General features: G+C 36.9%; 3 protein-coding genes across 4 annotated transcripts; 2 read left to right on the top strand and 1 right to left on the bottom strand.

The window, feature by feature from the left end:
• Positions 1 to 6,381: 6,381 nt before the first annotated feature.
• On the top strand, positions 6,382 to 7,305 carry LOC110920250. The gene has a single exon (XM_022164473.1). The coding sequence runs from the start codon at positions 6,382 to 6,384 to the stop codon at positions 7,303 to 7,305; it is 924 nt and encodes a 307-aa protein (XP_022020165.1).
• Positions 7,306 to 10,180: 2,875 nt separating this feature from the next.
• Positions 10,181 to 52,993, bottom strand: LOC110920251. Its single transcript, XM_035985695.1, has 3 exons — positions 52,988 to 52,993; positions 51,627 to 51,758; positions 10,181 to 10,543 (listed from the first exon to the last, which is right to left on the bottom strand). Exons 1-3 carry the CDS (start codon positions 52,991 to 52,993, stop codon positions 10,181 to 10,183), a joined length of 501 nt encoding a protein of 166 aa, XP_035841588.1.
• On the top strand, positions 50,141 to 54,545 carry LOC110914986 (E2F-associated phosphoprotein). 2 transcript variants are annotated; one of them, XM_035985029.1, is made up of 4 exons: positions 50,141 to 50,707; positions 53,612 to 53,705; positions 53,926 to 54,091; positions 54,181 to 54,532. In XM_035985029.1, exons 2-4 carry the CDS (start codon positions 53,612 to 53,614, stop codon positions 54,422 to 54,424), a joined length of 504 nt encoding a protein of 167 aa, XP_035840922.1. In that variant the 5' UTR covers positions 50,141 to 50,707; the 3' UTR covers positions 54,425 to 54,532. The 2 variants fall into 2 exon arrangements, with proteins under 2 accessions (XP_035840922.1, XP_022015294.1); XM_022159602.2 differs by lacking the exon at positions 50,141 to 50,707 and adding an exon at positions 51,545 to 51,720 and having other exon boundaries at positions 54,181 to 54,545.
• Positions 54,546 to 72,089: the final 17,544 nt, after the last annotated feature.

A 72,089-nucleotide genomic window follows, 5' to 3' on the forward strand; every position in this document is an offset into this window, starting at 1 on the left:
TAGAAGAGATTAAATTAAAATTAAAATTATCTATAAGAGATGGTCTAATATAATGACAAGTGTCTCAAAAGTGGTTTTCTTTTATTATATAGTATAGATAATAAAAATATATATATTTTTGAAAAAAAAAACTCATATATTGCACGTGTTGAATAAAATATAATGTCATATCGTAAAATCGAGAATTGTTATATCTAAAAATGGTGTTCTTTCTACATGTTCATGCAATGTGCGATAAATGATAAATTTAAACCAATTATAACAGTACGTCTAACATTACATAGTTGAAACTAAGTTGTCTGGAATTGACATTTAAAAGAATTGTGCGATTATAATGGTGGGTCCGACCATTACAGTGATGCGTCTAAAAACTCTTGCAATTTGATATAAGCATATGCCCAACCTATAATAATTATTTAATTATAGCAGATAAAAAAAAGTTATTATTAAGTATATAATAAAAATAAACGTTTATCCTTATCTAAATTTTTATTTAAAATTCTTTATAGAAAACAAATATTTATTCTTATATAATATTTTGTTTAAAATTATTATTATTTAATATGAGAGATAAATAAGAAAATAAGATGAGAAAACACAAGAGAGTGATACGTGTTCAAAAAAAATTTTATTACTTACAAACATTTCACTGAATTATAATGTAGCCTTTAAACTTCATTATACATATATAAAAATGATAAAGTTTGACCTTTGTATCTTCTTTTCAATAATCATCTTCGTAATCACCGTATCTATGGTGTGCCAAGTATATCCATTAGTGTTTTTTTAAATATAATTTTTTTTTATTTGGTATATAAAATAGTATTTATTCAACTCATTTATTACACGAGGGTTTTTAAAGATATAACTTTTTATTATTTGGTAAACAATATTACATTTATTCAACCCGTGTAATATACATGGTTTAAAAACATAACCTTTTTTTTGTTTGGTATATAAAATTAAATTTATTTAACTCGTATAATATATATGATTATTATAGATATAACTTTTATTATTTAATATATACAATTATATTTATTCAAACCATGCAATAAAGGAGGTTTCTAAAAATATATTATTTTATTATTTAGTATATAAAATTCATTTATGCACCCCGTGTAATACACGGGGTTATAACCTAATTAATGTTACATTTGTAATTCACAAATCTATTAGCATAAATGCAAAATTGCAAATTGCAAATCTCTAATAAATTTTTTGTAGATAACATTAGATTTTATACTCCAAAGATTATCGTCCTTATCAACATTCAACAATTTAATTTCATCTCTATTTTTTACTCAAGAAAGGGTCACGTACAGACTACGTGGAAACACTAGTTATTTAAAAAATATACCAACTCTGAACTCTCGATGTCTTATTTAATCTTATGTATTACATTGGAGCTGAATAACTGATACAATGTGAAATGAAAACGTATACACATTTATTGAATTTTTAAATTGATTTTTCTTAAGTTATATGTTGCTTAAATAATCTAAACATAATCTAACTTATAATAAAAGACTCCAAATAATGACACATGGCATTCCCTCTTTCAACCTCATAGATTTTATTTATATTTGTTTAATAAATTTCTTTTAATATTAATATTAATTAATAACCAATATATAGATATCACTTATTTTTATCCTTATCTTTATCCAAAATTAATAAATAAATTCAATTTTGCAATTTAGACCCATTGTTTTTTACTTTTAACCTAAAGTTTTAATAAATTCAATTTTGCAATTTAGACCCATTGTTTTTTACTTTTAACCTAAAGTTTTTCATCTTTTGCAATTTAATCCCAACTTTTTTTTTATTTTCAATTTTGGTCCACCATACTTTTCATCTTTCCAAAGTTTTTCGTTTCGTTCTAAATTTTGTGAGTTAACACACTGCAACGTGCGTGTGGGGTTCAACATTTTTTCGTATATTTTTTTTCCCGTTTGACTGACCCGTCGTGTCGCATCTATTTTTCTGCGTTTGACAAATTCGTCCAACACGCCGGTCCCGGATGGACTTAGTTATTTTTTCTATGTTTTACGTTTTTGTTTAATTTCTCAGCAACGGGCGTGCGTGATTCATAGATTTTACGTCTGTTTTTCGCTCGGCGTTATTTTTTTCCCAATTTTATTTATTTTGTTTTTACGAGCTTTTCCGGTGTTGGTGGTCGCTGACAATGGTATAGTATTGCTATTACTTAACACAGTTTTATGACAACCGCTGCAACGCAAGGGCTTAATACGAGTATTAAATATAATAGTAAACTTGTTATTAAAGTAGGATTGTATAGGAGAATTTTAAATCATAAAATTAAAATTATGGATAATAACAAAATTTGTTTAAAGATAATTTAGATATGAATTTAAATTTGAAATTATAGTTCAGGAGCTAAGGAGCTACTGGATCATATCCATTAGATTTAAAATAAATTCTTAAGATTAAATGGGTGGATTAAACAAAAAGAGATGTCGCGTGGGTTAGTTTAGGGGTATTTTAGTCCATTAAAATTAATAGTTTATCTCTCCTTCAATTCACTCACATTTTTAAGACGTTAATATCTCTTTCATATGAATTATATTTTTATAAAAATTGCACCATAAAAATGAGCGTTTTTTACTTTAAAACGAGTATACTATTGTTATACATTTTGAAAAAAAAATCGATAACCCAGATATGTAAAACGCCATAGACTAAAAACATAAAAAATGAGTTTTTCTAAAACGCAATTGACTAAAAACACAAAAATGTGTTTTTTCAAAACACAATGGACTAAAAACACAAAAAATGTGTTTTTTTTTCCTAAAACTCAATGGACTAAAAACATAAAAAATGAATTTTTCTAAAACACAATGAATTAAAAATACAAAAAATGAATTTTTCTAAAATGTAATGTACTAAAAACACACACAAAAATGCGTTTTTCTAAAACGCAATTGACAAAAAACACAAAAAAGGGGGGTTTTTCTAAAACGCAATTGACTAAAAACACAAAAAATGTGTTTTTCTAAAACGTATGGACTACAAACACAAAATATGAGTTTTCTAAAACGCAATAGACTAAAAACACAAAAAAAAATAGTTTTTCTTAAACGCAATGAACTTAAAACAAAAAGAAATGTATTTTTTCTTAAAACGCAGTGAACTAGAAACAAAAAAAAAAAAAAATTTATTGTGTTATAAAACACAACGACTAGCAAATTCATTGTGTTAAAATTACGTTTTACAAATAACTCTATAATTGCCTGAAAAATCATTGTGCAAATTCATTGTGTTAACTGATTAACACTAATTATTATTATTTTTTGAAAGGTGTGAATTATTCGCGAATGTCGGGAGGTCTAGCATATGTTGTCTTAATCGGGTCCGCGTTAGAGAGCCCCCTCGCACAATAGATCCCCAATTTAAACCCCTCAATGAGAAACCTCTATCATCCAGACTCGAACTTGAGACCTCGTGAGAAAACTCACCCAGACCCATAATTAGGTCTGTAAACGAGCCGAGTCGATCCGAGCTAGACCTAGCTCGAGCTCGACTCGAGCTCGAATTTCAAATCGAGCTGAGATTTGAGGCTCGAGTTCGACTCGATTCGAATTCGAGCTAGCTCGGCTCGACTCGATCTAGCTCGAACTAACAAAAAATCGCAAAATTTACTACTTAAAAAGCCCTTAAAAATGAATTTCTTCATAGACTAAGGGCTATAATTGCCATTTAATTTAACTATATGTAGGGCTGTAAACGAACTGAACGAACACGAACAATGCCATGTTCGTTCGTTAAGGAACAAGCTTGTTCATGAACTGTTCACGAGCGCTTACCGAACGAGATTTCTTGTTCGTGTTCGTTCATTAAGGAAATGAACATGTTTGTGAACTGTTCACGAAGACTTACCATATGCTAATGAACTCTAACAAATGTTCATGAACATAAATGAACACAAACGGCGTTTACGAAAACAATATTCATTTTAGAATAAAATCTGCATTTTCATCACAAACATTACGAAGAATCCACAAAAACTAAATAAACACTTAACATAATTATCCGAACAGATTTGGCGTGATTATCAAAAACACGATAAACACAAAATTAAGAGTTTGTTAAGCCTTAACATAAACTAAAATTGAAATAGTGAAATAAGGGATGTTCTGAGAGACATATAAGATAACTAGGGTTTCAAAATTTTAAAAACTAGAAATAATAAAACAAAATACAACATATAAAAATATTTAAAGAACTAACACAAATAAATATTAACAAGCAAACATAAATGAACTTATTTCCGAACGCTCACGAACATGCGAACACACTACCGAACGTTCACGAACATAAACGAACGAACGCAACCTCTGTTCATGTTCGTTCGTTTAACTTAACGAACGAAATTTCTTGTTCGTGTTCGTTCATTTACTAAACGAACGAACATAAACGAACTTCCCGCCGAACGGTTCACGAACTGTTCGTTGAACGTTCGGTTCGTTTATAGCCCTAACTATATGGCTAAATATGCAAGAATAAATAGTTAATTCACTTTGTACATTGTCTTTACCTTCTTTTATAGGGGAAATACTCCCTTAGTTTTTGTTTTCTAAGCGATGTGGGACAAAAAAAATGAAGGATGTAAACTTTATCGAGCCGGCTCACGAGCTCACGGGCCGAGCCAAACCAAGCCCGAGCTCGGCTCGTTTACAAACCGAGCCGAGCCGAGCTGGCTCGTTAACAACCGAACCAATTTCGAGCCGAGCTTTTTTCGAGCGAGCTGCGAGCCACGAGTTTTTTAAACACCCGTACCCATAATAGGTGGAACTTAAATACCTGTGGCCACCACTAAAGCACTAGTGATGGTTGGATTCACACTAATTAGATCATGTGCTTTAGGAATCTTAATTAAAGGTGGATATCTTAGAGCATTCACATCCAATCCACTAAAAATATACATACATTCCACTAAAAAACAACTCCTATATCAATATATTTCCACTAAAAACAAATACTTTTTCTCTCTCCTTTTCAATATATATTACATTTTCTCTCTCCTCTACTCACAACCACTTTCAAAATCTATTAAAAAATTATACAGGGTGAACAGTGTCCCCCCAAATATACAGATGAACAGTAACATTTTCTCCCTCCTCCACTCACAACCACTTAAACCACTTTTTATAATTTAAAAACCCATCTCTCAAGATTTGGTGGATAGAATGTGAATGTAGGTGTGATTAATAAAATAATATCGAAAGTATTGGTGAATCGACTTAAACGTGTGCTGAGTAAGTTAATTTCGGAGCATCAATCGGCTTTTCTGTCTGGTAGGAATATTATGGATGGCCCCTTAGTACTAAATGAAGTGTTCGGTTGGCTGAAAAAACAGAAAAGGAGCGGTATGTATTTCAAAGTAGACATAAACAAGGCGTACGACTCCGTCAATTGGGTTTTTCTTAATTCAGTTATGGCACAAATGAACTTCCCTAGTAGATGGCGATCTTGGATTATGGCGACACTTCACTCTGATAGAGCTTCTGTTCTAGTAAATGGCTCACCAACCGGTGAGTTCGACTGTTCTCGTGGACTACGACAAGGCGACCCGATATCGCCTTTCCTGTTCGTAATTGTGATGGAGGCTCTGACATGTATTATGAAAAAGGCAGAATCAATTGGATTGTTCAAAGGGCTTGATATCACAGCCGGGGGCCCGTCTTTGTCTCATTTGATCTACGCGGATGACGTGATGTTCGTAGGCGAGTGGTCTGAAGCGAATGTTAAAAATTTGAGAAGAATGTTAAGGTGTTTTTACTTAGCGTCTGGCCTAAGAGTCAACCTCGCCAAATGTAGCATCTACGGCATCGGAGTGAGTGACCATGAAGTTCAACATATGGCATCTATTCTAAGGTGTAAAAAAGGTATGTTCCCGTTCACACATCTTGGTTTAAGTGTTGGTGCAAATATGAACTTGTCAAAAAATTGGAATATGGTATTGGAAGTTTTTAAAAGTTGTCTCTCAATATGGAAAGCAAAAACACTATCTTATGGTGGTAGGATAACATTGATTAAATCTGTGCTCAATTCTCTTCCAACCTACTATCTATCACTGTTTAGAGCCCCGCTTAAAGTCCTGAATGCGTTGGATAGAATTAGAAGAATTTTCTTTTGGGGAGGATCGGAAGAAAAAGCGAAAATGAATTGGGTTGCTTGGGATAAAACGATCGCTCCGGTTGAATACGGGGGGTTGGGATTTGGATCTCTTAGGGATACAAACTTAGCTTTGTTGGCGAAGTGGTGGTGGAGATTTAAAACGGAAAAAAAGGTTTATGGCGTAGGATAATTTGGGCTATTCATCATAATGCAAGGGGCTGGAGTGATATACCGGTAAGAATGTCGTTAGCGGGGCCATGGAAGAATATCATAAGTGTTGGGCAATTGGTATTACATGCGGATATAGATCTCAAAAATGCGGCTTCAGCAACATGGGCTAATGGGAACAATATTCAGTTCTGGTTGGATAGTTGGGCCGATCCGATACCGTTTTATTCTAAATATCCAGAGCTATTTAAGGCTGAAAGAGACAAAGAATGTCTGGTGGAAGACCGGGTGGAACTGGGTGATTCGGGGCCGATGTATTCATGGGATTGGGAACGGCCTATACTTGATGACTCGGTAAATCTTCAGTTGCAACAAATGAAGATCTTAATTGATTCTGACAAGTGGTTTTGGAAATATGATGTAAATGGTTGCTTCACGGTGGCCGGAATCAAGAAGATATTAAGTTCGGTTAACCGGGACAGCCCTGTTAGAGCTTTTGAATGGAATAATTGGGTTCCGAAAAAGGTTGCTATTGTGGCATGGAGGGCAGAAATGGAACGGCTTCCGACTAAGTGTGCGCTTGTGGCTCGTAATGTTCCGGTTCAAGATCAAGAATGTGTGTTTTGCGGGGAGGTTGCCGAGACATGTGAGCACTTGTTTGTTGCTTGCCATTTCGCACAATCAATATGGTTAAGTATCGCGGAGTGGTGTAATGTTCAGCCGATCATAGCATTTGGGATCAATGATTTACTTAGCATACACGAGGTTAGCTCTGGTTCTTCGAAGAAGAGAAAGGCGGTTCATGCAGTGGTGTTGGTGGCTATATGGTGCATATGGAAATTAAGGAACGAGACAATTTTCAGGCAAGGTGTTCTGAATTACGCAAAGACTTTGGATGAGATAAAATCGATGGCGTATCTTTGGATTAAGAATAGATCTAAGATGGGAACGTTAACATGGGAGGATTGGGGAAGATTTAGTTTCGCAAGCTCGTGATCTACAATTATGTAATGTATTGGTGAATTCTATGTTTGTAAATTTTGGTGGTAGCATCTTGCTACAAATAATAAAAGCTTTTTGTCGGCTGTTAAAAAAATGTGAATGCTCTTAGAAGTTTTTTCAAGTCGGGTATACATCAAAATCAACAAAACTTATGTGGACCTTTGGGAATTTAAACTACAAGGGTTCTGAGCGGCTACATGATATTAATTTATCTTTGATTAAAATGTAATTTCTTATACTTTTTATTATTCTCATTCTCTCATGTGTTACTCTATAATTGCTTCCGACTCTTTTCACATCTAAAACAATCTTTTTCTTTTTGATCTTTTCCCTTGAAATTATATCAATTACCAATATTTGACTTACCAAAAAAATTTAGTATTCTTTTTTTATAAATCAGCAAATATTTGTTGATGTTAGCCAACATACATAGTTTTGGCTTAGGACGCAAACATGAACATGACATATTTGTTGTAACATTAACAAATTACTAATAAACATCCTGTTGGAAATTTAGTGAAAATGAGTTTTTTTACTAAATATTTGGACATCAATAATATTTATATATGTGTTGTATAAATAATTATTTATGGGTTTGTGTTCAAACTATGTTCAAATAGAGCTAAGATGAATGAGATATCGAAGCTTGAAGTTGTATGTTTAGAACAAACAAAGATGAGAAAAATGGATTGAGATTTGTCACATTGTCCCACATAGGTGGGATGACAAAACTCAAAGTGGTATATAAGGAGGAGCACTCCTTGAAAATTGTTTTCTTTAAAGGCAAACACTAGTGGGGTCCAAAGGGTGCGACGCACCCGCACATATGTGCGCGTGACATGGGCTATAGGACCAATGTGGTGCACTTTGAACTTCGCACACCGCCGTTGTATTTTTGGCCATGAGCGCGTGGTCAGATACATGGCGGGTCCGCTTATAGCGCACCCTTGGGTGGCGTAGGCGGATGCCTTGGCATGGCGCATGGCGCACGTCATTGGCTATGGAGACTGCAAGTGGCACGCGAGTATGGATGGCGTATAACCAGGTGGTGTCCTGGTATGCGTAGTGGCATCCAATTAGCGCGTGGCGCAAGAAGGTGTGTCTCCGCGGAAGCGTAGTGCAGGCTCAACTAAGGCGCGCCTGCATGCGCGTTCGACCGGTCAAACCAATCAACTTACTAGAGAGTTAATGTTAGACGGTTTCCACTAGTGCCATAAGTTGAATGGCAGTTTCTTTTTACTACCACTTAATATCCATTAAGTTAGAGTTTAACCCTTTTTATTACAAGATTAATTATCTTGTTAATTACAAGATTAATGATCTTGTTGATTACAAGATTAATGATCTTGGTTATGTCATCATTAAGAGGGTTGAATGAGTCTATGCATCTCATTATAAAATGAATATGGTTTATTCATTTGAGAATAAGAAGGAAAAGAGACAAAACAAATAGGTCTTTTGTTCCATGGAAATTTAGAGAGGAGCACTCTTTAAATTATTCTTTTCTCAACTTCATATTTTCCTAATTGTGTGAACACCAAATTATACCTAGTGTTATCTCGGGCATGAGAGTCATCTCCGGCAGTTACTGCTTTGTTTGTTGTACCCTGGGAGACAGAACCGTCTGAGAGGAGGCGCGGAATCTGTTTTAATAGAAGCGTGTTGAACACGTGACTCAACCAAAACTGTCAACGATATTTTGCATGTTTTGCAGCGGAGTTTCGTACAAGAAGGTGCGGTTGAAGTTTTCCAAATACGTCGACTTAAATCAAGATTGGTACAATGTGTTTGTATTTTATTTTCGTATAGTTTTGTGACCGGATTGTACTAATATATTTTCTACGAATAACGAGAGTCTCATTATTATATATTTTGTAAAATATTTTAATAAAATGTGAACCTAGTTCCTGCAATCTTAAAACAGACTTTCGTGAAGATTGTTGCTACAATCTTAAATCCCTTCTCTACGAGGATTTAGGTTCACGAAAGTTAAAATTTTAATTGAGATTTTGCTAAAATCTTATAAATTTTCGGGAAATATTTATTTAGTACAATGAGTCGGATTAGTTTTGATGATTGGAGTACAATCTTTAATCCGAATACCGTGTTACAAGAACGGACGTTTTGATTCATGTTTTAGAGTTCATGGGTTTTTTGTTCGTGTTTAGATATATCGAACCATATACAAAATAATATGTATTTCAATATGTTTTGAAATACTTTCTAATGAGCTTATTAGAAAAATATATTTTGTAACCCCATATAAAAATGTTTGTAACATTTTATTTATTTAGGGTAAATTACTTTTTGAGTCCCTGTGTTTTAGTGGTTTTAACCACTTGAGTCCAAAATCAAAATGTTTAACGCCCTGAGTCCCTATAAGCACTTTTCTTAACCATTTGAGTCCAATTTTTTAACTCCGTTTGAATTTTTTGTTAGTTTTTTATTAAAAGACTAAAATGCCCCTATATATTGTTATTTTGTTATCCACTGATTTCTCCCCTCTTTCTTCCTTTCCTTCTGTCTCAACCCTAAGTCCTAACACCACCATCACCATCACAACCATACCACTAACCCTAACACCACCCATCACCGCTGCAGCACTCATCTCCGACACCACCACCACCATCTCCTGCTGCAAATCCTTCGGGTCTTTCCCATCAACCGTACACCGAACAGAAAAACAAGTACCCAAAATCTCCTTCACAGTCCCCTGCAACTGTAATTCAGATTATCATGAACAAGATGATGACGATGATGATTCGGATTTGCTTCTACCGAAGAAGTCAAAACCTGAAGCTTCGTTCAAATTGCTTGCAGAGTCGATTAATAAATTTAGCAAAATCATCTTCTCCATCAACTGTCTCCATTACATGTCAATCATCTTCTGCTGCTGAAAGAAATCATGCAAAATCTCTTGAATCGAATTGTTTCCTGAATTCGACGGTTTTGGAGTTGCAGGTTTGTCAATATTTGATGTCTGCGGCTGTTTTCCCCTAACGGGTTTCTTCCTTGGTTGGTCTTCATATTCGTCTTCATCTTCTAAGATTTCTTCAAGTGATTGATAAGAATCAGTTCTTGCGACCCGTTTCCTTGACTTTGACTGGCTAGAACCAGCTTCAGGGTCAAAGGGTGTCTGTGGTGTGTTTGTTGCTCTTTCGGTGAATAGAGCATGTAGTTCGTTAAAAAATGGGAATGAACGGGTGTTATCGCGATTAGATGTCTCATTTCCCTAATCAAATATTCAAAATTCAGTTAACAACCATAAAAAAAGTATTAAATCAGATAACTGAGATCATCATTATAACTTTATAAACACTTAATTCAACAAAAAGTTCGAATTCCTACATCTAAACACATAGTATTAGGCCCTAAATGTCTAAAATAGTAAAATCACTGTCAACAACAAAGAACAACAAAGAACTAAGTAATTTAACATGTCTGGGGCCAAGTCACACAATGGCTAAGAACATCAAATTAGAAAGCAATGAAGCGTTAAACACAACTAATTCAAAGAAAACTGAGAAATCGTTAACCTTGTAGCAACAAATGAACTTTTTCCATTTGCATTTACACTATATATTCTTTTTCTTTTTGAGTCCCTGTGTTTTATAGGGATAATTTGGTCATTTAGTAAAACTTAACAACAAAATTCTAACTGGGTTAGAAATTTGGACTCAAATGGTTAAAGAAAATGCTTATGGAGACTCAGGTCGTTAAACTTTTTGCTTTTGGACTTAACTAGTTAAAACTCATAAAACACATGGACTCAAAAAGTAATTTACCAATTTATTTATTACAAGCATGTTATAAACTTTAATTGGTATATAAATATTGGTTTAAATGTCTTGAAACACATATATTTTCTAATGAGTGTATTAGAAAGTAAATTTTTTTTATAAAATTACAAGTTTTAAAACATTTATGTATTCTAGCAAGCGTGTTAGAAATAATTATTTTGTATAATAATAAGATTTAAAACATCTATATGTTCTAACAAGCGTGTTAGGAACAATGTTTTAAAGACGGTTGGATGTTCTAACGAGCGTGTTAGAAACAATAGTTTAAAGACGTTTTGATTTTCTAACGGGCATGTTAGAAAAGATTATTATTATTACAAATAATTTTTAAACGAGCGTGTTTGAAACAATTATTTTGGATAATAAGAAATCTTGAAATGGTTTCGTATTTTTTTATTTCTAATGAGCGTATTAGAAATAGTTTTTATAAACTTCAAAACAAAAATTGTAATAAGTTATTTCTAATGAGCGTGTTAGAAATGATTTAACGACTTTGGAAATTTTTAATTTTCTAACGAGCGGGTTAGAAAACGTTTATTTTATATAGGCCAAAAACGGTTTATGGCAATAAATGATCGTTCAATTCTAACGAGTGTGTTAGAATTTTATAGAATAATAAGGTTTAATATCATCTATTATATCTAATGAGCGTCTTAGATACGATGATTTTATAAACCTAACTACTTAAAAGACGATCGGATTTTCTAACGAGTATGTTAGAAAAGATTTTTGTTGCAAATAATTATTGACGAGTGAGTTGGAAACAATTTATGGATAATAATTAACCTTGTAACGGTTTCGTCTGAACCTTTCAATTTCTAACAAATAAGTTAGAAACGGGTTTTTACATAAATGTTAAAACGGTTTCGTATTTGTTTATTTCTAATGAGCGTATTAGAAATAGTTTATATTTTTTTTTATAAACTTCGAAACAAATTCTGTAATCGTTTAGTTCTAACGAGCGTGTTAGAAACCTTTTAACGATTTGCAAAATCGTTAATTTCTAACGAGCGGGTTAGAACCGGGTTAACCATGATAAATTATTTAACATGATCTGTATCCGGTTTATATATTTTCTAACGAGCGTGTTAGAAAACGTTCATTTAAATAAACCAAAAGTGAATATATATATATATATATATATATATATATATATATATATATATATATATATTTCTAACGAGCGCGTTAGAAACGGTTTACTTTATAAAAAAACCGAATATTTTGAATGTTTGATAAACATTTAAATTCTAATTAGCATATTAGAATTGGTTATCATACAAACCACTCATTTTAACGATCGGTAATCGTTATTATCTAACAGCGGTTAGAAATGGTTTAAATATGATAAACCAATTATTAAAACGACGTGTATCCGTTTTATTTTTCAAACAAGCGAGTTTGAAATTGTTTTATTTAATAAACTATTATAAGGTTTATTGTTTTGATTTTTAATCAAAACATAAATATATAGTTTATTTTTAAAACACTTGCAAAACGAGAAATGTTTTGAGCGAATAAAACATGTCTTTGCGAATTACAAGTGATTCGATACTTCCACGAGAAGTATAACGTCTTGAACCATATAATAGTCTTGGAAAGACTATTTTGTGAAAAACAACTCGATGTTGTTATAGACATAATAAGTTGCTTAACTACTTGCGAGTAGTTAATTGTAAATAACTTTATATTTTTGGACAACTTGTGATTATTCAAGTTTAGAGTTCCAAGATGAGTGAGTACCTCAAAACATGACACCGAACGAAATAATTGCGTTTATTTCGGTCAAAAGTGTTGAAGATAATAACACTTTGGCATTTGATGTTTAGACATCTTTAGTGTATCCGTTTTATTTTTTGTCCATTTTTATTTTATTATAAATGGTAGACTATCGTTTGGGTTTATTTCACATAAACAAATGGTTTAATTATAATAAAAGATAAATATTTATTTTGGACTACTAATAATTTGTCAAAAGGATACACATTTTGGTACAAAGTGTAAAAAGTAATTTACACAAACACAACGATCGGGTTGTGATCATGACTTATGTAATAAGTCACAAATCAAACATCAAATGCATAACGGCGTCGTAAGAAACGTGGTGAATGGTTTGAGATGAAATGCACGAAAACGAGATGTCATCTAATGTTGAGAGCATCAACATGGAAATGCACATGTGAGTTTTTCATAGAATATAACATATGAAAGAAATATATGTTATTATTGTAAATGATTTTAATAAATTTAAAAAAAATTTATTAATGGAAATTTACAATAGTGACGGACTTGTAGATGTTTCTACCATCATTAATGTTATTTAAACTATGTGGAGGCTTGGTCCTCAATTTGGGAGAGTATCCCAATACATGGTATTAATGAAACAACAACGTAAATGTATATATCACTATAGGCATACGTGAATGCTTTGTTGTTGAGAGTCAATCTAATTGGCTATATCTCAAGACTCAAGTGATTTTATACAAAGATTTTTCATCAAAGTGACTTGGATTAAGACTTATGTTTAAGTCTTTAGGAAGTCAATGGTGAAGCCTTGGAGATAAAAAGGCAAACGAGTTATGATCCTAATGGATGAAGTTAACTATGGTTTTGAGGCCTTCATAAAACCGATGGTTTTGGAATGGTGAAATAAAATTCCATTATTGTGTCTAAACTAAGAAAATAATGTTTGGAAGATATAGTGTGTTATCTCTTAAGGCTGTGAAGAATCAGAATGATGCATCTTCTGTTCACATGCTAGAGTATTGTTGTCTAAAGCATGCTAGACGAATACTTGTTAATTTATATGCTCGTCGGAGATTAAATTAACTTTAAACATTCAAAATATGTGATGACACAAGAACGAATTTTGTGCTAACACAAAACTATAAATATAACTTCATTTTAGACAAAAGGGATACTTAATTAAAATGCAAGCAATGTGGGGGGAGGAGCCATTTAAGAAACAAACCCTTTAGGGTATGAAGAAATGGTAGTTGAGAAGTTTTCTCAAACTCAAAATGAAAGGGAGAACCTTTCATCACCCTATTTGGATGCTATCCAAATTACACTTAAATGTGGGGGTGACTTGCATTTGAATGTGGGAATGGTAGTTGAGAAGTTTTCTCAAACTTGAAATGAAAGGGAGAACCTTTCATCGCCCCATTTGGATGCTATCCAATTACACTTAAATGTGGGGGTTGTAACATTTGTGCTTGAAATCATTATGAACAGTTCAGTTATCAATAAAATAATGTTATTTGATCCCAATGTTTGTTTGATTGTGTTTTACATTTTTCATGTTTTGACTTTTGTTCGATTTCAAACTCTACATCGCTTTCTGGAGGATTATACGCAAACTGGTGCGTAAACGTACTCATTTTAATGCGAAAAATACTCCGGAACATCAACATATACTCAACATACCTTAAATAAGCTTTACATAACTTAGAAATAAGTTTTGAAGGCTTTGGTATGGCAAAAACAAGTTAATTCGCTTACAGGGACTAAACTTGACAAACTGCGAAAGTATGCCAATTTGAACTGTAACAAACATTCCGGAACATGTCCATAAGTTAAACATACCATAAATATCCTTTACATAGCTTATAAATAGGCTTTGAGGGGTTTGGTATGCTAAAATAAACTTTTGGATCATTCAGGGGCTAAAAGTGTCAAAAAGTTTCGCGCATAACTTACGTTCTGAATACATCCGGACATCCAAAAATTTATGTAAGCATCCTAATATTATGCCTTAGTGTTTGGCATGAGAAAAATCCATTCGTCGCGTCATTTGGATCATTTTTCGCGCTTATGCGCATTCCGTCGTAATTAACCGAGCATCGCGATCGTACGGCCAAACAAACCAACATCCGACATATTTTTGAGCATGTTTCATGTCCACAATGTTTAGGCATCATTTTAGGGCCTTAAAGTTGGCTTTACGGGCCTTAGAAGTGTCGGAAATGGCTTAAATACGCAACATGGACTAAAACTGTAATTGCTGAAAGTTTGTGCGGATCAGACAAGGCCAGGCGGCCCGCCTGAGCCTTGTGTGAATCCTGACGCGGGCCGCATCAGACAAGCAGACCAGATTCAATGTTTTGATCCACTTGCATTGGCCTTTCGATCACCCAAAGGGCAACGACACGTGTCAAATTCCTATGGTGGGGGCAAAATAAGGTACCACAACTTTGCGACAAGTGTACAGCTTGGATCGTGGCACGATATTCAAGAAACGATCCTAACGGTCTTACTTTTCCTATAAATACCCCCCCCCCTTTTGGTTAAAAACCCACAAAATCTGATCTAAAGCTCTAAGTTGAGGCCTTTGCTTCATACCTCAGCTCCTGGATCGAGATTAGCTTTCGGGGACCCTTCGTAAGTGTTCTTTCGTTCTTTTATTCGCTTTTCGAGTCCGAAAGTCAACGTTTTGTTTGACTTTCTGCGTGACCAGCCTATGGTCAACACGAAGTTCATTGGAGCTTCATAACGTGAGCGTGATCACGATGGTTATAGTCCATGGCGACTATACCTACTGATTACCACGTTATCTAGGCTCAGTGACGAGTCGTAGTTTCGGCCAAAATGCGCATTCTTGCGTATTCTGTAACCAAACTACTCGTGAGCATCAAAGCCGTTTGTTTTGATGCCAAACCTGTTTTCTAAACTTAGTTAAGCATGTTCTAACATGCTTAGTTCGTCACTTTAGTATAGTGCTTATATAGGGTCGTAAGGTAAGCGATCTAAACCATCGCTTATACTTTTGAACCCGACCCATTTGGTCGATCATTAGGATCCGACCAAACACATTAGGTGACCATATCTGTAACCTTCCGAGGTTATACCTTGTGGTCACGATGTTAGGCGTTCCAAACGCGTTCTACGTGAACGACGCATTAAGGTAGCATAAGCTACCTAAACGGGTCGTAATGGGTCGCAAGCACTTAGGTTAGGTTTCATTTTAGTATGTAGGCTTTGTTAAACCATATTTCACGAGTCTCCATACTCGTTTGGTTTACGAACCCGCATACTATCCGATCCTTCCGATTTAGGTCCGGTATATTAACATAGCTACCTATTAGGTGCCGTTTGATATTCCGTGATCTCTAGCATTATTTGGTTGTTGTACAAGAACTACAAAGCAATCTCAGGTGAGTACATTGAACCCCATCTTTTACTGTTTTCTAAACTGTTTTGGGGTGAAACACATGTGCCTACTTGTTACTTTCATGCTTTCCATGTTTTCACATCATATACCGGCTATGTTCGTTGGTACATTATAGTACATGATTTCATTACATTTCATGCTATGTATGCCCATTGTGTGCGTACTTAGTACATTGTTTTACATTACATTTCATGCTATGTATGCCCATTGTGTGCGTACTTAGTACATTGTTTTACATTACATTTCATGCTATGTATGCCCATTGTGTGCGTACTTAGTACATTGTTTTACATTACATTTCATGCTATGTATGCCCATTATGTGCGTACTTAGTACATTGTTTCACATTACATTTCATGCTATTTATGCCCATTGTGTGCATACTTAGTACAATTGTTTACATCACATGCCTTCATTTTGGTATGACATTTGGTTTGTTTAACATGGAACAATACATTCATTAACATTAGCTACGCCATTCGTTAGTAGGTAGTGGTACCATAGGAATTGACAACTCCCGTTCCTGAAATCCTGGGTTTGTTTGGATTGGAAGGAATGACCGAATTCGATATACATAACTTAGATAAACCTTTAATTTGTTTAAGGGTTTATCGCCACAGTCTCAAGGCTTGGATGTATGCATTTTCACAATACCGCATAAATGCTTGTATTAGTAGAGCATGCATTGTTCCACAAAACATAACGTTGATTTAAACCATGTTTTACTTCAACACCTTGTTTTGTGCATTTTACATATGGTTTAGTTGATACATCTCACTTACCATACAAGATATATTTTGGGTACACATTACATGATCTACATTAAACATAAACATTTTGACATTGATATACATACTTGGTGGTTTACATTGAACATAGACATTTCGATATGGTTTACACAACAACACTTGACAATTGATTTATACACATTACATTTTACACAAATAACATACTCTTCACAAGACATTATTTTTACAAACAACTTATCTTATTCAACTCATTTTACTTGGTTACTCCTTTAACCTTACACTTATCTATACATATCATCTGATATTATCGTTTTTCAAATGGTTTACAACGCAAGACAAATTACAAGGTTCATGACTGACTGTTATTAAACATTTCTTTAAACTCAAGTCATGAATCCTATTTTCACAAAACCTATGTATCTCACAGACATTTTTATGCTGACGTACCTACTTTCACATGTGTTTTCAGGAGCTATCGTGTAGGATGACAATGGTGGCACTAGGGCGGACCTGTGCCTTAGAGACTAAAAAATAAAGATAGACTTAGTTAATTATGTTATAAACTCTTTATTTCCTGTTTGAAGACAATGTAACACATGTGTTGATAAATAAAATGTAACTTTGATCTCCATGGTTATGAAACAATTAATTCTGTCCCAACACTCCTCGGCGTTTCCGCCGCGGTTGCATGTTATACGCGGCCGGGGTATGACAAAAGAGTTGGTATCAGAGCCAATGGTTATAGGGAATTAGGTTATTAGTAATGCTTTGACCTAGACTATAACTTTCTAGGACCCTAACACAAGTTGTCTTGTGTTTAGATTTTAAAACATGCACTTCACCTATCCTTAGGTGATAACCACAACGGGAACTTCGATTCCGAATCCGCTTTGAAAATTAATCATCTGTTCTAGGATGATTGATTACTAGGTTTTGAACCCTCTGTTATAAGGTTTTGAACCCCTTTGAATTTTCAAAAATCTCGTCAAGGTTTTCGGGTTTTAATAGTGTGAACACGTGCGAACTGGTTGAGTGAATGCCTGTACCCTGGGTTTTCTGTCTAAGGCTAGAGTGTTCGTACAAATCCACATAATCGGACCAGTCACTCTTACCTGGGAACTCTTGGGGTGAGTGTTCACTTATAGGCGAACATGTCTTCGCGATACATTATTTTTGACCCACTTACTTTGACTAGACATTTCGTGTCGTTTGTTTGCTTTGCGATGCGTAACCACCATCTTTGCTTTTGTTGATTCTATTTCATCTCATTCTCTTCATCCAATCATCTCACTCGTTTCCTTTCTTGTTTTCCTCTTTTAGAATGCCTCCTCGACGCGAACACCAGATAGCAACTACCGAGCTGGCAGAAATTATTGCACAGCAGATGGCTGCTCAATTCCCAAATCTCTTTGCTCAATGGAACCAAGCCAACAACAACAACAATGGTACATGCAATTTCAAGAATTTTAACTCGGCTAAACCACTCAAGTTTAGTGGTTCTGAGGGAGCAACTGGGCTTCTTCAATGGTTCGAGAGCATTGAGAATACATTCCATCACGTTCAGTGTCCGGATAATCGCAAGGTCGAGTTTTCTTCGAGCGTGTTTCAAAAGAGAGCTCTTACATGGTGGAACGGGGTAATGAGAGACCGTGGTGCAGATGTTGCTCTAGCACAGACATGGGCTGAACTGAGAGCTCTTATGATGAGGGAGTTTTGTCCTCGTCATGAGCAACGAGCGTTGGAGAAAGAGTTTGATGATTTGAAGCAAGATAGCGGCGAGCACAGGGCATATACTGATAGGTTTGAGGAGTTGAGTCTACTTTGCCCGACTATGGTCGCCCCACTCGACAAGGCTATCGAAAGGTACATCGACGGCCTGCCTGACTCAGTACAAGACATTATCACTGGTAGCAACCCTACCACACTCCGTCAGGCAATCGAGTTATCAGCGACACTGACTGAGTCGCAGATTCGGAAGAATAAATTACACAGGAAGGGTGACAAGGGCAAGAAACAGTCGTCTGACAAGGAAGATAGCAAGAAAGGTCAAAACAAGAATGGAAGGGATTCTGGTTCATCGAAAAGGGGAAAGAAGCGTAAGGCTTCCAAAAACTATGCTGTCACTGCCCAAGCTAACCAGGCAGCTCCCAACCAAGCCGCACAGCCTCCAGCAAAGAAGCCCTATTCAGGAAGTGCACCTTTGTGCAATCGATGCAACAGTCACCATCAGCCGCAACATCAGTGCCGTTTCTGTACTAACTGTGGGAAGTCAGGTCATCTTGCCGATGTTTGTCGGTTTGCTCAAAATCGCGCAGTTCAGAACCCTGCTCAACAAGTTGCTCAGCCTCCTGCTCAGCAACAGGGTCAAGCTGCACGACCACAATACCCACCAGGTGCTTGTTATAACTATGGGGATCTGACCCATTACAGAAACCGGTGCCCAAGGCTAGCCAACCAGAACCAGAATGCAAACCAGAATCAGGCTCAGGCTCGAGGGCGAGTCTTCAACATGAATGCTCAAGAGGCACAAGCAGACAATGAAGTGGTGAACGGTACGTTCTTTATTAATAATCAGCCTGCATCTTTTCTTTTTGATTCGGGTGCCGACAAGAGTTTTGTGTCATTGACTTTTGAGCCAATGCTTCGCATGTCTAGAACGAAACTAGGTAAACCTTTGACAGTAGAGCTTGCCAGTGGTGAACCCATTGTTCTTAATTCTGTTCTACGCGACTGCCAGTTGAACCTTAACGACCACATTTTTCCTATTGACCTCACGCCAATGCAACTTGGAAGCTTCGACGTTATAGTGGGTATGGATTGGTTATCTAAGCATCGCGCAGAGATAGTTTGTTCTGAGAAGATTGTTCGTGTGCCGCTGTCGACAGGCGAGATCCTACAGGTTCGTGGTGAGAAGCCTGCCGGTGGTCTCAAACTCATGTCTTGTTTTAAAGCACGAAAGTATCCACGGAAGAACTATGTGGCTTTCTTAGCACATGTTACAGCAGATAAAGGCAAGGGTAAGTCTATTTCAGATATTCCTGTCGTTCGGGATTATTCTGAAGTCTTTCCTGAAGAGTTACCTGGTCTACCTCCAGCACGCCAAGTGTGTTCCGTATTGATCTCGTACCTGGTGCAAATCCCATTGCCAGAGCTCCATATCGTCTTGCACCGTCTGAGATGCAAGGGTTGTCTAAACAGCTGCAGGAACTTTCCGACAAAGGTTTTATCCGTCCTAGCTTTTCACCTTGGGGTGCTCCCGTTCTTTTTGTCAAGAAAAAGGATGGATCTTTTAGGATGTGTATCGATTATCGTGAGCTTAACAAGCTTACCATCAAGAATCGATATCCCCTACCTCGCATCGATGATCTCTTTGATCAATTGCAAGGCGCTTCTTATTTTTCAAAGATTGATCTGCGATCTGGATATCATCAACTCCGTGTGCATGAAGAAGATATTCCCAAGACAGCGTTCTGCACTCGCTATGGACATTATGAGTTTACAGTCATGCCATTCGGTTTGACTAATGCTCCTGCTGTTTTCATGGACTTGATGAATAGGGTCTGCAAACCTTATTTGGATAAGTTCATCATTGTTTTCATTGATGACATTTTGATATATTCTAAGATGCGAGCTGATCATGAGTAACATCTTCGTCTTACTTTGGAACTCCTAAAGAAAGAGCAACTTTTCGCCAAATTCTCCAAGTGTGAATTCTGGCTTAAAGAGGTTCAATTCTTAGGACACATTGTCAACGAACAAGGTATTCATGTGGATCCCTCCAAGATCAGTGCAATCAAGGATTGGGATACGCCTACTACTCCTACTGAAGTTCGTTCTTTTCTTGGTCTGGCGGGTTATTACCGCCGCTTCATTGAAAACTTCTCAAAGATTGCAGTTCCGCTAACTGCTCTAACTCAGAAGAACAAGCCATTTGATTGGGGAGTCAAGCAAGAGGAAGCGTTTCTGACTTTGAAAGCGCGCCTGTCCTAACATTGCCTAAGGGCAATGATGATTTCGTCGTTTATTGCGACGCATCTAAATTAGGTCTTGGCTGCGTCCTGATGCAAAGAAACAAAGTCATAGCATACGCATCAAGGCAGTTGAAGATACATGAGAAGAACTACACCACTCATGATCTTGAGTTGGGTGCAGTTGTCTTCGCTCTTAAGATTTGGAGACACTATTTGTACGGTACAAAATGTGTGGTTTTCACAGACCACAAAAGTCTTCAGCATATCTTCAATCAAAAAGAACTCAACATGAGGCAACGACGTTGGGTTGAACTTCTAAATGACTATGACTGCGAAATTCGCTACCATCCTGGTAAGGCGAAAGTCGTGGCCGATGCTTTGAGTCGCAAGGAACGTACTAAGCTTCATTGTGTTCGTGTCCTATCTGTTATTCACGCTCAATCCGATATCCAAGACCGTATTTCTCAGGCTCAACAAGCTTGTGTTTCACAAGGTTTGATGGATAAGGAATTTCCTTATCACATAACACCTGCTCTTGAACTGAAGGACAATGGATCGTATTACTTCATGGGCCGTTTGTGGGTCCCGAGCCAAGATAATCTTCGTACCCTGCTTATGGATGAAGCCCATAAGTCTCGTTATTCTATTCATCCTGGCTCAGATAAGATGTATAAGGATCTTCGTATTCAGTATTGGTGGCCTGGTATGAAGAAAGACATTGCCTTATACGTATCCAAATGCGTTACTTGTCTTAAGGTTAAGGCTGAACATCAGCGTCCTTCCGGTTTATTGGAACAACCAGAGATCCCAGTTTGGAAATGGGAAAACATTACCATGGATCTCATTACTAAACTCCCGCGCACAAAGAAAGGTCACGATGCCATCTGGGTAGTTGTTGATCGTCTTACTAAATCAGCGCATTTCTTGCCAATCCGTGAGGATTTTTCGGCTAACAAACTTGCTCAAATATATGTAGATGAAATTGTAGCTCAACATGGTGTTCCTTTAAACATCATTTCTGACAGAGATGCTCGTTTCACTTCTCATTTTTGGAGAACCATGCAATCTGCTATGGGGTCCCAACTTAATCTGAGCACAGCTTATCATCCGCAAACGGATGGTCAATCTGAAAGAACAATCCAGACACTGGAGGATATGCTTAGAGCTTGTGTGATCGATTTTGGTGGTAGTTGGGATTCACATCTTCCGTTGATTGAATTCTCCTACAACAACAGTTATCACTCCAGCATCAACATGGCTCCTTTCGAGGCTCTCTATGGTCGAAAATGTCGTTCACAAGTCTGCTGGAATGAGATCGGCGAGGCTCAACTTACTGGACCTGCCCTCATTTTAGAGACAACAGATAAAGTTAAGAAAGTTCGTGATAACCTTCAGACAGCTAGAAGCCGTCAAAAGAGTTACGCGGACCTAAAACGCAAGCCCTTGGATTTTCAAGTCGGTGATCGTGTATTACTTAAGGTCTCACCTTGGAAAGGTGTGATCAGATTCGGAAAGAAAGGAAAACTTGCACCTAGATACGTTGGACCATTCAAGATCGTCGAAGAATCGGTAAGGTAGCCTACAGACTTGAGTTACCTCCTGAACTTGGAAATGTTCATCCAACCTTTCACGTGTCCAATCTCAAGAGGTGTTTAGCTGATGAGAACCTCCACATACCGCTTGACGAAATTCGTGTTGACAAAACACTGAAATTTGTTGAGAAACGGTAGAAATCATGGAACGTGAAGTCAAGTGGCTTAAACGCAAGCGTATTTCTTTGGTCAAGGTTCGCTGGGAATCTAAACGTGGACCCGAGTTTACATAGGAACGCGAAGATCAAATGAAGGCAAAATATCCGCATCTTTTTCCACGAGTTTCCTCTAAATAAATTTCGGGACGAAATTTCCACAAGTAGGGGAGACTGTAACATTTGTGCTTGAAATCATTATGAACAGTTCAGTTATCAATAAAACAATGTTATTTGATCCCAATGTTTGTTTGATTGTGTTTTACATTTTTCATGTTTTGACTTTTATTCGATTTCAAACTCTACATCGCTTTCTGGAGGATTATACGCAAACTGGTGCGTAAACGTACTCAGTTTAATGCGAAAAATACTCCGGAACATCAACATATACTCAACATACCTTAAATAACCTTTACATAACTTAGAAATAAGTTTTGAAGGCTTTGGTATGGCAAAAACAAGTTAATTCGCTTACAGGGACTAAACTTGACAAACTGCGAAAGTATGCCAATTTGAACTGTAACAAACATTCCGGAACATGTCCATAAGTTAAACATACCATAAATATCCTTTACATAGCTTAGAAATAGGCTTTGAGGGGTTTGGAGTATGCTAAAATAAACTTTTGGATCAATCAGGGGCTAAAAGTGTCAAAAAGTGCACAAGTTTGCACTTTCGCGCATAACTTACGTTCTGAATACATCCGGACATCCAAAAATTTATGTAAGCATCCTAATATTATGCCTTAGTGTTTGGCATGAGAAAAATCCATTCGTCGCGTCATTTGGATCATTTTTCGCGCTTATGCGCATTCAGTCGTAATTAACCGAACATCGCGACCGTACGGCCAAACGAACCAACATCCGACATACTTTTGAGCATGTTTCATGTCCACAATGTTTAGGCATCATTTTAGGCCTTAAAGTTGGCTTTACGGGCCTTAGAAGTGTCGGAAATGGCTTAAATACGCAACAGGGACTAAAACTGTAATTGCTGAAAGTTTGTGCGGATCAGACAAGGCCAGGCGGCCCGCCTGAGCCTTGTGTGAATCCTGAAGCGGGCCGCATCAGACAAACAGACCAGATTCAATGTTTTGATCCACTTGCATTGGCCTTTCGATCACCCAAAGGGCAACGACACGTGTCAAATTCCTATGGTGGGGGCAAAATAAGGTACCACAACTTTGCGACAAGTGTACGGCTTGGATCGTGGCACGGTATTCAAGAAACGATCCTAACGGTCTTACTTTTCCTATAAATATCCCCCCCCCCTTTTGGTTAAAAACCCACAAAATCTGATCTAAAGCTCTAAGTTGAGGCCTTTGCTTCATACCTGAGCTCCTGGATCGTGATTAGCTTTCGGGGACCCTTCGTAAGTGTTCTTTCGTTCTTTTATTCGCTTTTCGAGTCCGAAAGTCAACGTTTTGTTTGACTTTCTACGTGACCAGTCTATGGTCAACACGAAGTTCATTGGAACTTCATAACGTGAGCGTGATCACGATGGTTATAGTCCATGGCGACTATACCTACTGATTACCACGTTATTTAGGCTCAGTGACGAGTCGTAGTTTCGGCCAAAATGCGCATTCTTGTGTATTCTGTAACCAAACTACTCGTGAGCATCAAAGCCGTTTGTTTTGATGCCAAACCTGTTTTCTAAACTTAGTTAAGCATGTTCTAACATGCTTAGCTCGTCACTTTAGTATAGTGCTTATATAGGGTCGTAAGGTAAGCGATCTAAACCATCGCTTATACTTTCGAACCCGACCCATTTGGTCGATCATTAGGATCCGACCAAACACATTAGGTGACTATAGCTGTAACCTTCCGAGGTTATACCTTGCGGTCACGATGTTAGGCGTTCCAAACGCGTTCTACGCGAACGACGCATTAAGGTAGCATAAGCTACCTAAACGGGTCGTAATGGGTCGCAAGCACTTAGGTTAGGTTTCATTTTAGTATGTAGGCTTTGTTAAACCATATTTCACGAGTCTCCATACTCGTTTGGTTTACGAACCCGCATACTATCCGATCCTTCCGATTTAGGTCCGGTATATTAACATAGCTACCTATTAGGTGCCATTTGATATTCCGTGATCTCTAGCATTATTTGGTTGTTATACAAGAACTACAAAGCAATCTCAGGTGAGTACATTGAACCCCATCTTTTACTGTTTTCTAAACTGTTTTGGGGTGAAACACATGTGCCTACTTGTTACTTTCATGCTTTCCATGTTTTCACATCATATACCGGCTATGTTCGTTGGTACATTATAGTACATGATTTCATTACATTTCATGCTATGTATGCCCATTGTGTGCGTACTTAGTACATTGCTTTACATTACATTTCATGCTATGTATGCCCATTGTGTGCGTACTTAGTACATTGTTTTACATTACATTTCATGCTATGTATGCCCATTGTGTGCGTACTTAGTACATTGTTTCACATTACATTTCATGCTATTTATGCCCATTGTGTGCATACTTAGTACAATTGTTTACATCACATGCCTTCATTTTGGTATGACATTTGGTTTGTTTAACATGGAACAATACATTCATTAACATTAGCTACGCCATTCGTTAGTAGGTAGTGGTACCATAGGAATTGACAACTCCCGTTCCTGAAATCCTGGGTTTGTTTGGATTGGAAGGAATGACCGAATTCGATATACATAACTTAGATAAACCTTTAATTTGTTTAAGGGTTTATCGCCACAGTCTCAAGGCTTGGATGTGTGCATTTTCACAATACCGCATAAATGTCTGTATCAGTAGAGCATGCATTGTTCCACAAAACATAACATTGATTTAAACCATGTTTTACTTCAACACCTTGTTTTGTGCATTTTACATATGGTTTAGTTGATACATCTCACTTACCATACAAGATATATTTTGGGTACACATTACATGATCTACATTAAACATAAACATTTTGACATTGATATACATACTTGGTGGTTTACATTGAACATAGACATTTCGATATGGTTTACACAACAACACTTGACAATTGATTTATACATGAAAAATTTACATGGTGGTTGGTTTGGGTAAATGGTTGGAGTAACGTGGCGTATGTAATATGATACAAACATGGTGGATACGCCGCTGGTACTTCCTATATATAAATGCTTGTATAATATTACATATCGTAGCGTTATCTAAGTCATTTCAGTTTAGACACATTACATTTTACACAAATAACATACTCTTCACAAGATATTATTTTTACAAACAACTTATCTTATTCAACTCATTTTACTTGGTTACTCGTTTAACCTTACACTTATCTGTACATATCATCTGATATTATCGTTTTTCAAATGGTTTACAAAGCAAGACAAATTACAAGGTTCATGACTGACTGTTATTAAACATTTCTTTAAACTCAAATCATGAATCCCATTTTCACAAAACCTATGTATCTCACAGGCATTTTTATGCTGACGTACCTACTTTCACATGTGTTTTCAGGAGCTATCGTGTAGGATGACAATGGTGACACTAGGGCGGACCTGTGCCTTAGAGACTAAAAAATAAAGATAGACTTAGTTAATTATGTTATAAACTCTTTATTTCCTGTTTGAAGACAATGTAACACATGTGTTGATAAATAAAATGTAACTTTGATCTCCATGGTTATGAAACAATTAATTTTGTCCCAACACTCCCCGGCGTTTCCGCCGCGGTTGCATGTTATACGCGGCCGGGGTGTGACAGGGGTGACTTGCATATATTGCAAACGCATGACCAAGTGGAGTACACAATGTTTATATGGAGTCAATCGAGTAGATTGGACTCGAATGCCAAATGGTTAGATTCAAAATCTAGTAAGATGTCAGTCATGACACACCAAAGGCATGGTGAAAACGTGTCTAGCCATGAATTGAGTTTCATGTCATTCTAAGACAAGGTACATAATTGGATCCAGGTTAAGATCACAAGTTATAAGTCTTATGAATCGACTAAAAGGCAAAAGTGACTAGCGAGTCAAGAATACGTTAGGACAACTGATCTAAACTGAAAATTATTGTTGTTGACTTAGCGAAGTCAACAAATAATTTTGGATCCAACAACCGGTGGGTTGATAAGAGATCAAGTTGTGGAATGAGACTAAAGCCCATGGAAAAGGGACATGAGGGAAACCTAACCTAGCTGACTGGAGATCCCAAGATCTAGGTTCAATAGGACAACATAATCATGAACCGAAGGGTAGTCACTGTGGGGGCATAGTTAATATATATGTTTATGTTTAAGCTAGTGTATGTGTTCATATATCCCCTAAAACTATAAAAGGGTGTTTAAATACGTCCTAGTCAATTCCTATAATATTCAGTGAAATTGTTGTGAGGCTAAGCATAATATATGGCTAATTGATTTATGGAAATCATAGTAAGACATAATGCTTTTAATGATTCAAAGGAATCACCTATGTGAAAGAGAAGTAGGGTCGCTTCGAATGGCATTGTGGGGTGCGCAATCCTAGAGCTCTCGCAGAACCAGGCAAGTGTTCCAGGACCTTAATAGGACACGATAGTGAGGGGATGGCCCGTCTAGGGAAAGTATTGTGTGAATGTATATTGTCGCTTACACAAATGCGGGGTTGTTCAAGGACATCACGTCTACAAAACCCTAGTAGGCTAAGTATGCTTCACAAAGGAAGGTTCAAAGGCAAAACCTACCTATCCTGCAATACTCGACTGTCGAGGTTTCATCGGGGAATTTTGGGTGTTCTAATCGATCTCCATTCATGTGGGGAATTGTTGGAAATTTAGTGAAAATGAGTTTTTTACTAAATATTTGGACATCAATAATATTTATATATGTGTTGTATAAATAATTATTTATGGGTTTGTGTTCAAACTATGTCCAAATAGAGCTAAGATGAATGAGATATCGAAGCTTGAAGTTGTATGTTTGGAACAAACAAAGATGAGAAAAATGGATTGAGATTTGTCACATTGTCCCACATAGGTGGGATGACAAAACTCAAAGTGGTATATAAGGAGGAGCACTCCTTGAAAATTGTTTTCTTTAAAGGCAAACACTAGTGGGGTCCAAAGGGTGCGACGCACCCGCACATATGTGTGCGTGACATGGGCTATAGGCCCAATGTGGTGCGCTTTGAACTTCGCACACCGTCGTTGTATTTTTGCCCATGAGCGCGTGGTCAGATACATGGTGGGTCCGCTTATGGCGCACCCTTGGGTGGCGTAGGCGGATGCCTTGGCATGGCGCATGGCGCACGTCATTGGCTATGGAGACTGCAAGTGGCACGCGAGTATGGATGGCGTATAACCAGGTGGCGTCCTGGTATGCGTAGTGGCATCCAATTAGCGCGTGGCGCAAGAAGGTGTGTCTCCGCGGAAGCGTAGTGCAGGCTCAACTAAGGCGCGCCTGCATGCGCGTTCGACCGGTCAAACCAGTCAACTTACTAGAGAGTTAATGTTAGACGGTTTCCACTAGTGCCATAAGTTGAATGGCAGTTTCTTTTTACTACCACTTAATATCCATTAAGTTAGAGTTTAACCCTTTTTATTACAAGATTAATTATCTTGTTAATTACAAGATTAATGATCTTGTTGATTACAAGATTAATGATCTTGTTTATGTCATCATTAAGAGGGTTGAATGAGTCTATGCATCTCATTATAAAATGAATATGGTTTATTCATTTGAGAATAAGAAGGAAAAGAGACAAAACAAATAGGTCTTTTGTTCCATGGAAATTTAGAGAGGAGCACTCTTTAAATTATTCTTTTCTCAACTTCATATTTTCCTAATTGTGTGAACACCAAATTATACCTAGTGCTATCTCGGGCATGAGAGTCATCTCCGGCAGTACAACTACTGCTTCGTTTGTTGTACCCTGGGAGACAGAACCGTCTGAGAGGAGGCGCGGAATCTGTTTTAAGAGAAGCGTGTTGAACACTTGACTCAACCAAAACTGTCAACGATATTTTGCATGTTTTGCAGCGGAGTTTCGTACAAGAAGGTGCGGTTGAAGTTTTCCAAATACGTCGACTTAAATCAAGATTGGTACAATGTGTTTGTATTTTATTTTTATTTTCGTATAGTTTTGTGACCGGATTGTACTAATATATTTCCTACGAATAACGAGAGTCTCGTTATTATATATTTTATAAAATATTTTAATAAAATATGAACCCACTTCCTACACATCCACCTGAGAGACGCCATTTTATTATAATGCTAGAATATATTCTCTCAAAAATTACAAACATGACCTCATATATGTCGGTTTCTTGTAATTTTTATTTGTGATAATTTGTTTATGTGATTGGGCGGATTGGCTATCATTCATCAATCCACACATGCATGTAAGGCTATAAGTTCCTGAACAGATATTAATAACAGGATAAACCAATACTTCTCTTATTCTTGTTTGTTTCGACGTGATATGTTACGGACCAAAACTATTGCAACGTATGGGACTTGTTGAACATCGGTTATATGAGCGGTACGTAAACGTGAGATAATACAACAACTTACGGGCTCTCCCATCAACCAGACTAATCTTTTGAGATGGGTTCTCCTATTTGGGTTGTGATAGTGGTATCCGATCAAACTCGGAATAGTGGCCTATGAAGTGGTGGCTTAGAGGGAACCGAACGTGACCAACAAGGACGTTGGCCCCTAAGGAGGGTCTAATTCTACGAACTGAAACTCAAATGACCCCACTCACCCACCAGACTATTTTTTGGAATAAGTTTTTTCTGTTTGGGTTGTAACATGGTATAAAAGTAACCATAGCTACTAATATTCATAACTTAACCCTAGCTAATACTAAGATGTCCGTCGGCTTACCACTTCTAATATATGTTTGAAATTTAGTTTCCGAACATGATATGTAACGCTCCAACAATAACAGTAGCAAAATATACTTTGTTTCACACAATCACAAAACTAGAACTACTATACCTATATTTTGTAGAAGGGGGACGCTTATTTATTACAAGAAAAATGTACAAAATGGCGTCTTTCTCGATCCATAGTTCAAAGCACAATGTGTTAAACTTTAATTTTCCTAGTCAACAAAAATACGCCATGAGTGGTCTTAACATCAACCCATTGGCCAAGTCCCTCTATGTATATATTTCAATATTTAATTTCAGTCGATATTTGTATGTATTGATATATAAAGAGGATAAGAGCAATAACACACCATTCACTTCCCCTCTACATCACTTCTAAAAATGTTCCCAAAATCAAGCATGTCAACTTATATCATACAAATGGTTACTTATTTGAGATGGGCATGGGAATTCATGACTCATATTTCTTTCTTTCAACAACGGGTACAACTTCAAGTGGCCGAAAACGAGCTTAGTGTCGCACAGTTGCACAAAAACACGAGCTCCATGGAGGTTGTGGATTGTGCCGTGTGCTTGTCCAAGATAGAAGAAGATGATGAGATTAGAGTGCTTCGATGTGATCATCTTTTTCATAAAGCTTGCTTGGATCGTTGTGTAGAATATAAGCACACCACATGCCCTTTATGTCGAGATTTTCTAGCCGCACCTCGGATGATTTGTGAACTTGGTCGTGAGTTACTCGTTTTTAGCTTTTGTTCCAATAATAGTTCAAGGGATGATGATGATTTTGACCGATGGTGGATCCGGTAAACTAATCATGTATATATTTCGATCAAGTGATCTGTTTTTTTTTTTTATATATATATATATTTAGAGAGGAAAAAATATTAATAAGAATAGATTAGGAGTTGGTTAGTTTGGCATTAAAAAGAAAAAAAAAACTATATTATCTTTTAAAACGTAGATTCCTTTCTTTAGGGTCTCTTAAAAAACGTGTATAAATAAATACATGTTGTCTCGTTGTTTATTATACATGTGTATGTATGCACCATACTAATTAATGGTTTTCATAGTAAGAGAAATTTGTTGGTAATCTATCAAGTAGAAAACATTGTCGATGGAATATACAAAGGGATCACCGACAACCGGTTTCAGCAATGGTCAATCGTTGAGCGTTTATCATGATAATATTACTGACAGATCGATTAGTGACAACATATTCAGTGATTGATAACGGGCATATCCTCCAAGGACTTACTAGCAGTAATAAATAAATAAATAAATAAAATATGTTAGATTAGGAGAGTCTGTCGACAATTATTCCCACCCAACAAACAACTGAAAAGCCTGGGTGGGAATATTATCAGAAACCTTATCTTTACAATCACCAATGGATTACCGAGAGATATTATGTTGGATAGTAGTTCCCATATGGTCAACAACCAAACTTGGGTTTACCGGTGCCAGTAATCCGCATTTGATAGTCTTAACTTCTTAGATTAGGGTATCGCATTCGCAATTATCGAGTGACTACCGTAAGGTATTTTGCTTTTTTTAGTTTATAGTTGGATTTTTGTTGATTCATCGATGATGATCAGCAAATATCATTCATCAGTGACAAATTGTCGATGATACTTGATTTTCTAGTAATGAATATATACACACATATATGCTCGAACGTATGTAGATTGGTGGTAGATGTATACATGGAAGGTAATCAAACTATTTTTTTTTTTTTTTTGAATCGGGCTAACTCATATAAAAAGAAGATAATCAAACTAAATTTTATATAATTAACAAATTATTACAAATGCATAATGAAAATTTAAAATCCAACATATCTAAGGGTGAAGGGAGTGGTTACCTATTGCATTAGGTAAACTTTCAACTTACTTAATCACATAGCGTCATGTCAAGTCACCTAATGGGGTTTACCTAATGCTCAAAAACATTGGCAGTGGTTTACCAAATGTGGTTTAGGTAAACTATTTTTTTTAAAGGAAAAATATGTGATTGGTTGAAAGGGAGTGGAGCCACTACACACCCACCTCTCCCCTTCCCTCCCCTCTCCCCGAATCGGTAAGCCATCACCGATTTCCACCCCCCCCCCTTTCGGTAAAGTGAGATCGGTAACCGCCTTGACGGTGGGTTACCGCTCGATAATCTCGTTTGCCGCTCGGTGAACTTTACCCCACTCCGTTCAGCTTAATGTCATTCTCTCCGGGTTTAATTTATTTTTTTACTTAATATAATTCATAAACATTCAATATTCTATCTGCATTAACTACTTGTCTACTCATACAAACAATTAAATCCAAAGTCCATATTCCCTCATCAAATAAATCAAAATAATAAAAACTAACCATGAAATGAAATGAGTGATTCACTTATTCATGTACGGGAGGTTAGAATTCTGACGGAAATTCAGAATTGGCTAAATAAGGTTTAAACCATTTTGGGGTTAAGTCACAATGGTTTTGACATTTGGTTATTGGTAATTACAAGAGTTATATTGATAACTAGTATTTATATTAAATTTATATTTGAACATTTCAAAATTTCTAATTTGGTTTCTCTTAGAGGTCGGTTTAAAAAATTTTACGGGGGTTAGTTTCAAAATTTCAAGAAGGGCGATTGCAAAATTTTATGAATGACGCTCAAGATTTTCAAATATTCGTAACACGGAAGTTTCTTTTAAGAGAAGTCGCTTATACCATATTGAAAATGTAGTTACTTTGTTGTCCATGCATGTAATGAAAAAAATATATACATGTATGTTAAATATTTGTTGAAACCTAAGATTTATAAAATGACGGGATGAAAAAAATCTTGATTGTTAAATATTTGTTGAAACCTAAGATTTATAAAAGGAGGGGTGAAAAATAATCAAAGACATAACATAACAATATATTAGGCTATGGGGTTTGGTCATCCACTCCCCTCTGGCCATCTCTCTTATTCTTTATCTCAACCTCACGTCACCTCACTTTCCTCTTCCCTTGTTCAAGGATGTGCTCCCCTCCCCGAACCCCACACCCCTAAGCCTTGATGTGTAAATGCATGCATGCACGCATGTAGCTATAATACTAGGGATATAGACTGGCAAATTTGACTTATTTATTATCAAATAAGTCCAGCCCAACTGGTTGATGCATTGGAAATGATGGGGAAGCACTCAGGTTCGACTCTTGATCCTACCCGAGTTTTCTACTACAATGCATTTGCTCCAGAGGGTCAGCTCTTGTAGAGGGTGCAACTCCTGTCATGTGGCAGGAGGCTCGAAATTTTCTCGGGGACAGCGTTACGCCCCTCTCGACCAGGCGTGAGCCCGGTTAAGACAACATAGTCCTGGTAATGAGTGGTGACGGGCCTGCGTCTGGCGGGTGTGAATTAGCCGTCTATTGTGAAATTCACCTGTCAAAAAAAAAAGGTTGATTTAAGTTATCTATAGATTGTAAGGGTTTAACATATCAACTTAGCTGATTAAAAATGCAATGAATGTGTTTAAAATTACATTAGACACACTGTTATCATTTTAAAAATAATTATATATATATATATAGGTAGATGATCCTGTAAAAAGTGCTCAAAGTGTGAGAAGTGTAAGAAGTGTATTATAACACTATATATAATACTATATAACACCATATAAACACCGTATAACAATATGTAACAACATATAATACCATATAACACTATGTTACACTATATACCATTATATAACAAATATAACACTATACATCTATCATAGACATGCTATCAGACAACCTATAGTGTTATATTTGTTATATAATGATATATAGTGTTACATAGTGTTATATGGTATTATATGGTGTTACATGTTGTTATACGGTGTTTATATGGTGTTATATAGTATTATATATAGTGTTATAATACACTTCTTACACTTCTCACACTTTAGGCCCTTTTTACACTATCTTTACCCTATATATATATAGATATATTATGTTAGATCTTGTGTGTTACACAATTAGAATAAATGTAATGTCTTAAAAAGTTAAATCTTAAAAAAAATATGTATTACACGGGTTAAAAAAACACGTGTATGAAAAAAAAAAAAAAAAAAAAAGCAAAAACATGTCACTCAAATTTTACCTAACCCGTTTTAACATTAACTAAAAAAAAATACACCTTATACATCGTTTCAGCTGCCACTATCCATACACCGGAGTTATTTCAAAGATATTTTTTCTAGTAATTTACTCAGCATATTTCTGACATATTAAATTTATTATTTACTAAAGAATTTATTATTTACTAAAGAAAACTAATTGTATAAAAGTCTTATTTAATACTCAATTTTCTTTTGGTTTTGTAAAAAAAAACAAAACAAAACAAACGAACAACCATAACTTTGTGATGTTGCTGTTTGTCGTAGAATAAAAAATATCTTTAATCTATCTACATCATAAATATAAGGTTATATTGCGTCGGGTATAGATTACATTATTATAGTACATATATAAAAAAAACCCCAAACAAACATAGTTTTCCAAGAATCTTGAGAAAATCTTTTATTTGTCAACATTAATATTAATACCGGTAGTTAGGCTATGTGATGTGGTGTGGTATGGTCATAACCTAAATGATTACCACCAACCTTCACGTCATCCCCATGTTACCTTACCCTCATCCACCAACGTATATGGTATGGACCATGACCTATACTATCATCCACTACCCCCCCCCCTCTATATAAAATCTCTTAACTAATTAAAACAGAGTCATTGTTGTCATGAATTAAACTATGGTTTGGAAAGGGGGTGGTGTACCACGAGAATTATGTCCCGCATGGCAATCAATAATCCAATCAACCACCTCCACACCCCATAGTCTTAGCGATATGTTTTTATTAGATCACCGTTTGGTTTTCTTTTCGGAATTGATCTTCTTAAAAGATTTGGACTCTATGGAGAATTGAAATATATCAAATAAAATTGAATCTCTAATGTATTTGGATGATTTTTGGAATTGATCTTCTTAAAAGATTTAGAGTCTATGGCGAACTGAAATATATCAAACAAATTTGAATCTCTAATGTATTTGGCGAACAAATGTAACTATTATATATAAACTGAAGTCTAACACCGATATTGTTGCCTGTCGCCACCATCATCTATCACACCACACCACTCACAGGCCCCATTTCACTACCGCAACCACACCGAAGCCACCATCCCCCCTTGTTGCCTGTCGCCACCACCATCTATCACACCACACCACTCATAGCCCCATATCGCTATCGCCACCCCACTCAAAAACCCCTTTTCGCTATCGCCACCACCCCGATACCCCTCCCCCCCAACCTGGCGATCATGGTGGTGGCAGAGGTTGGGGTGAGGGTGAGGCGTGGTGGTGATGGTTAGGGTGAGGGCGGAGCGGGGTGGTGATGATCAGTGTATAGAGTTGCTTTTGATACGAAATCTTAAGATATTTAGTTAAAAGAGATGGGGTATAGAGTGTTAATAAGAGTTGCTTTTGATACGAAATCTTAAGATCTTAGCGCCACCCTGCCACCTAGACAACTATAGCGTCTCGGGGGGGCCATCAACCGACCGCCATGGAGGGGGCGTTATCCACCCTCCGCCAGCACGCTAATGCCAGAAAATGGCTTTGAAGGTTGGGCCAATTCTTTTCAACCAATTAAATCTCCTCTTTATTTTTTTTACTTTGTTTAATAGGGTGCTTTAAAGGGGTTTTAAACCATTGCATGCAAGTTAAAAGAAGAGGCTTTAAAACTCCCTATTTGACATGGCACTGATATGGATTGATAAAACCCCTAGAGGCTTTATACCACACACTCGAGCCTAAATGTTAAGATATACTGAGTTAAAACATTAGGTTTATGACTTGGATCACATCAGTTTGAGATTTTATTTTATCGATATCTTTTTAAAGATTCTTGGCTTGTGTTTTTCTTTTCTTTTCTTTTTACTTAACATTCCATAAAATTGTAATAAAGGGGCGGCAATTCTTGACACGATCCGTTAACCTGATATGAAAAAATCAGGTTTGGGTCGACTAACACGACCCGTTTAAAAAAACGGGTCGGGTTCAGGTTGATTCGTATTAAAAATGGGTCGGCTTCGAGTTGACCCGTATAAAAACGGGTTGACCTATTAACCCGTTTAACTATTTAGATAAAGAAATCTTTTATATTTTTGTTTTTGTTTTTTCGGTTTCTATTTTAAATGGTTAATTATAATACTGTTAATTTTGACACATTATATTATTTATTTATCACACTCATACTCATCATTAAACATGTTATCGATAACCCGCTTTAAACCGAACAACTCGTTTATAATCGTCAACTTATATCACTCATTTAAAAATATGGGTTAAACGGGTTGGGTATGGGTTGACCCGAATTAATATGGGTCGGGTTAGGGTTGAAATATTTGACCCGAATAGTAATATGGGTCGGTTTCGATTGAACATTTCAACACGCCAACCCGTAACCCGTTACCCCGCCAACCCATCAACCCAACACGATTGCCACCTATATATGTGTGTATGAATTGGTCTATAAACTTTAAACTCATACATTTTATACTAGATTATAGACTTGTGTATTACACGATGTTGTACAATAGAATGGTATAGTTATATAGTATGTAAAATACTTTATATAATTAACGTATTTTTATTACCATATGGCAATTCAAACATAGTAGTTTATATAAATAATGTTATTTTTACAATTATATATCTTTTAAATATAGCTTTTATTTATCGTAAATGAAAATAATTTTATTACTATGTCATAAATAAGATATGTTATATTTATTAATAATTGTTATGCAAATTTAATTAATAATAAATTATTATAAAATATTGATTCAAGTTAACTGCTTATATATGAAGAATAGAAATTTTTCATAATTAATGGTTAATTTATCATGTCACAAATGAATAGAAAAAAATTAATAATGTTAAAATAGGATTAAGTTACTATTTACTACTTTATAAAATGCATCTTTATTTAAGGTCGCAAAAAGATTTAGGGAAAATTTTTTTTTGATGAGGTGAAATATGATGGTGTCACGTATCAAAATAGTGGAAGTAACATTTTAACTAAACCAATCATAAGTAGTGGAACGTAACCTTTTTCTTCGTAACATAAAAAAAATGGATATAGATAGATTCCTGGGAATTATTTTAACTATCCCAATCATAAATAGTGGAAAGTAACTTTTTTTTTTTTTTTTGTAAATAATTCTTAAATATAGCTTTATATGTAATATATAGCACACTTTGGGACAAAATCCAAATTAACGTAGAAAAACGTCAAACATGGCACTGTATCATCGGGTCAGACAATGCATTAAACGGATTTTTTTAACAATAACAATGATATATTATACCATAGAAAAGCTAGCTATGATATACGAAATTAACTACTAATAAACCTTTGAGAGCTCAATCTATTTGACCTTTTGCATATAATATTTGATATGACATGCATTTTAAATTTTATTTATATTATATATGTTGATGCATGCTACATTCTTTAATATCGGGCATTAGTGAAGTATACGTACTTTACTATTTAGTGGTGGGCACCATTGATATAAAATAAAATAAAAGATTCAAGGGGCAGCACTTATGATTGAATAAACAATTTCGTCTAATGCCCATTGGATTTTAAAAATATAATGCACATTAGTTTTAGTGGAAAATGAATCGACCCTGTTTTAAAACATAAGTGGGTCAATTTATGTTTTTATATGGTTGATGGCTTTGTGAATCGACCAATATCTACGTGTGCTACAATATTGGACTTGAAGAGAACCTCACTGAATGAGATGTCAGTACAAAGTTGTGGTCCAAAGCTTATAAAATATGCCAAAAGATGAACACGGGTTAATTAAACAATTCCTAAACATATGAGCCATTTATTCAATTTTGGAGGCATATGTGCTTACATTGGTGATTGTTGCCCATAAAAGTGAGTGATGTTAGTTCAAATCACTGCTTAATTAGATGATAACTAGGTGCAAAAAAAGTGTTCAAAAAAACTTTATTCGATTTTGTAGAACTCAAGACAGTGACAGAACTAGCCCAAAAATTTAGGAGTATCAAAAAAAATTGGGGTCAAGGGTATCCTTTGTATAACGAAGACGGAGTTGTTTTACACTATAGAGACGGAGTTGAGCCTTAGCCAGTGCTATCCCTGCGAACATATTAGCTCCGTCCCTGACTCAAAGACGTATTTAACTTTGATTGAAATTTTGTTCAAGTTTACATTTACATGATCCACAAGTATTTAACCTGGATTGAAATTTTGTTTAAGTTGAAATTTACATGATCCACAATGAATAACAGCTAAATCAAAAGTGAGTATATGTAGGGGTGTAAAGGAGCTTAGATGCTGGTGAGGTAGTTGATATCGACTTACTAAAAGCTTGAATCAGGTTGAAAGCTAAAACAAGCTAAAGCTTCAGCCAAAGCCAAAACCAAAGCTAAATAATAATAATAATAATAATAATAATAATAATAATAATAATAATAATAATAATAATATATGTTAATAAACGAGTGGAGGTTGAACTAAACTTGATCTTAAAAAAACTACTTATAAGTTATAACCCCTATCAAACTCTAAAAGTTAAAAGTTCAAAACAAACTCAACTTATTTACATCTTGTGTGTGACTGTGTGTGGTTCTTTCTGGAAGGTTATGCTGATTTTAGGAGGTATCAAGTCTCAACCGTATAATTCTTACTACTAGGTCCAACAATTTTGTTTTGAATCTACGTATGCGTCTATGTCCCATGATCTCATGTCCTAACAAGTTGGTCTAATGGTTAGTCACTTAGTTTCTCTCCTTGAGGTCTCATGCTCAACTCCCACTAGCATCACTCTGAAGGACATAGGTGGTAGCAACGAAGTTTCAAACTAGGCCTCTCTGGATGTCGCCAGTTCAAAACCGAGCCGAACCGGGTTTTACTGCAGTGGGCCTTCGGACGGGTTTTCCCGAAACTCGTGGCTTGGTGTCTCAGGTATGCATCTAACTTTGACCTTTATAAAAGAGGAGATACCTTTATTCGATTAAGGACATATCAAAATGTTTATCTGGTAATTTAGTTGGTCATTCAAAAAAAATCCCATGGCCCATACTTATTGAGGCCAGTCTTCTGTCCACAAGATCTATACTATATAATAAAAGAAAGAGTTAATTACATAGTTAGTCCCTGTAGTTTACACAAAATAACATACTTAGGTACTAATAATTTAAAATCACCTTCTAGGGCATTAACTTTTCATTTTGTAACGTTTGGAGGTATTAACTTCTACGGTATTAACATAGTTAGTCCTTATGGTTTCCACAAAATAACATTCTTAGATACTAATAGAATGTGAATTAAACCTACAAATAACGCTAATACCTCCAAACATTACAAAATGAAAAGTTAATACCCTAGAATGTGATTTTAAACTATTAGTACCTAAGTATGTTACTTTGTGCAAACCACAGGTACTACCTATGTAATTAACTCTAAAAGAAACCTGATTTTGGACACGTGTCATTCATTGAAGATGTCTACATTTGTAATTTCCTACCTTTTCATACTTGATATTATTATTTACCAAATTGACACTTTTTTATTTAGTTTACCCTTATCTCTTATTTTATGAAAAAAAAATCGATTATAAGCATGGTAATTTCCTAGATAAAACAAAATAATATATATTATTCGACAAAAATTAAACAAAGAATATCTTAGATTGATTGTTTTGAATTCGTTTTGCTTATGTTCAACGTCATGTAATTGGCTATTTCATTGAAAACCAATTCTTTTGGATATTTATATAATTTTTTTTCATAAGTAAGGTTCATGTTCAATTCAATATACTGTGTATAAATGGATATGTATGGAGTTATAATTTATGAAGTTGATCTTCTAAATTAAAATTCATGTAAACGAATTAGATGTTATTAAATTGTTTTTTTAGATGTTGATTGGTATACGAATACATACTATATAACAAAAGAAACCTGATTTTGAACACGTGTCATTCATCGAAGATGTCTGCATTTGTAATTTCCTACCTTTTCATACTTAATATTATTTTTTACCAAATTGACACTTTTTTATTTAGTTTACCCTTATCTGTAACACCCCCAAAATTCCACCTGCGGAAACCCCGCGAGGCGTGTTACGCATCAGAGTTCGAGCCACCAATCACATTGAACCAATGATAAATATTTAGATAAGTCATGACATTAATTATCAAACAAGATGTCTACATGATATCAATTCTCAAAAGTTGTGTAGCGGAAGCATGTAATCGTTTCATAATAATAATCAAATCAATGTATTGTTTATAAGTGATTCCAAGAGTCTCGATCCATGACCACTCCAGCACTTCCAGATAGCAAGTCCATGTTCCAAGGCTAACGACCTACAAGCATGCAAACAAGTGTGTCAGACTACGCTGGTGAGTTCAAAGTGTTGCTTACGTGTTGTGTTACCAGATATATGTTAATGCGATTTAATGATGCGTTACGATGTTGCTCAAGTTAGATACCCTAGGGAGTGTGCCCATGTGTATCCGGGGAGTGGTTACCCCTTAACGACCGATTGCTATGTTGCCATCGTTAGATACCCTAGGGAGTGTGCCCATATGTATCCGAGGAGTGTGCCTCTAACAACCATAGCCCTATCCAGATAATTAGTTCACGCCCGTCCTTACGGCCCGGTGTGAGGTTTCCCACCTAATAGCGCTATCAACTAAATACCTCCATTGCCCTCCAGGCAAAAACCAAAACCGATTAAGTTATTTACCCAATGTTTCCCTTCCAAATGTTTACCAGTTGTCCCAAACCACCGGGACGCATGCTTGAGAAAAGTGCAGTGAACTCACCTTGGTTTGCTCGGTATGACTAATTTCTTGTTTATCAATTGATCACACACGTCCTAACATGGTTACCGACAACAATCAATCTCAGGTGCACATAATTCACATATTTCACGTACAATTAATTCATGCATTCCTCGTTCACATAATACACAATTATTGTATATGTAGCACACACATATAATTCAAGTCACAACAGTTGATCCATCAACCCATTATCATCAAGTAGTCACTTAGCATGTATTCGGTTCATAAGTAGGTTCATATCATAATTTCATGTTTACATGACACATAACCCTCAATCCTTCAATATAAGAATATGTAAAATATTAATCAAGTTAATATTTCACATAAGAGCTTATGCAGTCTACTACTACCCTTCGGCCCAGATTCTCAATTTTGTAAACCCATCCTACTGTTAATTGAGAGCACTTAGGTTACAAGCATCTCAACTTTTACGTGCAAAGATATTAATTTCCCAAACAATCTATCAGTTTACCGAATAATAAAAGTCTATTACTAACTCATTTGTTCAAGTATTATCTAACAATTTACACTATTCCAAAAGATGTCTATGACTCTATACTTTAAATATTACCTTATCAACCAAAATATTACGCATACACACATACAATTAAACAGTGAATCATACCTACCTGAAAATCATTTGAAAAAGAAACGATCGACCTTTCATATTTTCTAAAACCATCCAGTGAACATACATTTTATTCAAGATGTTAGCATCATACAAAGGTTCCCTAGTATTCCGTAACCCCTCAAAGATCATAAATTTTCAGAAACATTCTTAATTATATAATCAACATCCATAGATTCATCATTAACTCATTATTAAAATCACATTATCGTTAATATCATGTGTTGACAAAAGAGTATGTATTGCATAGTAAACACAATTTTCTATACACTAGACACCTACTTTCAATTCTCACCTAACGGATAACAGCTACAAGAATTCATATCAGCATACTATGTACTCAAATTGAAAATAACAGACTAACACAAGACTACATACTGAAAGCACACGACTGGATAACGCGAACCATACAGTACATAGAAATAACTTACCTATTTCATCTCGGACCCGACGTCGTCGCATCGTCATCATTCCAGCTTTAATTACCGCCACTTGTTCGAACCGAACCACCAACTTATCGACGGCTCCATCCGTCATCACCGATGCTGTTGCCGGCGCTGCCACGGTTGTCGGCGGCGCCGCCGCCCATGGTGGTGTGTTTTCTCCGTATTCCCTAATTTCTCCGATGACTCAGATTATTCGTTCGGTGGTTTGGGCTTGAGGAGGAGGAAGAACTAGAGGGTGAGAGATGGGTGATCGATGCAAGGGGGGCTACTTCTCCTCTGCCGTCGCACACAACCACAAGATTAGGGTTTCTCTTTTATTTTTATTTTATTTTTTGCTTCTCCATACATACATGCACGTATAATATAAAACAAGGGGGTATTGGGCCACTTGGGTTAGATGGGCCGCAAGGGAGGGGTGAAGGGGGTGGCGGGCTGGGTTGGTGATGCTTGGGCCGAGAATGATCTAACAAGAAGGAGGAAGGATCTCAACAATTTGCATAGGAGTTGTGCGGCCCGGTACGGTTCTATTGTGCGACTAGACTTTATATTATAACACATACATACAACATTCACATTACACGTTATCAAGCTCACAACTATTCAAATATAATCAAACACCATAAATGTCTCATATAACGTACACGTAGTTACAAAGTAAAAGCGAAGCGTAATAGGATTTATACGAGTTGTCACATTATCTCTTATTTTATGAAAAAAAAAATATCGATTATTCTATCTCTTATTTTCATATTGCATTTTTTTTAAATTTAGTTTGTACTTATCTTTTCCGTTCAAATGGGACAAAAGTAAAATTATTGGGTTTCACATTTGTAATTAGTTATTTTTTTTATTAAGATGCTATCGTTCTATTTGCTCATGTTCAAAATGATCAGAAAAAAAAAACCTCAGTTATTTTTGTTTCTAGGAAATCATAATCGTTTTATTTGATTCAATCATTCTAGAAGTTTTAAAACTAAAATATAATCTATCATAATCAAATTCACATTTCAAAACCCTCAAAATTCAACCATTCAATAATCACAATTACTCACACATATAAGCCCATATATAATCTAACCTACTTTTAATAAAGGATTCCAATTAATTCTACGTGAAATTCATAAAGACTTTTTGTTATACACTTAAATTCATATATAATCTAATCTAACTTTTAATAATATATATGTGTGGACGCTCGGAGGGCAAAAGTGAAATTGCACTAATTTTAACGTTATTTCACTAAATTTGTGAAAATAACGTTAAAAGCGGCGGACGGTTAATCATGCATCATCATCATGTGGTGGCGTTGATAGCAGAAATACAAAAGGGAACATGCACTAATCGGTCTTTGTCCCGATTGCTGAGTGTTATGTGCCTTATGTCCAAAGCTTGATGCAAAACTACTATCGAGTCGGGGTCTTACTGAAAGCAGCCTCTACATCTTAGTCTACTTAGACCCTACCTTAGCTTTGCTATTTGTAGGATTTACTGAGTATGATGATGATGATGATTTAGTATATATAATTAGATTTATTCAACCCGTATAATACACGGAGTTTATAAAGATATAATTTTTTTTATTATTTAGTTTATAAAATTACATTTATCCAACCCGTGTAATATACAAGGTTACAAAATTACATTTATTTAACCCGTGTAATACACAGTGTTTTTAAAAATATAATTTTTTTTTATTATTTAGTATATATAATTAGATTTATTCAACCCGTACAATACACGGGTTTTTATTATTTGGTATATAAAATTACATTTATTCAGTACAATATATGAGCTTCTTAGAGATATAATTTTTTTATTATTTAATATATAAAATTACATTTGTTCAACCCGTGTAATAAACGAGATTTTTAAAGAATAATTGTTTTAATTTATTATATAAAATTACATTTATTCAACTCGTGTAATACACGAGATTCTAATATAGTTCACATATAAACAAGTAAATAAAATTAAATACTAATTTTTTCCGCCCTTTTAATTACTTTTAAGCACATGCCAATTTTGACTAGATTTAGTGATTTTTACATGGATATTAAATACTAAATTTTCCGCCTTTTTAATACTTTCAAGCACATGCCAATTTTGACTAGATTTAGTGATTTTATTTTTACGTGTTCAAGTCACAGCTCGTTCGATACTGATCAGTAAGTTATTTAGTGACATGAATAGTTAATGCAGCTATCATGGACTAATTGGACACTACATAGACACACTGGCGGATCTAAGATTTTTCTCATCGGATTCACTTTTTTAGGTGTTTAATTTTCAGTCAACTCAACGTTCGAATTTTCGGGTCGGCTCAGGCTTTATCACTAAATCAATATTTTTTCTATCCCACTATCTATCCCGTCTCTAAAAAATAAATTTCTCTAAATTTACCTCTATATTGATTTGTAATATTTTTTTACAAAACAAATTCGAGTCAGCATGGGTCCATGTCAGACCTCCGATACACCTAAAAATGGTCATTTAGTTCGAGTTAAGCAAAAACTAAGAACAAAACGTTGTTCTGAACTAGTCACAAAAACAAAGCAGGGTTATAACATTCTATAGGTGAAGCATAAAAAGAGGAATAAATAAGCATGCTATAAAAGCATCTAACCAAACCATTTCTATTGGTTATTATCTAAGAGATTCTTTTAATCGGTCCTGTTCGACTAAAATAAATTAAATTAATTTCCATTTAATTACCATGTTAAACAATATAAACCTGAATTTGGATTAAACAATCTTGAATTTAAGTTCAAAGTTCAAAAATAAACACTCGTGATAGTTCAAATATGAACATGAAACATTAAATTATTTATACAACGTTGTTAACGTCAAAAAATAAATCCAAAAATAAATAAAACTAAGAAAAATGTTAAACCCTAAGGCTAGAGGGTATGGTGATGGTCCTCCAAGGGAGGATGATCCGCCACGTAGGCGCCACGTCATAGCCCTCCCAAGAATGGTCCATCCCACAAAACTAGAGGGTATGGGAGGATGATCCTACCCCACCACTATATACAAGTACCAGCAGCCTAATGTACAAATCACAAACAAAGAGGGCCCACCAGCTTGGATCGTCTTGAACGTCCGTAGCTCGACGTCGAAGACGGTGACCGGGGGGGGGGGGGTGCCATGCTGCCGGCGCCGTTCCTAGCCGGGTATGGGGACGGACCCCATACCCACCAGCCTAATAACCTAAAGACACTTGTTCTCCGTTATCATGCATGCCCAATGATTTTACTATTTTGATTTTGAATACCAACGACCAAGTGGTTATGATAAGGCCCGATCATAAGCAACTCCAGTCTCCAGCCCAGCCCAAGATGGTGATTTTCAAGAGATTTTTTTTTTCTTCTATTTGTAATTAAGTTTCCAACATATCAGGGATTCAGGTATCAATTTAAATAGTCACGTAGCATTAAACATAAAAGATCCATCGTTTAAACTTATTATTGTGTTCGTAGCCTATAATAAATTTATTGAAATATGTAAATATTATATATTTATTAATGATATCAACACATTTTTAATCTAGTTAATATAAGATAACTTGTACCTATTATACACCGATCAATACTCATATATTTTAGTAACATCTTTCAAGCACATACCAATTCTGACGAGATTTAGTGATTTTATATTTTTCACGTTAAGTCACACATCTTTCAATCTTGATCACTAAGTTATTTAGTGAGATGAATACACACATATTTAAGTGTCCCTATCCAATTAACTTTTATCAACACATTAAAAATGTCAGTAAAAGTTTATTGGTTTAGGTTTTACTAATATTTTGTGTCACCAACATAGGTATTTATCAACGTCATCCTACCGTTATTATTTTTTTTTCTTTTGGGTCAAGAACTTTTCAAAGGCGGGATCTTTGGAATGCTATAGATGAGTCTTTAATGTATAATTCTCCTTTCTATTGTTTGTAGTTGTTTTCGCCATTTGCTAGTTTCTTGCTAGGGGGGTCTTGCTAATAAAAGTCGTTGTTTCAAAAGAAATCTCTTACGTTATTATGTGTGAGTAAAACATCCGACATTTTGTGACACTTTTACCTTTAGCGGGGTTTATCATTTTAAAGATGGTGTATGTTATTGAAAATAGTTGTTGCATGAGGTTATTGTTTAGTTGTTTGACTGTTACATCGTTAGTTTCTACAACTTATCAGGATTGTATTGTTTTATTATATTGTCCCAATCATAGAGTACATATAAAAATGAAAATAAATATTATACGCCATAAGTTTTATATATTATTGTTTCTACTTTCTAGTTAAGCTCCTTATAAGAAGCTCGAACCTAAGTTCTCCTACTAAATGAACTTTGATTTAGAACTGAGATCCGTTTAAGTTCAGTTTGATTTGAGTTTTTTACTTTTAGTAATCTAATCTTGTATGTGTTATGAACGGACCGCCTCGTTTACGCCTCTATTTTATCGGTAGGATTTTGGTTTGCACCATCTTCATCACCGGACATGATCACACCTTAGAGTATGGATTTCAAGGTTTTCACTTGCCATTTGGAGCTCAATCTTGAAAAAAAGTTTTTTGAAAGGGTAGATATGGATATTGTCATGTTTTTGAAAGGGTGTGTATTTATACACACACATTTAACTAAAAAAGATAATAATTATAATATTTTGTAATGATATTTATGTAATTTTGAAAGAAAGATAAAACGATGACACTCTTATTAGTTAATATTTTAACGAGATTATAGATAATAAATAGGTTACTTACTATTGACATATTTACATTTAGAGCAAGGTTATTGTACAAGTGGGCTTAACATACCAAACATGAGAAGTGAAGGGGAATTGTTTTTACTATCTTGTCAACCACGTGTTTTAGTCCTAGAATCTAAATAATAATAAAAAAATGTGTATTTACACTAGTAGAAAAATTATAACCATTCTAGGGTCTACTAGAGTAAACACACGCTTTTTTTTTTTTTTTTGCAACTAAACATCATACTTAAGTATATGAAAAAAATTTCAAAAAAAAAAAAATTCCTTCACTTCTCATGTTAAGACCCATTTGTATTTCATCTTTACAACTAAACATTATGCTTAAGCAGATAAAAAAACAATAAAAAAATAAAAAAAGATATTTCTTCACTTCGCATATTAAGACTCATTAAACATTATAAAGAAGCAACATCTTTATGCATACATGTGTTGTAAGTTTGGTTTAGGGTGTTTTTCAAAAAAAAAAAAGGAATTTTCTATTTTAACCCTAAAGTTTTAATCTTTGATAATTTAAGTTTAAAGTTTTAATCTTTGTTTCCTTTTTAACCCTAAAGTTTTAATCTTTGACAATTTAAGTTTAAAGTTTTAATCTTTGGTAATTTAACCCCTTTAATTAATTTGATTTTTCACTTCTAATTCAAAAGTTTCCATCTTATACAATTTAACCCCTTTGATTAATTTGATTTTTCACTTCTAATTCAAAAGTTTCCATCTTTTGCGATTTAACCACTTTGATTTTTTTACTTATATGTTGTAATCTTGGCTTTGGGGGTTTTTCAAAGAAAAAATGGTTATGCATATGGTTATTGTAACCTTGGCTTTAGGGGGTTTTTCAAAAAAAAAAATGATTTTTTTACTTTTGACCAAAAAGTATTTCATAAATTACTTTTAACTCAAAACTATTTGTTTTTTTTACTTTTAACACAAAACTTTTTATTTTTTGCAATTTATCCTAACAACTTTTTTTACTTTCAACTTTGATCCTTTATAGTTTTCATTTTCCGCAAATTTTTTCGCTTTATGCTTCGTTCTAAATTTTGAGACTTAACACATCGCAACGTGCGTCTTTGGTTTAACGTTTTTACGTTTCGTTCTAAATTTTGTGAGTTAACACGATGCAACGTGTGTGTGTGGGTGAACGTTTTACATCGTCTATTTTTTCCCGTTTGACAAGTTCAACATAACGTGCACGTCCTAAATCGATTTAGTTATAACTAAAGAATATCCGCCACATTGCGGTGGGTCGTAATTCTAGTTTGTATTTAAGACTCATTTGTATTCAATATTTATTGTTTATAATGAGGGTATTAAAATTTTTGAAATAAATTGATTAATAATTTTAAAGCACATAAGCATATTCATTAATTTTAGGGTGCTTATATTCAGACAACATCTTCAAACATACACATCGGTACATCACAACACCCTATGGACTACACTGGGTTTCTATATATAAAATGTTTCAAAGTATGATTGGGCTCAATGGTTCAATTTCATTTTTAGGTAATACAATGTAATGGGGTTGATGGTGATGTTTGTACAAGTAAATATCAGGTGGTTTTAATAAAGTTGATGGGTGAACAATGATTATAATATTTTGTAGTGATATATATGTAATTTTTAAAGAAAGATAAAACGATGACACTCTTATTAGTTAATATTTTAACGAGATTATAGATAATAAAAAGGTTAATTACTATTGAAATATTTACACGTAGAACAAGGTTATTGTACAAGTGGGCTTAACATACCAAACGTGAGAAGTGAAGGGGAATTGTTTTTACTATCTTGTCAACCACGTGTTTTAGTCCCAGAATCTAATAATAATAAAAAATCGTGTATTTACACTAGTAGAACAATTATAACCATTCTAGGGTCTACTAGAGTAAACACACGATTTTTTTTTTTTTTTTTTTTTTTTTTTTTTTTTTGCAACTAAACATCTTACTTAAGTATATGAAAAAAATTTCAAAAAAAAAATCCTTCACTTCTCATGTTAAGACCCATTTGTATTTTATCTTTACAACTAAACATTATGCTTAAGCAGATGAAATAAACAATTAAAAAAATAAAAATATCTTTCTTCACTTCTCATGTTAAGACTCATTTATATATAAGACTCATTTGTACTCAATATTTATTGTTTATAATGAGTGTATTAAAATTTTTGAAATAAATTGATATAATAATTTTAAAGTACATAAGCATATTCATTAATTTTAGAGTGCTTATATTCAGACATCTTCAAACATACACATCGGTACATCACAACACCCTATGGACTAATCAGAGATGGGTGAACGAAGCGGTTTTTAAATCTACAATTGTGGAGATTTGGAAACTATGAAAAAAATATAAAAACACTGGGTTTCTATATATAAAAATGTTTCAAAGTATGATTGGGTTCAATGGTTCAATTTCATTTTAGGTAATACAATGTAATGGGGTTGATGGTGATGTTTGTACAAGTAAATATTAGGTGGTTTTAATAAAGTTGATGGGTGAACAAAAGTAGATATGGGCTTCATGAGTCATATCAATATTTGTCACTTGATTTACGTTAGTCGACCCTTGTTACTATTATACGGCTTGTGTCAATATGATGTAGGCGAAACTCTTTCCACTTGTTATACATATGAGGAGGGGAAAGGGTTTTCCAGACCCGGGTACCCTAACCCCCTTCAATCTTTTTAAGCCACGTCACTTAGGCCATCTGTTACTCTCTTTAACGTTGTCATTTGGACCTTCATATCCTCTTCCTTTTTTTTCTATATACATAAATAAATATATCATATACATCATAATAATAATTAGTTAAAATTATAAACCATACAAAGTACATAATTAAACAAACACAAACTTGATAAATAAACGTAAACAAACTATATAGTTAAACGTAAACAAACTACATAAGTAAACAAACACAAACTAGATAAATTAACGTAAACAAACTAGATAATTAATAATCATCAGCGCCTGAAGAACTATTGGAGTTAGCATCTGGATGCACATGTTGTGGCTCGTAGGGATGCTTTCTTAGTAATCGCCAAGGCTTAATGTAAGTAAATTCTCCGTTGTATCTAATTTGGTATTCACGACGGATCTGGGCAATCCTTTGTGCATCTGTTAAGTCGTGACCGTTGGCCATCGTAATGTTGTAGAGTTAATGAAATTTACAAACCTCCCTGAACATAAAACGAAACTTTACCCAAGCTTGGCGCGAAGAGCTGATCGGTTTTGCCTACACATTGGCAGAATTGTTGAAATAAGTCTAATTTAAATTCAACGCCTTCCCATCTGTTTTCGGTCACGTGCAATCAAGTGTTGACCAAAGCTAGTTCTTCATCTTTGTTCCATGGTCTTCTTGCCTTTTATTTGAGTGTATAGAGATGAATGAGAGCATGTGAGAGTGTATGATTGAGTTCTTTTTATAAAATCGGTGTGATATGTGCATGTATTTTTAGTGGGTTTGAAATTAAAAAAAATAGTAAAATAATAAATAGTCAATGCAAATGACCGTTGAACGGTAAAATGCATTCAACTCAACCAACAATAACGAGCGGTAAACACCCAAACCCTCCCCTGCCCACCGGGCTATACCCGCATCACCAATGACGGTGTTTGGGTTGCGGTGTTTGTATTCGGTACCTAGTTTTTGGCGTTTGCGGCTCGGTACCGGTAAAATACTGAAACTTACCTTCAAATACCGGTACCTTACTAGTATCATACCGAACATTTTTGAAACCGGTACCAGTATCAAATTTATCAAAGGGTAAATTACACTTTTCGTCCTTTATGTTTATAGCGGGTTGCAGTGGATAGCCTTTGACTTCAACAATTACAGTCACAGTCCTTTATTTAGAAAACGCATTACATTCTACGTCCTTTAGCCCTAACTTGGTTAAAAGTTTTAGTTAAGTATGACATGTGCCTTGCACATTGAGGGTAGATTAGTAATTTTACCAATATATTTAAAATATATTTATACAAATACATATAAATAACCCCACTCTTCAGTATGTGAAAGCCCCATCTCTCTTTCGTCCTTGTTCTCCACCTGCCACCTACCACCACCACTTGTCACCACCCCACACACATTACCGTCGCCGCCACTATACACCACCACCGTTACCGGCACCCCTATCAAGTTTGCAATATGACCCAATTACCCCCCCCCCCTCTCTCTCTCATCAACAATGCCCGGATCGGTGAACGACCCCACCAATTCATCTTCTGGTCAAAAACAAAAACCCAGATCCAGAAAACTTATTTCCCCCTTACAGATGCGAATAATGGTGGTGAAAAGAAGCATCTTTTTCATAGGCTGTGGAGTGAAGACAATGAAATTGACTTGATTCAAGGTATGACTAGTAGCAATCAAAACACCAGAAAAATGCAATCAATCTTAAATTTCTACACTAAAAAAAATCTTTTTCGTATACTAATTCAAGAAAATACTCACTGGGGCATTTCGTCGAACAGTTACCGGACCAAAAACAAAACACACAGACTTTAATACATACTTGTTTTCAGCACTATCAAAGAAAAACCCAGAAATTTTTGGGCTTTCTACTTGTTCTTCTTCAGTTCTTGACCAAAACCCAATGAAAAACTGGCAGAAAAAGTGGAAAATTGAGATTGATTTAGAGAAAGAAAGTGTTTATCCTCGTCCTTGTTTGGGCTGGAAGACACTTTAGGGGTCGTTTCCGATCGGACGGCTAAACAAAGGGGAAATATTCGCGGGTGATGGGTGAATCATGTGGAACCCACTGGATGGACTAGCTTATTGCAATAAGATTGTCTTTATCATCAAGTGTAATCCTATTTTTCATGAGCAGTGGCGTCCGACTGAGTGGGGTCACTATGGGAGTGGTGGTGGTAGAGGTTGGTTGGAGAGAGATGAAGAGGAGAGATTTTAGGGTTAGGTTGAAGAAGATAGTGTTTATTTATTAAAGAACATTTTAAATTAAAATATGAAATGACCAGAATACCCTTAAGTAGATAGACTTAACTGAAAATTTTAATTTGGTTAGTGCTAAAGGACGAAAGATGTAAGGGGTTTTCTAAATAAAGGATTGTGACTGTAATTATTAAAGTTAAAGGTTATCCATTGCAACCTGCTACAAACATAAAGGACGAAAAATGTAATTTACCCTTTATCAAATATATTAAATTTCGATACCATTACTAGCGTCTCCCTAAGTCTTTTAAGGCTGATCGATACTTACTTGGACGCCTTTCAACATCACAAATCAAACAAAAAGAAAACGTTGAAGAAACCTTAAAATTAAAAACCCTAACTCTCTCTGGTGATGCTTCCGGATGCTTCTCTTCCTGTTTGATAATCGCCCTCTGTTTTAACTGCGAATCAACAGTAAGCCCCTCTTCTTCTTCTTCTTCTTCTTCTTCTACCTGCTGATTCAGTTCGTTATTTTATCTGAATTATTATTTAGGTTTGAAATCGATAGCTTAAATGTTGATTTGTTCTGAATGAACAAACGTGAATTTTGTCATGTGAAGGAAACTGTCCCTTTTTATGGGTCAAATTTGTGTTAATTGCTAGCTACTGTTTTCCTACATCCATAGATTTAGCATTTTGGGCATAAAGTAAATGAGCAATAACACGGTTGCATCATACATGATAGATAGCACAAAGTTTTGTTTGTTTTATCCTGTTTTTAACCTTGACTTGGATTGGATTGGATTGGATTGACTGAATTAGATATATAGACATTAAGGTTCCATTTATGCAAACAATTTTCTGTAATCCAAAGCCTGATATGGTGTTCTGTATGTATATAATGGCTGAATGCAATGAATTCGATAGATATATAACTTGTTGGAACTCCATCACGTTCTGTCGTTCTCCCTCTCAAACGATCTTCGTAAGAAAAGTTGAAGACGAACGCGAAAACTCGATTTCTCTCTCACGGCTCGGTTTTTGGTTTGGAACCAAACCGGCTGAGATATTAAAAATGTGAAGAAATATACTCTTTAGATATTTTTCAATTTTTTTTATTTAAACAATACTTGAAAAGGACAAACGTTCGGGTTCTTTTAAGCCTGCCATTTTTTTGAACTTTCAAAAATGAATAGTAAAATTCCATGTAAATAACGGTACCAACCGAACCATTTTCGGCCGGTCCGGGCGATCCCTCCAACCTGGCCAGTAAACAGTTCAGTTTAGATTCTTCAAAAACCAGAGTTACCGGTTCACCCTATATATCCCATCAAAACCGGATCATGAACATACCTACAGTCTGTGTTTATACATGTGCATCAGCATCTCTTTGGGGGAATGTTTATCAGCTGCTTGCGTCGTGTAGCAGCTGGGGAAAGCATCTGCCGAAAGTCTGAAACATTATCAATTACACCCATGAACAGGGAGTTCTTATCCATCCGCCTCCTATTTTGTTTTTATTTTATATTTATTATTATTTGGTGACTGTGAAAACCTGCCTCATTGCTAACCAATGGGATTGCAACTTGCGTTAGGTAGTTAGCCTTCGCTTTCGTTTTATTTCGATTGACCAAATAATGAGAGGGTATCGCAAAGCACGACTCTATCTTCACCTGGATTTGTTAATTTTTTCTCACCCACAACCAATATTATGTATTCCTTTTATAATATTTGTTCATACATCCATGGTTTTAAAAAAACGTTTGAGGCGTGCGCCTCAAGGCGCGTCTCGAGGCGAAACGGCCAAAAAACGAGCCTGAGGCGCGCCTCATGGTGTTTTTAATGTATATGCGCCTCAGAAAGGCTGAGGCGCTAAGAAAGCTGCGCCTCAGGTGCGCCTCAGGGCATTTTGATAGCTGTTTTTGATGTTTTTGACTTTTTGTGTCGATTTCAAGCATTTCATGTCTTTTTAAGTGTGTTTCTGATGATTTTGATGAATTTGATGATGAAACTAGTTAGTATTATTATTTTTATAATATATATAATTTTTATATTTATTTATTAATTCCGCCTCGGCCTTACGCCTCGTTTCGCCTCGAGGCTTACGCCTCGTGAGGCGAAGGGAGAACGCCTCGAAACTCGTTTCCGTTCTTTTAAACCTTGATACATCATACATTTTCATCTTGAAAGTTGAATCTGAAGATATAATCAATAAATTGTAAGGATTTATGTACATAAAAGAGGATGTTACACATGATACTATTCATTCTAACCCTTGGGATTGGAGCTATCGGATTATTATCTTTAACTTTTTAAAACCTTTATATTGTGTTTTCTGACTTTTTCTTAACTCATCTCTTTGCAGATGTCGCAACAGAAGGAAGATGCAGTTTTAAATGAATCCATTGATAGTGAAGAAAAAGAAAAAAATCAAGATCAAACTGTCGAGGAAACAGTTGGTAAGTTTTGTGCTATTTGCTATAGCGTCCGCTATGGACGCTATTGATAACTATGCCTTGAAGAAATCTGTGAATAAGAGACGTCATACTTTATTTGTGCCTGCTTACGGGTGAACTTTGTATTCTCTCTTTCATTTTATTCTTATATGAATCTTGAAGTTAATACGCGTTTGATTAAAAGCATTTCGACTTATTTTGCTGATACATTGTGTACCATCAGTTTCAGATGATGACATCATTGACTATTCGGTTAAACCCGAGTTCTATGACCCAAAGCTTGACGATAAAGACCAATTGTGGGTTCAAAAGAAAAAGAAGGGTCAATATTCCGATGCAGTGCTTAGCTGTCCCGCGTGTTTTACAACCCTATGCCTCGAGTGCCAAAGGTATATAATTATAACAGTATATAGTTTCACAAAGTTTAACAATACGTAATGTTGATTTTACTGATTTGGGTTTTGTTTATGTTTTTCAGGCATGAAAAATATGTGACACAATACCGAGCTGTTTTTGTGGTAAATTGCAAGGTTAAAAAGGGGCAAGTGTCAGATAAAGGAAGTTTGAAAAGGAAAAGAGTTAGAAAAGGTGCCGGTGGCGGTTCAGGTGGTGGTGATGAGTCGTTTAGTCCTGTTTGTTGCTCGGTTTGTGAGACTGAGGTTGGGGTTATTGATGATGATGAGATCTACCATTTCTTTAATGTTCTTCCTAGTGAGTGTTAGATATGTTTTGATAGTCTTGTGAATTTGTTTTTATATTTGGATGTACAAAACAAGGCCTACATGATATGTTTTTAAGCTTTCATTAAACAATAGCAATCTCCTTCGTAATCGATTAGCTTTATTTTTTGTTCGGTGGTTAAGATGGTTTCTTTATTGGCTTGCTACTGATAGGAGTAGCGGGAATGGTGGATTTCGTTTGATATGACGAGTGAAGAGTTTAGAGAAGTAACGCTTCCAGATAGTTTAGCATACCACCCGTGGTGGTTTCCTTTGTCCATGTCTAAACTAAGGGAGTCTCTTGTTGCGGTTGCACGCAGTGTAGAGGGTAATAGTTCATCTTTTCGGCGTATGGATGATGGAGGATGAATCTTTTACCAAGCTATTCGCTTTTAATGTCGACACCTCACGTGCACTAGAGGTACAGGGATTTAAAAAGAGCATCGAAGCTATAGTTGAAGTCGTAGAAAATGTTCGTCGTAGACAATTTACTTTTTGTGAGCTTATGAGCCCAGAGCCCGACTCAAAACATGTCGATAATCTTGTGGTTGGGATTTATGGAATGAAGTATTCATTTTCAGTGCACCCCTACATGGAAATACTGTTTCTGCTTGATCAACCAAATCTTAAAGTTTATAATGAAGCGGAAACCCTCAACTTTCAGGAACTGAAGTTTAATAATCGATTTAACTTAAGTCTTTTGCTTATAACAAGATCTTCAGATATCAAGATGTTTTGGTTTCATATTGGTTTTGCCTTTCCTGAACAAATATGACCAATTTTAGAACGGTTTGTTCTGACCCATTACCCTGTGTCCCTGTCTGTTTTGCGAGGTATACTTGCTTAATTATGGATGATCTACATATGATTAAGAAAAACTCCACCAACTCGAGTTGTTTTATCAGATGCTTTTATGTATAATACGAAAGTAGATGGGTGCTCCGGTTACCCGGAAATTGTTCTAATATGAAATTCTTTCGAGTATAATCACATATCAAAACGTAGTTAAAGATAAAACATGTCGTAACTGCATACTTGGTATTCAAATAAATATTGTACTAATTATCATATATATAAAAACAAAAGTCACAATGCATTTACAAACCAACAACCTATGTGTTGTGCAATGTAGCCGGCGATAAGCAAAAGCCACAGCCTTGGCAAACTCCACAACAAAGTTAAGAATTCAAATACAAACCAACGACCTACGCCCATCGTCCAGGATCCTTATCATACCTTTCGTAAATTCAGGCGTCAATGTGGGCTTCATCATAAGATGCCAGCTAATCATTACCATCTTGAAATTGTATAAGATGTCAGCAAGTGTTAGAAGCATCAACGTCTTATAGAGCAAGTAGAATACTCTCCGCTGAGAGGTTATGAAGAAAGATAAGGTACACATAACGCAGTAACAAACCATGGAATAGCGTAGAATGTTTGGCATGGTTATCTCCAACATCAGGGAGTTACTGAAAAACGACAAGAATGGAACAAGAATGGTGGATACTCCGGGCATCGGGAAATCGATTTCCTGATTCAGGTACTCGAAAATCGCTCTTTGTCATGGTGTACAAAGAATATATCGCTATATAACTTTGTCGCCGTTTTTTGTTATGACCCTCCCAAACTATTGTAGTCAGAGACACAGAGTGTGTGCGAGATGAAAAACAAAAGAAGAAGAGTAAAACTAAGATAGTTGGAATTAGATGCAAAGGATGAAGAAGATGACCTAAATATTAATATCTATCTAGGATGTGATGGGCCCGTTTATAAAAGTATGCAATGGCCCAGTGTTTTCACCATAGCATAAAATATTATTCAGTAGTAAAACTTTAAACTAGTTTTTACCATTTATTTCTTTATTAATCTATTTTAACTTAATATAAAAGAAGTTGGCTTTTTTAATTTGTATTGTTTTGTATTAATGTGTATATCGTTTTATATAGTTTCTTTTGGTTTTCTCCAAAATATATAAATAACAGTGTCCATTTTTCTAACTTTTTTTTTTCAATAAAAACTAAAATAATATTTATCAAATCATTTAACTATCAATTCAAGTAATGTTAAAAAGAAGTCGACAATAGTTCATGTGTTTATCGTAGATTAATTGTTAAAAACTTTATCCACGATGTATGAATGTGTGTATAAAAACAAATTTTCATTCGAACCATCCACTTAAAACTTTCTGGGTTTCGCCACTGATTAAGAAACCCTGGGGTCCAAAAATGTTTTTTGGGATGCCTCTGAATTTTTCTTCTAGTTCTGCCACTGGTAACCGTGATACAGAGTAAAAGATAAGAATAAGGAAGAACATATATAAAGAAGAGTGTTGACTCTTGACCTATTTATAAAATCCTTAGTGAGCTTTTCCTTTAATAACCCACCTTTATTTACCAAGCACAAGCCCAGTAAAATACTTGTTATTTTGTTCTTTTTTTCCCAACCTACTGGTTAATTCTGCCGCTATGCTGTTCATATTCATACATGCTTCATCTCATCAAATAATTCGAACGTTATCGATTCGTTTCGTTTTGTAACGGGATTAATACGGTAACGAAGCTCGGTATAACAACCGAAAAAAAAAACAAAAAAAGGTCATGCCATGACAAAAACAATATCCACACATAAAAAATACATTACGTTTAGTAAGGTTCCACATGCGCTAGGGATGAGCACTGTACACGTTCGGTATCAAAAAATGGGGAAAAGTGGTACCGGTACCGAATACACCGGTTCGGTTCCAGTACCGATATGGTACCGGTACTTACCGGTGTTTTATTATATTTGACCCGAGTCATTTCCGAACAAAATTTATGTCAGAACGTAGACCAGCTAAAAGCATACATAAAAATAATCACGAAAACGTATTATCTTTGACCCAACTCATTTTCAAGAGAAAATAAAATTTACGTTAAACTATACATCAATTTGAATTTATATTGGCACACACATAAAAACAAACACGTAAAACTCAATTACAAAATCTTTAAAATGCTAAGTGATTAAGTGTTAATGTTAAAAGCTATGAGGTAAAAATATAAAAATAAAAAAAGAAAAAGACAAAAGTAAAAAAAGTCCAAAAAATAAAAAGAAATAATAAACTATAAGAACTCAAAAAGAAAAAGACAAAAGCGCAAAGAAGGTGGACAACTGTTCACACGGCAACTGTTAAATGTTACAGAGATGATTCTCATGAGTCAAGATTCGATAAGGTACGATAAACAAAAATTATATATTTACATTCCATAAATTAGAAATAACTAGGATTTTGCTCGCCGTGCGTTGCGGCGGGGCGTGACGGGTGGAAACATATAGTAAGATAAAACACGATTCGTAAAACGCAGTGCGTAAAAGACAATTACAAAAAAAAAGTGTAAGTCACAAAGGTAGACACAAAGTGTACAACACAATGCATAAGACATTTCGTAAAACACAATGCATTGGCATTTGCAAAAGTAGGAGTTGTAGTTTAGGGGTTACAATTGCAATTTTTTAAAAGTTGGGCGGGGGGAAAAATGGAGTAATAGTGCAAGGGGTAAAAAAGCAAAGTCTAAAAAAGACAAAGTTTAAAAGTATAGGGGTGGTAGTGGAAATGTGTAAAAGATGAGGGGGAGGTTTAGGAACTAAATTTGTCAATTTGTGAAACTTTGAAGATGCTAAAGTCAAAGGGCTAAAATTGCAACATCGTGAAAGTACGGGGACAGGGAGGCAAAGCCGGTGGGAAACCCACCGACTTTCTCCTTTAAGATTGTAGTAGTATTTTGCCCGCCACGCGTTGCGGCCGCGCGCGACGGGTGGAAACATATAATAAGACAAAACATGATTCGTAGAACGCAGTGCGTAAAAGACAATTAAAAAAGATGTAAAACATAAAGGTAGACACAAAATTTAAAACACAATGCCTAAGACATTTCGTAAAACACAATGAATTGGCATTTGCAAAAGTAGGAGTTGTAGTTTAGGGGGTTACAATTGCAATTTTTTAAACGTTGGGCATGTGTAAAAATGGAGTAATAGTCCAATGGGTGAAAAAGCAAAGTCTAAAAAAACAAAGTGTAAAAGTTTAGGGGTGGTGGCGGAAATGAGTAAAAGATGAGGGGGTGTTGGTAGAAATGTAAAAGAAGATGGTTGGTGGCGTAACTATGTAAGAGCTAAGGGGTTGATGGTGAAAAACCAAAGTAGAGGGTTGGTACTGGTAAAGTTTGAAAGATGAGGTTGTGGTTTTAGAAATTCAAGTATGAGGTTTAGAGGCTAAATTTGTTATTTTATAAAAGTTTAAAGACAAAGTAAAGGGCTAAAATAAAAAAATTATTAAAGTGAGGGGAGCATGGAGCAAAGACAAAATAAAGAGCTAAAATTGTAAAATTATTAAAGTGAGGGGGGCATGGAGCAAAGCCGGTGGGATTTCCCACCGACTTTGTCCTTTTAGTGTTTAGGGTAATTTTGTGCTTTTAATTATTCCAAAAATTATATATTCACACGGCGAAGTTGTAACGTGATGAAACTCATTTGTATTCTTACTTTTTATTATTTATTTAACAAATTCTCATTCTCAACATATACATTTTGAAGTTTGCTGACGTTAGGGAATAGTTTTCTTCAGTGGTTGTCCACCTTTGGCGGCAGCCACTTTTAACTTTTTTTTTTATATATAATAATTATTTATAGGTGATGTCAAATTACAATTTTATCCCATATATAAAATTACGATTTTGCACTTGACTTAAAATAAAATTTTGCTTTTGTCTCTTGCCTAAATTTACGATTTTGCCCTCAGTTAAAAAATACAATTTTGCTCCAAGTTCAAAATAAAATTATGGTTTTGCTTTCAGCTAGAGTCCTGCCAAATTACGATTTGGTTCCCAGTTAAAATTACGATTTTACCCCCAGCTAAAAATTACGATTTTGCCCGCAACTAAATTATTACGATTTTACCCCCTTTTCAAAATAAAAAAAATGGTTTTGCCCTTAGTTAAAAAATATGATTTTACCTCCATTTTAAAATTATGATTTTACCTCCGCTAAAAATTGCAATCTTGCCATCGTTTTTTTTTCTTTGGCAAAACCATGGTAGTGTTTTCTTTTACTTTGTTGGCCTAATTTTATTTTTATTCATGCCAAACAACTGCCTAGCACTCGCTAATTGATCCTGACAAATTATTGATTTGCCCCCAACTCTAATTACACGCTTATCATCATTTTAGTTAATTTTTTTTTATCATAACTATGGTACTGTTTTTCTTTAATTGGTTAACTTAATGTATCTTTTTCGATATCGTGTTATAGGTAGCATGTATAACTAACCGACATAAAGGCGTACATGTTATTAACCTAAGAAATACTCTGTTTAGCGTCCCGCAACGCGGGCGGCGCATAACTCTAGTTGCCTAACACTGGGTCATTAGTCTTGAAAAATTACAGTTTTATCATAGTTTTTTTTCATAGCAAAATTATACTAGTCTTTTTTTAATTGATTGAGAATTATTCGGCCATTGTCCTGTTGCCCCGCAACGCAGGCAGGGCATCGACTAGTTAGTTATACATAAAGTTTGTTTTATAATTTGATTTTATTTATTATTTAATTGATAATATATAATTTTTGTTTATCGTAATTTATTATTATTGTTATTAATAATGGTTAGGTTAAATTTTCTTTTCCTTTTGATGTTCTAATTTCATTATATGTATATGGTTTTTTTAAGTATATGTTTGTTGGTGACGCAACTTTCTATAAAACAATTAATAAATATCAACATTGATATACGCAACAAAGTGGATGATATTTTTCTCATAAATTCGTTGGTCTATTACATCGTGAAAGTGGTTTTTGTGAGCGTTGAAAATGAAACAGTTTTACACTTGCAATTTACGACAATTATAAGATATGGGACCTCGAAGGTTTAGCTACGAATGTGGTAAAAACTAAGAAATGTAACTGATGTACACTAGCAGTTTACGAATGTAAAACAATTTTATTTTGAACCCCAACTTAGAAAGTTCTAGTTCTGTCGCTGCTTGTTGCTACTTGATGGTACCTTTTAATAAGCAACAAAACGCTTTAGTTTAAACCAAACTTTTCACTTTATGTTTTATGTACATATAATATCTATATATTTAAGTTGTTTAGTTAATAATTTTAAACGATCTTAAAACCTTTTATTGTCACATAACTTTCTTATATCTATAGTTATTATTCTAGTCACAAAGTGCTTTCCTAAATTAGTTAGATAGCTTAACTCAATAATTTATTAATGATACATGCCATTTGTCTTATTACATGTTGGTGCATTTAAAAAACGAAAAACAACATAATTTTTAAGTGCGTGTCTCTCTACTAGGATTATCTTTGACATTAAAGCTCTTCTCCTTGTGAGTGAAGCATCGAATGAAAAAGAAAGCACTTGGGTGTTCCTTTTGATGTTAGCTAAACGTACGTACTAGTGTATTTGGTGTTTAGTTTCAATCTTGGTGTCTTAACAATTAACACTTTAGTTTCTTCTGGGGTTTTTATTATCTTATTAGCGCCATGTTCTTAGGGTACTCGGGGCACCATCGGTGACCCCTTGCGGTGACCCTGTTGCCGATTAGGGGGAGGTGCCGCCATGCTTGCGGTCAGGTAGAGAGAGGGAGGAAATTGGTGGGGCTTCACCGAAGAGAGGGGGAGGAGAGAGGATGAGTGGACCAATCAAAAGTTTTCTTTTTCTTTTTTTTTTTTTAATAAAAACCAAGTCACCTAAGAGGGGAGTGCCGCCATCAATTTAGGGTGTTAGAGGAGTTTAAGAGAGGAGTTGACGTGACACACGAGGATTGGTTATGCGTAAGAGAGGGGACTCCCCTCTTAGGGGAGTGCCCCTTACACCCTTATATTGGTTTGTTAAAAAGTTAATAATACTTTTATTTGGTTGAATTTTGGAGTGTTTTGCAAACTAGCTACTATCCGTACATCCTAGGTGAGGAGATATGATCATGAGTGTATGGCAATCATTAAAACGACAAACGAGAATAACTTCAGACTTTTGACACATGCAAGCTAAAGTTGTCTCTTCCTTTATACACGCGATAACCAATCTCCCTAATTATATTTTTAAATAAGGTTCTTATATTATATTATATAACTATTAAAATGAAAGGTCGGTGACACATCACGAAAAAAGCATGCATATATGACTTGAGCAAAAGTTGCCGTACGCCCACTGACCAAAACAATTTTGTTATGTACTTTTGACAAAAGACCCTTCACTTCCAAGTATATTACAATAATACCCCTTCATTTCTCTGAAGTTTGATTTTTTCATTTACACATTTCAATTAATATCAATAAATGATAATAATCAAATCAATTAAATATGCTATCTTTGTTATTATTTAACTTAAATTTTAATTTACGATCAAGATATAGTCTTTTTTATATTATCTATATCTAATAACATTAAAGTCACGATCGTAACGTGTTTAACAAAGTCAAAAACACGTAATATCACGTACGGACACCACACGTTAATGTCTTCATCATACACTGTAACCGAAATGAATATATAGGTTACATTGAGTTACATATGGTTAACGCATCACATAATGCGTCGTGTCGCTAGCTATACATATTCAAATTAAAATTTGTTGAAAGGTTCCTTTGACAAAAAAAATGATTCTTAGATTATCGACACGTTGACCCGTAACTTTTGATATTTAACAACTTTGGCCCCTCATTTATCTCTACTTGATAACTTCAGACCTCATCTTTTCTAACACTTTAATTTTTTTGATTAAATCACTTAACGGCTTTACACTACAACATGTGAGACATTATACTCCTTTTATCTATGTCTAATCAAATTAATGTCACTAACATCACGTGTGTAATAACGTCAAAATCGCGTTACGTCACACGTGGGCACATCATCTTCTCTAACGCTTCAATTCTTTTGATTAAATTACTTTTACGGCTTTACACTGCAACGTGCGATACATTATACTCCTTTTTACCTAACCACGTTAATGTTACTAACGTAACGTGTGTGATAAAGTAAAAAACGTGTCACATCACGCGTGGGCACCACATGTTAATGTCATCATTGTAACGCGTGTAACGAAGTGACAAACGTGATGTTGCCGCCGCAACGCGCGGCATGAGTAAAATCTAGTATATATATAAAAACCAAACAGAAGATTATATATAAATATAGTTATATACAATAACCGAACCGTTAATCGAAACCAAACTAAACCGAAAACCAAACCGAAATTAGCCGAAAATCGGTTATTGGATACTTTTTGTACCACCGGTTAACCGAAATTAATCAAACTGAATCGAATCATTTAAATCTTCATATATTTCTAGCTTTTATACCTCCGTTTCATGTTTTATACTTTCATTTCATGTGTTTATACCTCCATTTTATTTATTTATACACTGAATTCATGTATTTATATATCTATTTCAGTGGCGGATCTAGAAAATCCGCCAAGCCGTAACGTTTTATAAAAAAACGGTAGAAAATCTGCCAAGCCGTAACGTTTTATAAAAAAAAGGTAACGAAATAAAAAAAAAAGTTATATTTTTCCAAAATTTACACTAATTTTACACCACCGTCGGAGCGCCAAGCCGTAGCGGGGGTTGCCCCTTGTTATATGTTGGATCCGCCCCTAATCTATTTTATATATTTTTACCTTCGTTACATGTATTTCTAAACAAAAATTTTAGCCAATGTTTGGTTTGGCTACTAACCGAAATTAACTGAACCGAATCGAACCGAAAACCGACAAATTAACTGAATAAACTGAGCTGATTAACCAATGACTTCGGTTACGGTTACGAATAATGCTAATAACCGAACGAGCCGAACCGTACACACCCCTCACATGTATATAAGTTACAACTACACTCAGGTCATTATGTTTCAAGGGCAGCCCTGCGACAATTAATTATCCCCACACCAGAGGTCTCTCAAGCATCCTAACTGATGAAACAATGGTTAACCGGGCAGGGTTAACACACTGGTCTCGTCAAGAAGGGTTAATCCCTTCCTCTCGGAGATCGCTGGCTGGGTCACCGGTGGATGATCTCCTGCACAAGGAAACAAACCGTGACTCGTAACAAGGAGGATGGGGTGGGGGGTGCTCCTTGTTACCACTCTCCGGCGTGAGAATCAGTAGTTTGCTTGGGAAGCAAAGCAAGATTATAGTAGTAGTTAGAGTTGTGAAGAGATGATACCTCAAACCTGGTTTGGGGTCGGTATTTATAGCCGAGGAGTGAAGGAGGAGATTGATGGATGGGCTGACGACGAGCTGCACCGTTGCAGGTGTGTCAGTCTCGCCGGCCGTGGGGGTTACGCCACGTCAGCCCATTGCTTTAATAGCTCTGACAGGGGACTGTCGCCGGCGCCACTTGCCTCGTGGTGTCAGCCACTTGCCTGGCGTGTCAGTCCACTTGTTGGATATGCAGGGTGCGGTGCGAGCCGCATCGCTGCATGCGGTAACGTCTGAAGTTACCGCGTCTCCTACTTGTGATCAAGAAATACGCGAGATGCGGTGTTGGCCGCATCATCGTATGTGGAGACTATTTGCTCGCTTCCCTTGTCGTGACGAAAATGGCCATATGATGCGGTGCCAGCCGCATCGATATGCTCATCTTCTTTCGTACTTGGGTCAAGCTATTCATCTTCGAACCGAATGGGTTCGAAGGATGTGACCGCATGGGTGCGGTTTGCTTGCTGGTAGGGGTTTGTTTGATGCGGGTAATGGTCGTTTTGGGACCATACCCCTTCAAGTCCCCCCAGTCTAGTGTTGCTCCCTTGTGCAAGTTGCACGTGGGAGGAGTACTGGACTTATGGTGTAGGAAGGTAGTGTGGCAGTTTGGGGAAAATTTTAGGCCAGATCAACCTGGTGATCTGGTAAAAAATCCGGCTATGCCTCTTCCGTACCGGTGAAGGGGTTTCGCTTGATGCGAAATTCTCAGCCGTTGCATGTCATCAGGTGGGTTGCCACCTGTTGTTGTGTTGAAGGCCTGTTAGGGACCTTCATAGTAATGCTGCACAAACTTCGAACCAACCTTTTTGATGGTGGTTCGAAGGTTTGCACATGTTTCGAACCTCTTGGAGGTGGTTTCTTCTTCGAACCATTTGCCAGAATGGTGCACGAAGAAGAAAAGAAAAACTTGTAAACCAACCTTTGCGGTCAGGTTTGAAGGTTTTGGATGTTGTGTTAGAACTTTGCTCAAGTTCTATGTTCAGCATCCTATGATGAGATGACCATCCCTTTTTTGTTGGGTGTTCGTGTTCATCCTGATAGCTCTCAAGTAACCGCACGTTCTTTGCGGTTACTTCGTTGCGTCATTGTTGGCCGTGTTTGGTCGAACAATGTGGATCTAGACTATGGGTAAATAAACATGGTCATAGGCAAGGGGATGCCCATCGTTGTTTATTCCATGCGATCCATTGGTAGGTAAACAAAGTCGTAAGCAGACTTGTTACCGCGGTCCGTTGGCAGGTAAACAAAGTCATAGGCAGACTTGTTACCGCTGTTCGGACACTTGCTGCTTGATAAGTGCTTGTTTAGGGCACGTATCTGCGCTCTTTCTGGAGCCACTTACCTTCACGCTCCAATACCGAGTTTACAACGAGGTAGCCTCGTTCGGTGATGTGGAGTGAGCTTTGCGTTTCCGTAGCAACCACTCTGCGGAAGCTATGGTTATGTCTGTAGCTCTTTATGGGTGTCTGCGATGTTGCAGTCCCATATTCGCTCAAAGTGTGCTTGTTGCACGGATGTAACTCTTGAAGGTTCAGGAGTTAGGGCTGCTGATGTGCGGGCGCGTAGATTCCGTTCCTTCTTTCTTCTGAAGAAGTTGTGCATGTACCCTCTGTGGTTGTGAACCGGACAGGAGGGATTTGAAGCTTGAAGAAAAGGAAGGCAATGCGCTTTGCCTGTTCCTGAGATGCGGTTCAGTCCAAAGAACAACACTGGTTCTGAGCATCTGACACATCTGAATGGGTTCATGTGTGTCAGTTCCGCATATTTCACGTGTGCTCGTGAGTGATGCGGAAAAGGTAATATATCCCTTTATAGCATAGATAGATATATTTCTACCTATTTTTTAGGGTATATAAAAAAACGACATGCGGTATGGGTTATGGTGTGGTAAACCAGAAAAACCGCATGCCGCTTATGTTTTTTGGATAATGTTGTCGCTTTTTCTTGCCTACGTGGCTTGATCGCACGTGTGAGTTGGTAGAAGTTGGTGAGACGTTTCTGCATGTGCTGAAATGAAAGGACATTTGCACTGCCCGAGGCATTAAATGCACTGTAGCAGGGAGTGTAAACGTCTTCTTTGTCAGGCGCGTGGGCGGCCACGCGCGCGTGATAACCGTCAGCTAAAACGGCGCTCGACACGTGTTGTTGCAAGATACGCTCTTTTTGAACGTGATGATTTGCTTTCTCCCTCCGCATTAATTGCGATGGGTATATAAGGGGATAACCGTTTGTGGTTTCCTCTCACTTTGTCGAAAATTCAAAAAAAAATTTGCCGTTTGAGAGAAAGTTGTCATCTGTCTTCTCCGACGATTTTTCCTGAATTTCTGGTGAGGTTTCTAGTGTTTCTGTTCACCATCTTCCGTTTCTTTGATATTTTTGATGGCTGAACCATCGAATCCACACAATGTGGAGGGTGAAAACCCTGAACAGCCGATAGTGGCTGAGGAAGAAGACGAGGATGATGATGTGAATGTTCCCGGTGGTGGGTTACCGGTGTTGAAGTGGACCAGAAAAAGCTTTGATCGCCTTATGCTGGAGGTCCAAATGCCCTCGGAATATGGGGCTCGGTACCCATCAGAGGGTGATACTGGTGCCGACGCTCCGGCCGGTTATGTGACCATGTGGTCCGACTTCTTCGGAGATTGTAACCTCCGATTACCGTTGACGGTGTTTGTTGTGGATATCTTGGAGTGGTTCAAGGTCCACATTTCTCAAGTGAGTCCGTTTGGGATGATTCGGATTCGTAATTTTGAGTTTACCTTTCGTGCTCTTGGGATAGAGCCTACCGTTGGGGACTTCCGACGGTTTTATCAGATGACAGTGTCTATGGGGTTCTTTTCTTTCCGTCTACGAGACGGTACCCCAAAGCTGATGACTCCCCCTAAGGGGATGACGATGTGGAAGAAGAAGTTCTTCTACATCAAGTCTGCTGCCCTTGCTGTGAATATGACGTTTCGGAATGTGACCGAGACGATCATAGCAGAGACCATTGCGATGCCCAGTTTGAAATCAGTGCAATGGTTCCCGCAACTGCAGACTATTGAGTCTGTGAAGTTGACCAACACGCAACTATGGTTGTTGCGTATGATGTTGAGGAGGGGCAAGAACTCGAAACCCGTGGTGCGGGAAAAAAGCGGTGGTACGTACTTTTTGTTGTTTCACGTTCTTTATCCTTACGTGTGTTACTGACCTTTGTGTCTACTATCAGAAGATGCCCCCGCATGGAGGATGTTTGCTCCGGATTTCGAGGGTACGGTTGAGACCGTAGTTTGTGCGGATGGTGAACAGGATCACAACACTATCATCCGTAGTAACTTCCGGGTGCCTACTGCGGCTGCACTGGCAGTTGAGTTGCCAGTAGGCAAAGGTATATTATCGAAGCTTTGCTACTTGTGTTGGTCATGTTGTGTTATTGACGTATTGATTCCATGCAGGTGATCTTGGGGCCTTGGGGGACCCTGAAGCGAAAGGTGTGCCAAAGAGGCAAACTGTGAAGGGCGTGCGCTTCCGCCAAAAGAAGATAAAGGAGGTCACTACTGTGCCTCATCTGGTGCCGCAGGCAGCAGGTATCTCTCATTCCTCTTTTCGTCGACACAAGGATTGTGTGATAGTATCTGATACCCTTGAGGGTTTGAGTATAGCCGCGGAGTCACGTTCTGGTGCTGCGAAGAAGCAGGTAGAAGAGGTGGCTGCGGGAGGGACAGCTGCGGGTCCCCCTGTGATTGGTGAGAAGAGGAGGCCGGAGCAGAAAGCTGCTGGTGGTGTTGAAACCAAACGTCGGAGGCTAGTAACCAAAAGGTCTGCTCCGGCGCAGAAGAAACCTGCGGTTGTCGTTGGTAAGTGTAAGCTATCTAGTGTTAACTGTTGTGTAACTGGTTCTGATAGCTATTTCACTTTTTTGCAGAGCGTCAAGATGAAGATTTTTCTATCTTCGATGCTCCGGAGTCCCCTCCGCGTGCCATGGATGCGGGTGGAGCGGAGGTGCCATCGACACCTCCGGTCAAGGTGGTACCTGAGTCAACCGTGCAGAAGGAGGGTACCGCAGAGAATGCTGCGGCCCAGATATTTGATACTGTCGACTCGTCCAACAACCTGATCTCTCCCAATGAGGGAGACGATTTGAGTTTGCGGTTCACTGCTACAGGGAAGCAACATTCTGATGCTGAACCGCAAAGAACTGGCGATGAAGCGCGGCAGCATGATGCTGGGCCGCAGAAGTCTGCGGTTGATAAGGGTACCAGTTCGTCGGCCGATGGTGCGAGGTATGACGGGCCTCCAATTCAGCCTGGGGAGTCTGAATTGGAGTATTACTACCGCACCTACTCCCAGGATCGCGGTACGCTGTACCATCGACCCCCCTGGACTGTATTGCAGGGGGATGATATTGCTAACGACCCTGCGGCCTGCAGGGAGATCCTGGGCGGTCTTGGGACCCCTTTTGAGGTTGAGCGGGCTCGTGCCGCACCGCGGGAGCTGCGTATAAACCAGCTCTCGACAATGTTGGTAGGGACTTCCATTGTGGCTAATGCCATTTTGGAAGATTATAAGGTGCTGGGCCGCCGCGAGGAGGAGGCTGCTCGTATGCGGGCGGAAGCCGAGAAGTTGATCGAGGCTGCTCGTACGGGTGCGGAGCAGCTCGAGAAGGATAAAGCTGCTTTTGAGAAGCAGAAGCAGACTTCGGAATGGGCTGCCGCTGCCCAGCTAAAACAGGTGCGTTCCCTTGCTAAACTCCTTGCTGATGAGCGTAAGCGTTGGGAGGAAATTTCATCCAACGAGCGCAAGAAGTGGAACGAATCTTGGGCTAAGCAGAACAATCTTCTGTTTCATACTCGGCAGGAGCTAGCAAACGCCAAGGCGGCAAATGTTGCCTTGGGTAATGAAAAAGCTGCGGCTGAGGCCGCATCAGCTAAAGCGCTGCAGGCAAAGGATGAGGCCCTGAAGGCGCTGGAAGAGGCCAAAGCGGCCGGGGCTCGTGCCTCAAAGGCCCTTGAAGAGGCCGCGGAGAAAGAGAGCCGTGCTTCTAAGGCTCTTGAAGAGGCGAATGCGGAGCGCATTCGTTTAGGCAAAGTTGTTGAAAGCCTGCAGGTACGTTTCTTTAGCGTTGTTGCTTTCGTCTTTATTGTTTTGAAAATATTCATTGAGTGAATTGTTTGCTGTTTTTGTAACAGGCTGAGGTGCAGGCGCGGGAGGTCGCGGTTACGGACCTTACTGCCCGCGTGTCTGCTGCGGAGCAGCGGGCAGCCGCTGCTACTGAGGCCAAGGATGCCTTGGTGTCCTCTTTTAACCAACTGGAAGCTGACCGTGAGTGGTTGCGGACTCACGGCATCGCGCGTGTAAGTATCCTTTGTCTTTACATTTGCTTGGATTAGCACGCAAGACTTATGATCTTTTTACTGCAGATTGTCGAGGCCATAATGAATGCCCCTGAGACCTCATCAGGTTTGGACCTGGTTAAGGAACGTGCGCGTGATGCGGGTTTCAAGGCTGGTTTTAACCGCTGCATTGGGCACATCAATGTACTATCCGCAGGCGGTTATACCGATCAGGCATCCGGGTTCCGTGATGTGGATACCGAGGGTCGTCTGAAAGCGGCCGTAGCCTCCTTTTATGACACGCCCCTTGCCTGTGTAGGGGAGCTGGACGAGTGTTTGGAGGTTGCGGACTATGTTGACCGCTTGCGGATGCTTTACCCTGATGTGGAGGAGGAAGAACCCGCTGGTGGTGCCGGAGAAGATGCGGGGACCAGTGGTACAAAATAGGGTTTAGGTTGGCGAGTGTGCCTCCTTTTTGTATTCCTCTTGTATAGAATAGGAACTTTATGTAAATTCCGTAAGCATCATGTAGATACTTGAATTTTTTGAATATAAAGTTTCTTTGTTCAGTTTGTACAAGTGTTTTTAATTCTTGCATGTCTGAACGTGTGTATGCGTAATCTTTACCCATTTATGAACGGGGTCAAGTATACTCCATACTTTTGTTGTATGGGTATGCATCAATTCTGTTAATTACCGTGTGAGGGTTTTTAGAATTGCTTAAGCTTTGTAAAAGCTTGTATTACCGGAACTCTACCCATTTGTGAATGGGGTCGAGTGTACTCCATACCTTTGTCGTATGAGTCCGCGTCAATTCCATTGTTTGCCTTTTTGGGGCTCAGGAATTGTGTTTAACAAAAACTTGTGTATCCGGCCGGATAAAACATGCAAGTCTGTTTGTCTTTTGCTGGCCTATTACAATGTGTGTGTGGTTACCACTTTGTATGGGTATCATGAATGAAGATTTTGCCAATCTGTTTTTGGGATACCGCAAAGTGGAACACGCATTTGTAATAGTAATAACAAACAATAATGTAGAAAATTGCTTATTTATTTATTTGCAAATGGCCTGCGGCCCAATAGGTTACATAGAGAGTGTAGGAACATAGCTTACATATAGCAGCGTCTAAGCTGTTGTGCGTTCCATGTTCTGGGGATAGGTTCGCCCTCTAGTGTTTGTAACCTGTATGCGCCCTTCCCTAAGACCTCGCTGATGAGGTAGGGTCCTTCCCACTTGGGGGCAAGTTTTCCTGGGCGCTCGGCGTTAGATGCCTCGTTGTCACGTAGGACGTAGTCCCCTGGAGTGAAAGTACAAACGCGGACTCGCGCGTTGTAATACTTTTCCAGTTTGGATTTGTATTTGGCCTCATTGATGGCGGCGTTCTCGCGCCTTTCTTCTAGGAGGTCCAAATCGATCCTACGTTCCCTGTTGTTGTCTAGCTTTTCGATAGCCAACATTCTAGGAGATGGGAGGCCCATTTCCGCGGGTATCACCGCTTCAGACCCGTAGACGAGGCTGAAAGGTGTTTCCCCATTGCTTGTTTTTGGGCTAGTGCGGTGAGCCCATAAGATGCTTGGGAGTTCATCGACCCAGCCACGCCTGGCTGTTCCCAATCGTGCTTTGATTCCGTCGACTAGGCCTTTATTTATACTCTCGACTTGGCCGTTCCCTTGCGGGTGTGCGACTGACGAGAATATGTGTTTGATGTTCAGCTCTTCTAGCCATTTTTGGAATTCGTCGGCAGCGAAGTTGGTGCCGTTGTCGGTAACAATGTACATTGGTAAACCGAAACGGCAGATGATGTGCTCCCAAATGAACTTTCTTGTTATCATAGCAGTGGTTGAAGCGAGTGGTTTCGCCTCTACCCATTTTGTGAAGTAATCAACCGCCACTATGATAAATTTAACTGCACCTGGTGCGTCCGGGAATGGTCCCACTACGTCGATCGCCCATTTTTGAAAAGGCCATGCAGTAGTGACGGGGACCAGATTGTTTTTTGGCCGCAAAGTTTTTGGTGCATGGCGCTGGCAGTCCATGCATTTGCGTAATTCTTTGACGGCGTCCAGGTGCATGCCGGGCCAGTAATACCCGGCATTCATGATTTTTGCCACGACCATGCGTGGTCCGGCATGTATGCCGCATATGCCCTCATGTATCTCTCGGATAAGGTATGTGGCATCTTGTGGATTAACGCATCGGAGGAGCGGTCCGAGGTATCACTTTCGGTATAAGATACCGTCTCCCATTTGATAGTGGCACGCTTTGTATTGCAACTTACGTGCCTCTGTTTTGCTCTCGGGAGTCACACCTGACTGAAGGTATGCGATAATTGGTGTCATCCATGACGTTGTGCCGTATTGGATGACACTGACCTGGCGTAGAGGAACCGAAGGATTTTGCAAAATCTCGATACGTACCTCCTTTGCCAAGTGTTGGAAGCTGGTGGATGCAAGTTTTGATAGTGCATCCGCAGATTTGTTTTCGCTTCGATTAATGTGTCGAATATTGAATGAAGCGAATTTGGATTTTAGCTGCAGGGCTTGTTCGAGGTAGAGGATCATGATATCCCCTTTGGCGGCATAGTCGCCGCGTACCTGGCCCGCAACTAACAAGGAATCGACGTGCGCTTCCAGATGTTGCACGCCGATTTTGACTGCTAAACGTAGCCCGGCTAATAGTGCTTCATATTCTGCCTCGTTGTTGGTGCTTTTAAAATCGAGGCGGATGGCATATGTAAGCTCTTGGCCGTCAGGGCTGACGAGTCGCAGACCTGCGCCCGCGCCGTCCTCGTTGGATGCACCATCGGTAAATAGTGCCCATACTTCTGAGGAGGGTGGTGGGGGCGCGGGATTTTGGGATTCTTCGCATTCTTGGATGCGATCCGCTGGTACTTCAGCGGCGAAATCAGCTAAGATTTGGCCTTTGATGGCAGGGCGCGGTTTGTAATGTATCGTATGTGCGCCCAGCTCAATTGCCCATTTTGCTAACCTCCCAGAGATGTCGGGTTTGGACAGGATCGGGCCGATCCTGTAATTGGTTAGCACTGTGATGATGTGGTTTACGAAGTAGCGTCGTAACCGTCTTGAAGCATGTACCAGTGCTAAGACCA

Source organism: Helianthus annuus, chromosome 16 (genome assembly GCF_002127325.2).
Source record: "Helianthus annuus cultivar XRQ/B chromosome 16, HanXRQr2.0-SUNRISE, whole genome shotgun sequence".
Lineage (NCBI taxonomy): Eukaryota > Viridiplantae > Streptophyta > Magnoliopsida > Asterales > Asteraceae > Helianthus > Helianthus annuus.

Coding starts and splice junctions, on each gene's coding strand:
- LOC110920250 (XM_022164473.1), top strand. CDS start 6,382: ATGTCGTTAGCGGGGCCATGGAAGAATATCATAAGTGTTGGGCAATTG.
- LOC110920251 (XM_035985695.1), bottom strand. Junction 10,544..51,626: donor TTAGGGTTTTTAATTTTAAG/GTTTCTTCAACG, acceptor ATATTTGATTAG/GGAAATGAGACATCTAATCG.
- LOC110914986 (XM_035985029.1), top strand. CDS start 53,612: ATGTCGCAACAGAAGGAAGATGCAGTTTTAAATGAATCCATTGATAGT. Junction 53,706..53,925: donor AACTGTCGAGGAAACAGTTG/GTAAGTTTTGTG, acceptor GTGTACCATCAG/TTTCAGATGATGACATCATT. Junction 54,092..54,180: donor CTATGCCTCGAGTGCCAAAG/GTATATAATTAT, acceptor TATGTTTTTCAG/GCATGAAAAATATGTGACAC.